This window comes from Temnothorax nylanderi, unplaced genomic scaffold (assembly GCF_030848795.1).
Source record: "Temnothorax nylanderi isolate EJ_2023f unplaced genomic scaffold, tnyl_v1.0 TNYL_tig0139_pilon, whole genome shotgun sequence".
NCBI classification, from domain to species: domain Eukaryota; kingdom Metazoa; phylum Arthropoda; class Insecta; order Hymenoptera; family Formicidae; genus Temnothorax; species Temnothorax nylanderi.
This window is the reverse complement of record NW_027249201.1, coordinates 89,919-162,007: the sequence shown is the minus strand read 5'-3', so window position 1 is coordinate 162,007 and position 72,089 is coordinate 89,919. Positions and strand designations below refer to the sequence as shown.

The window sequence follows — 72,089 nt, the reverse complement described above, 5'->3', positions numbered from 1 at the left end:
GTGATAGACATTGACATTTAGCTCGGCGCTCGGTTTTTGCTCGGGATTACCATCATCCCGCCTGTGTTGCGTGAATATTAAGCAAGTCGTTTAATCAGTAAGCCGTTATTATTGATTGACAGGGCGATAAAGCCATTTGGGCCCCGCGTGTGTATGCACGACAAACCGGGATTCGCAGACGATTGACAGACTGTCGCCTCGTCCATCGTCTAAATTAAGTGGTAATCCGAGTCAGTCGAACGCATCATATTTATTATCCAAAGCTGTTTACACGTGTCCGCGTTAATTTCAGCTGCCGGCTTCCATCCGCGGCAAAAGGCGCATATATCGAGCGCCGGATCAAATCGATTTATCATGCCACCGATTTAGACGTGCACCATATCTTACACGTCACGCCGTACACATGTCAAGCTCATCATGCACATCGAACGCCGCCGATTTTTCGCTCGTTATTGTAATACTTTTCTCGTCGATTCGTCTCAATCGCGCACATAATGTTGCAAACGCGTAGCAATAACAGCAATAAGCAGGTCAGCTCAGCAAATAAGTTAGGAATAGAACTTTTCTAAATAATAGCGTGAAAAAATTGGATAAAATTGCGAGGGACGTTAGAAGACGTTTCGTAGACATATCATCGGTTCGTCTACGATAGTTCGTCCCGAATTTCGCGAAAGGCGTTCGACAGCGCGCGGCGGCGAGCCGCGCCGCCGCTCCGTGCTGGACCACGGTGTGCGCTGCTCTTGTATTTGTCGAATACGAAGTCACGTACCGAATACATTATCGGACCGGTGTACGGTCTATGCATGCTGAAGGCTGAAAAGCAGGCAGGCGCAGCCCGAGCCGGCGAAGCTAGGTGAGAGGGCGGCGGCGGGACGGGCGGGCGGATGGACGGACGGGCGGACGGGCGGGTAACTATATTGATTGTGTAGCCGGCTGACAGCGACAGTGACATATGTCACCGAAGCTTCTCGTTATCGCTGATTTAAACATGAGGCAACGAGGCCCTTGCCGAGTTTGTGCCCCGGTCGGTGTGCTGCGCCGGCAGCTCCGTATTTCTGCCCGCGTGTCTCCGTCCCCTGTTATTATTATTGCCGAGCGTGCACTTCTATCTTCCTTTTTCTCCTTTCCTCTCGGGTTCCATACTTTTTTTTTATATATCCGCCACTTCCCTTTTTCCGTTCGATCCATCGACCGGCATGCCTGTCGGAAGCCGGGTATAACGTGACCTCTTTGATCATCGGCGTAGTGAAACGGGTTGTCAGAAATAATTATGAGCCTGCAACACCGTCAGTGCCGTGTGGCCGTCGTAGATGCGTGACACGCGCTCTTTCGACGCCGCGTTATTGGCCTCAGCGCGGTCAATTTCAAGTCTCGCGCGTTTTAATTTTGCAGAATCAAACGAACGCGGGGCGCCGCGCCGTGTCGCGCGCGCGCGCGATTGAAAAATAAACGAGCTAATTACGTTTCGACGGATTAATATTTGACACGTGACGTAACAGCGCGACGTAATAATGACTGAAACGTGCCGTTGCAGAACGCGCGCGCGCACGGCGCGATAAATCTTCATCGAGAGAGAAAACCACGCAGATTCGGGATATAAAGCCCCGGCAAACACCGCAAAACGCGTGCGCCGCGCTTTTCGCACGCGAGAGACGCTGATACACAAAATAGGTTGTATCCGTCCTCGACAATACGTATATAACCCCGGCGTGGCGCGCACCCCTGTCATTCCGGGCGCTCGGTGTATAAGAAGTTAGGAGCGAGGAGGGGAGTATACGAGAGAGGACGACGGTAGAAAGACCGCTATGATTTATTATCCCCCGCAAATTCTGTTTCTCCTCCGTGCACGCCAACTGCGCTCGCGTTCATCCATCTTTTTCCCTTTCACGGCTCACCGAGCAACCCCCACCTCCCTCTCGCTCCCTCTCCCCTGTCCTCCCTGCCCCACGTCGGATCGTCTCTCCCTTCGCTCTCGCCCTCTTTGTTCCGCGCCATCTCTCAAAGTGACTGACTGCCTCCTTTATTATCCGCTTGTCAGCATTTTTACACTTTTATCCGAAGCTCTCCCGATGTCTATTGTTCCCGCCAGCGGATTCGTACCATCACAATACGGTCTTGAAGGACTTGAGCGTGCAGGATCATTGTCGCGGTGTCGTCGGTTTCTGTAGTCATTTGACGGTGTACCGCGATTTAGAATGGTTTCGCGTTTCAATGCGCCGAATCAACCGGAAATGGATCGGTGCGAATAACGAGATTCATATTTGTTCTCAGGTAGCGATTGATAGCTTGAATATCTTAGGAAGAGAAGCTATAGTCGCTTTGTGACTCGCAGGAACGGAAAGGATGAATAATATCATTCCATGTATCTGCGCCACGTAATGTATTTTTCTGCAAAATGACACAGAAAATCATTTGTGCCATGGTACTTGAGCTTTGTCTTGACGTTTTATAAATGGTGTATCCCGGCGTATCCCGAGATCCCGAAAGTCATTCTAACATAAATTCCGGAGTCGTTCAAGGTTCAAGTTTGATGTATTAGCAAGAAAGAAGCAGAGCTTTCACTTATACATGGATATAAAAATATAAATAAATGTCTCATAAAGAAATATGTAAAAAATGGTTACTCAATTATATTGGAATTGACCGAAAAAATTGTTACAGGTAAACTTGTACGTCTCCATTTTGTTGACCAGCCTAAGAAAGTTCTCATAAAGAAACCCATGTTTCTTCATTTCTTTGACAAATCTAATGATAGAGGTACATACCTACTTGTCAACACCAATTTTGTTTATTGCCGTTAAATTAGGAATTTTAAAAATTCACAATTTATCAGCAATATATTGTCTGAGAAAATTCTCGTAGACAAAGTTGTATGTCTCTATTTTGTGGATAAGCTAAGAAAGTTCTCATAAAGAAACCCATATTTCTTTGTTCCTTTGACAAAGCTAATGGTAGAGTATTTGTTAACACCTCTTCAATAAAGAGACCAAGTTTGTTTATGGCTGTTAAATTAGGAATTTTAAAAATTCACAATTTATCAGCAATATATTGTCCGAGAAAATTCTCGTAGACAAAGTTGTATGTCTCTATTTTGTGGACAAGCCTAAGAAAGTTCTCATAAAGAAACCCATGTTTTTTCATTCTTTTGTACATTTGTTAACACCAATTTTGTTTTATTGCCATTAAATGACAGTACAATTTATGAACAATATAACAAAGTTTTTTGGTTATCTGCTATTTTTTCGTTAAGTACAATAGTATTTCACTGTATAGTATTGTTCCATGCCTTTCACCTTTCCAATAATGGCATGGTCATCGCCTTGTCAGGAAAGGTCCGTAAAAGTAAAAAATGAGTTTATTGCAGTACTTAACCTAAGTCTAACGTAAATAAAATACGTGTTTAACCTGAATGCAAGTATTTCTAATGCTAATATTAAGGAACGCATTTCAGTATATTATCTGTGACAACAATAAATATATTTTCTCTTAAAAGAGATATTCTCACTGAAAAAGGAGCCTATCAATCCCATGTTTTGTAAAGAAAAATAGACTAGCTTTAGACTAGCATATCAGAAAGTAAAACACGAATGTAATTAAGGATAATAATTTACAACTATTTAAAAAAATATTTAACATTTAAATCACACGCACGCATACATGTACAATATATCATAGTAAAAAAAAGTAAAACAGAGTGATTTAGCTATCAAACATTCGAGTGATTCGCAATATCCGTTTCAGATATTGCGAATAAACATCCATCGTTACATAATCATTGAGCTACGCGTGCCAAATATTGCGAAAAGAAAAATATATCTCGTTTGCATAAGGCCAATTAACCTTGCGTTGAGCAGTAGTAACCGTGATATATTGCCGTCACTGATAAAGCGTGGCGTGGCCATATAACAACGATTCGATCGCGAAAAGAGATCCTGTCAACGTAATTTACAGTGGCAGTGAAACACCGCGCGCGCGCGCTAGATGTACTCAGCGCGTGGCCGCGAATCATTACAAATGTACTTAACGTTTGTCGTCGGAGTTTGCACACCGCAAACATTGTTTATAATAGGAGCACGCGCCATTGATCAGACCGGCGAATCTGTTATCGAGAAAGACGGCCGTCGACTCTAAATCTTCATAGCGAGGGGCTCGAGGGGACTCCGGTCGCGGAGATGAAAGAGAACTATATTAGCCGTAAACTCATCCGTCAGTGTCAAAACGTCAAAGAGTCGTCTTCGGGATATTCGCGGCACCGTAATGGCAGATAGTTCACGCGGGAGCTACGCTGTGCCGACAGTCTTTATTTTTTTTCCTTTCTTAGAAACTAAATAAGGCAAAGAAATACGGTATCGACACTGCAGTAAATGAGACAGGAAGCTCCTAAACTAATTGATATAATTAAAAAAAAAAAAACAGAAAATGCACAGAAAGATAGTTTGCTCTCTCTCGCAGACTCGTAAAACGTAATATTTTATTCGAAAAATGTATTTATTAAAAAATGTTTTTGACATTTTTATTGATATATATATTCGTCACTGTTATCGACGCACAATTTCAAACAGTCTGTCACAGTATGACAGTATCCGCATTAAGTTTTACAACGCGATAAAGTAGACACTATTTCAAGGTGGAAGAGAGTTTTATTTTTACGATAAAAGTAAAAGTAAAAGCTAGAGATTGCGGCGAGAGTAATTGCGGCGAGAGTAATTGCGGCGAGAATTATTTCCTCGAAAGTAATGTCACATATCGAGAGCTGGTCATGAATTTCTGTGTTTGCGGCTTATACTATAATAGTTAATGATACCGGGAATGTTATAAAGACTTGCAGTGTTAAATTACGGTCCGACATACCTATATGCATTTCTCAGATACTGTTCGGTCGCATTCCTGGGCGAAGTGCTCCCCGGGGTAATTATTGTTTACCGCGGGTATGCGGTCTACGTAGCGGGCGTGTGGATATCGTCATAATTCGTCGTAATTACCTTGTAACATAGTTACTTCATCGATCGCTTTATCTTGCTTAAGCCGTACTTAGCGGAATGGCCATAATCGCCTAACCGCGGAGCGTTTGAGTTCCAACGAGGTCTGATAGTCAAGCTCTTTAATGGCTCGTATCGCTCGCTCCCGTCAAGCGGACGCGCGCATGATGCGCGCCTGCCTGGTGATCGCGTAAATGCGTTACACGCGTGAGTGCGCCGTTGGATTTCGCCGAATATGTATTTTGCGCGTTTCATTCTGCGCGAATGTATGCCCAGATATCGCGACATGGGCTCGTCGAAACAAATATCAAAAAAGAATCGTTCGTATCGATTAATAAAGCTATCGCGATTTCGCTTTAAATTATGCGTCGAGTAGACACGTACGTGCTAAAAGCGGATAGAAAATCGCTATTTATATCTTTCAGTGATTTGGCAATCTAAGGTTTACGAAAAAAATTTTTACGCGTCGCGTGTTTAGTGACTCTCGTGTAAAAATATATTTAGAACCGCTGCGTCTCCGGCCAAAGATCAGGAAACTCTGTCACACTGACAGCAAGATTACTCGGTATCGGCGAATCCACGACGCGACATAAAGAATGGCACGCAAACGCCGAGAGAGCGATCGGTAGCTACGAGGCGTTAAGTACCGGATGACTCAGTGCGCAGCGCGGTCGGGGCCGGGGCGATAATTAAAACGCTTTTACAAAACTGTAGGCAAACAGCGCTTAAGTGGCTGTCATTCGTTACCCCGTGGGGCCGCGGCAAGTCGGTAAGTCGCTGAGCGAGCAATCAATCACCCGACCCGCTCCCCTACCCCCGGCGGCCCATTACATTTCTATTTTGAAAGCTGCTTATTAAGCGGGGCCGGCTGGAGAGACAGACAGGTTTCACGGTATAAAATATCGGGTTGCCGTGGTGGCAGGAACGACGGTTCCGTGTCGTGGCAGCTATGGTAGCTGCTGCGCGGGACGGTGGCAGGGGAAGGCGACCATGGCGTGGAGAGAGAAGGCGCGAGAGAGAGAGAGAGAGAGAGAGAGAGAGAGAGAGAGAGAGAGAGAGAGAGAGAGAGAGAGAGAGAGAGAGAGAGAGAGAGAGAGAGAGAGAGAGAGAGAGAGAGAGAGAGAGAGAGAGAGAGAGAGAGAGAGGAGAGAGAGAGAGAGAGAGAGAGAGAGAGAGAGAGAGAGAGAGAGAGAGAGAGAGAGAGAGAGAGAGAGAACAGAGCGACGGCGAAGGGGCTGGCGGGGAAAGAGAAGAAAAGGGGGGAGCCCCACGTCGGTCGGACGGCGCGGGGAGCGGGAATGGACGGCTGTAAAAGCGGTGAAATATCAAAGCCGGGATGGGAGCTGTCATCGTCGGGCCAACATCATGGGTGGCGTGTTGAATTAGAATGCCTTCCCACACCCCACGCAGCACCGCAATTCTCCCACCATAATACCGTCCCACCCCACCATCGGTCGTCCGCGAGCGAGGTGGGAGGGATGACAGGAGAGGACAGGTTATACACCCCGGGTCGTCAAGGATAGGGGGGCTAGGGGGGCAAAGGGGCGGAGGTGGGGGCTTGGAGCAGCAATATCAGAATGGGGTCGCGGCTACCAGCGGTTCTCTCCCCTCTGCCTACGTACACGAGGACGCTCCGTCTAATCGTGTGTGATTGTCGTCACACGAACAGATGGAGCGTCCTTGTGTGCGCGGACAGAGGGGAGAAAACCGCTGGAAACCGCGATCCCATTCTGGCATTACTGGTTCGGAGGCGAGATTCCACCAGACGGCACCAGGATAGCACTTCGGCTCGGAGGCAGAGAGCGCCAGAGAGCGAGCTGCTGCGCGCAAGCCGTCATTATTTTCCTGGATTTCGTGGTGTACGCGTCGCCCATTGCGCCAGGATACGTGGCCGCGCGACGGTGATCGATTCCCGACGGAGAGCCGCAGTCTCGACGCGGTGTCCTCGCGTATCTCCCTCGTTTTGGCCCTCCACGTTCGGTTGGGCTCGACGCGATTCAGTTTCGCCCACGCATACGGTGTCTGTGTCAATATCCGTTATTGGTTTCAAAGTGCAGTGAGATCAATTAGTGGGTAACCAAATGGTTGTGCTCGAGGAAGGCAGTATGCTGACTACTGGACACAATCAGTATTTACAACCGGATTACCTTTCGCCGCTTTCAACTACGGTTAGTATCGTGCTTCGCATTGTTCCTCCTTCAAATTCTTACATCTTTTTTACACCTTTGTCGGTTTTGACCAAAAAGTATGGTAAAAAAAATTAATATTTTCACGTTGAAAACGAGAATAAATGCGAGAACAATTAAAATTTTAGAGCCGCGGTGTTTTTTTCCCATTATTTTTCATGATTTTCTTTGTTCGAGTCGCCCATTCGTGTTCCGACGGAACTTGAAGCAGAGGATAACTATCGCTTATCGTTAGCTTTGATCAATATATGACTCATTTTCCGCGATATGTTCTCAATATGAGAGCCAGAGCTGTATCTTTCTGCAATCTTGTCTATAATTCTGCTTTCTTTTGTGTTGTGCAGCTGGACGCGAAAAAGAGTCCACTGGCGCTATTGGCGCAGACATGCAGCCAGATCGGAGCGGATTCGCCCACGAAACCGCTGATCTCGCCTCTGGAGAAGAACTCGAAGGGCATGAGCATCGCCACGAATGCTAAATCGCCGCCGGCCGCGAAAATGGAGCGCAACACCCGCGGCAGTCCGACGGACGGCAAGTCGCTGGCGTTCAAACCGTACGAGGTCAATGTCGTGACGAAGAAGACCTCGGACGAGGGTAGACCCACGTCCAAAGCCAGTGTGCACAGTGTCAGTGGTCAGGATAGTGTCAGTGTCAGTGACAACACGCACCCGGACAAGAAATCGTCCGGCAATCGTACGCCTGTGAGCCGAAAGTCCGTGTCGCCGACCAGCCAAGCGACGGCAACGACGACCAGCGGCACGCCGTCGGTCGATCGGAAGACCCCCGCGGACCGCGAGAAGACCGACGGTTCCCCGCGCAGCGGCCACAACGGCAGCAGCAACAGCAGCAACAGCAGCAGCAACAATAACAACAACAACAATGGCGCCAGTCCGATCATCCGATCCGGGATGGAGATCCTCTCCGGCGCGCACGCAAAGGACGCGAATCTGGCCGCTTACAAACCCGGTCTTCCAGGATTTTCCGGCAATCCGCTGTGCTGTCCGCCGGGCCTCGCCGAGAATCCAGCCTTCAGGCCGCCCTTCGCGGGCGCGTCGCCCTTCTCGCATCACGCGGCGGCGCTGCTGTCCGTCGGCGGTTATCCGTCGGCGGGCCCGACCAGCGCCAACCCGTACTTGAGTTACGCCCGCGTCAAGACCCCAGCCGGGGGTGAGGCCCTGGTGCCGGTCTGCAAGGACCCCTTTTGCACCGGTTGCCAGTACAGCATGCACAGCGCGCAGATCATGATGGGCGCGGGTAGCTGTCCGAGCGGGTGCACGCAGTGCGACCACCAGAAGTACGGCCTGGCAATGGCGTTATCCTCCCTGGGCCCGATGCCGCCACCGTCGCTGTCCTATCCGTCCACGCTAGCCGGCGGCCGGCCCTACGTCTGCAACTGGATCGCCGGCGAGTCGTACTGCGGCAAGCGGTTCGGCACGTCGGAGGAATTGCTCCAGCATCTGCGTAGCCACACGAGCCTGACCGGCGGCGACCACGCGGCGGCGGCCTCCGCCGCGGCGCTCCTCGGCAATCCGCATCAGCATCCGCTGCTGTCGCCGTCGACGACCCTACACCGCGCCAGCGGCGGTTCCTATCCGGCGCCGTCGCTGAGCCCGCTCGGCGCTCGATATCATCCGTACGGCAAGCCGCCGACGGGTCCGCTGCCGGCCTCGCTCGCCGCCTCGCCGTACAGCGCTTTCAACGCCTTAGGACCGTATTACTCGCCGTACGCGGTTTACGGACAGCGAATCGGCGCCGCTGTACATCCCTAAGATGGATATATCGCGGGGAGGATGGGAGGAAGAGGGTGGCACGACCTCGTAGGATCTTTCGCAGAGACTTCTTCTCTCGTCCTCCCTCTTCCTCTGTCTCTCTTTCCCCCTTTTCTCAGTGTACAATTCGGACAATGTGCAAAATGAATTTAAACGCGGACGAGCCTGCCGTCTGAGACTGTTGTGTAAATAGCCAATGTGTACAATACAGATTTATTTAAAAGAATTCTATATATGTATATATAAATATAAATATATGTGTACATTGAAGATTATGATTAAAGTTTATGAAACAACTTGACAGTGTTAACGTTGCATCGCGAGACCATTCTCTTAAGGAAACATCTATGATACGCATCTCTATTAAAATCCGGTTTACCATGTAGGGGGAAGGATTTACACATGCCAGCTGTAAGTTAAATATTGTCGCAACTGCCGGACGAACAAAAGAGCCTCGCTTTCCTACGCAGGATTCAACGCGACTCACGAGGAATTGTCCCGACTGCGCTTCCGAATCCGCGTGCTGTTTCAGTTTTTTTCCGATGCATCTCTCGTTGTAACGTCACATCCTCGCGTTTCGCAGACGGCGCGGCGTTACGTCTGTGAAAGATGATTGCAAAGTGCGTTACTACTGTATGTTTCCCGACGCTCCGCAAACGCGAGCATCTATCGTGCTGAAATGCGTTCGATAGCGCGCGCGCGCGCGGCATCTGTGTCCACGATATAACTGTGATATTACGCTACTCTTTCTCGAGAAATCGGACGAGGAAAGGATATATTATTGACGAGCGTGTCTAAGATATCTCCGAGACGAAATACTACGTTGTAATTTATTATCGTTAGTTGTGTAAGGCAAGATACCGAATGCCGAGTTGCAGAATAAACGAAAATAAAATTGAAATTTCAGAGAGAATCTGTTTTATCATTTTTTTTTCGAAATTCGGCTGACCGCAACTGGGATGATCTTTTATCAGGGTTTATATCCGGGAGCGTATCGGATCGTAACTGCTTTTAACGTCACATTGTCTCACGCGTTGTGTCAAATATTCTAATAAATCTAATGAAAGAAGAACAACACGGTGTACCGATACGCCTTATCCGCATTGTAAATATCTTTTGTAAATATCGTTGAGTTTCCATACCGCTTTAATAAAAACAATGTTTGTAGAATTATTTAATCCTTTCTACCACGTATTGTGCGTGTTTTACCATATTGTTCTTTCGTTTAATCCGACTCCTTCCTTTTTACCGCTTAGCGTTTTGCTTTATCGTTTTCTCTTATGTGTAAACTTTTGCGTACAACTTTTTACAGAGCCCCGATATTCACATTTAGATTATCAAAACGCGCAATTTCTCGGGTATTTCAATTTTAACTTTTGCTCGTTTGCTCTCAAAATATACTAAATATACGTTAACTGTAGAGATATCAATTATTATGACATTTAGTTTGATTCACATGCTCATATCGTGTTTTTTTCCTCTTTCGCTTACGAGATATAAAAATCAGTCTGCCTGGTTTCGCTGACCTATTACGATCTCCCGCTCGTCAGTCATGCTTGACGGATAATTTATCAAACGCACTTCACAATCTGTCATTCACTGGCAACGAGGCGTAGTTTCTTACATGTCCAAACCCATTATTCGTTCACGTTGAAGCCTCGTAGAGAAATTTAATATATCTTTTTACATACTTTAACGTACATCATAGCGCGGGTTCTATTATATAAACAATTAAGATAATTATTTCCGACGAATCGGCCGTGTTTCGAGCTATCCATCTCGAAAACTTTGTTTTGCTCCTTATAGATAATCTTTACAAAATTCTGATTACACTCTTTCATTTATTACTCTTTCTTATCGCAAACTAAATAACTCCGTAGCATTTTACTCAGATACGAAATGATACCATCAATCATTCCATCATGTTGTTAATCACTGTCAATAGTCATACTGATTATGAGTAATCTACTTATCGTTGTATATCTTAACTATGCATCTTAGGAAGTTAACGTTTCTCTCTCTCTCTCTCTCTCTCTCTCTCTCTCACACACACACACACACACACACACACACACACACACACACACACACACACACACACACACACACACACACACACACACACACTCGCGCGCGTTCGTATTTTTATTTCCTTCCCCTTTCTACGTACTTCCTTTGATCTTTACTTTGTAAATAATGGATAGCCCAATCATTAAGTTTGACTTGCAATGAATAGCAAAATTATCTACTGCGTCCTTAATGTGACAAGGCTAATTTGTCTACAAGACAAGATGAAAAGATGTGAGACAAGTGGAAAATTCAGTGCTTACAATAAATCAGGGCCCTTTTTCGGTGTAATTACCAAATATGTTTTCCTTTGTTAGAATTCTTTTTCTTTCTTTTGTTCCTTTCACCTGTATAGACGCCTCCCGAGCTCTTGTTCAGTCGCAACTTTATTTATTATATTGCTGCGGGCAAGCGGCAAAGTAAAATATACAAATCTTACAATTACCAAACTCTAGTGACTCAAAGGCACCGGATCTTTTGACAAAATCTTTAAATTGGCGATCCTACTCCCGTCTAACACCGTCAGAATGCGAAGAACTGTGGTGCGCACACGAACGACGGCGAGTCCCAATCCCTGGGGCACCCCCAGAAGAGTAAATTTATTTCTTTCATTACGGACGGAACGGGTCGTGAGCTCTCGGATATCAGCGCTGCAAGGCGGGGCGCATAAATCTGCAGCCTAGCGTAGGGAAGAGGACGAGCGGGGAAAAAGAGACAGCGAGAGGGATGTGGGTGGCAAACCGTAGGTTTCTAGAGCCAGTGGCTCTCTCTCTCTCTCTCTCTCTCTCTCTCTCTCTCTCTCTCTCTCTCTCTGTTCGTTTGCTCGTTCGCTCTCTCACTCTCTCTCTCTCCGTCGTAGGGATGTGGGAGTGAGTCGTGGAGAGAAGGTCCGCTTCATCCCTCCATCGTTTCCATCGCCGGGGTGCCGCGACAGGCGGTGGCAGGCTCAGCTGGCTCAGCAAAGTGAAATATTCGGTGATTTTAACCGTCGGGATGAATGGTCCCGCCCGTATTTCGCCTTTCACGGCGCCCTCCGTCGATTGGAATCCGTGTTATTTCGGGGCGATTATGCGTGTCGCTGAATCTCAATTAGTAACTTGTCGGAGATGTAACCGAAAATCTTTACGCGCACGTCTGTGGTAGTCCTTACTTGTCCCTCAGCTCGCCGTCGACGATGCCGGATAATGGCTCGATGTTTCTTCATGTTTTTTTCGTTTTGTGTATAACAGTGCCAAGGACACATGTATATATCGATATGCAAACAATTCCCCCACCTCGCTCGCGCGTTGATAAATACAGGTCTTTGTCTAAATGAGCAAGTGCTTTAGATAGATTATCTTGAAATGGCTTTTAATTACTAACCGTACACATGGCTAATTAACATTTTTATTATCACAATGATAATGTCATGCTTCGTGAAGTTCATAGCAAAACTTTTGTGAAACATCGCACGATAAGTGATTTGTGAATTTACAAATACGTTAAAAATAAAACGTTAGCTTCGATATTTATTTTACTGAAATAAGGCTTTATATTTTTAGTTTACAAGCTTTGAATGGAGATATAAATAACTATGCACGGCACTTGGAATGTTATTCAATATTATAATACTCTAAAAAGTAGAATAATAATGAGATGAATCTGTTTTCTCTGTCCCTTTTTCAACTTATTATTGATTTAGAAAGATCGCGCATTCCTAGAATACTCGAATTTTATATAAGCATTAATTATAATAAATGTACTTAAAAATTCTTCTTGCAAGGACATCGTCCAGGCTCTAGCATCTATCCTATTTTCACTATCTGATAAGTTCAACGGGTCGCGCCGAGTAAAAATATTATATTTTACAGTGTTTTGCTGTTGTGAAAGTTAAAATAACAAGCGTGTATAAAGATGGCGAATGACGTATCGCTTGCAATTAGTGAACCTTTAATGTTTATGTCGTGTTTCATAATTCATTGCATCTATAAACCAGCGGAGTATATCAGTTCCAAGATTTGCGCTGACGCAATTAGAGGAAATAATGTCGCGCGGGGCTCGCGAATAAAACTTTCCAGGCGTCTACATATTTCATATTAATCGCTACACATTTCATTATAATTCTAACATTACTCATTTACGTTATTTTGTTTCTCCGTACAACCGCGTCATTTTTACCACAGTCGCTCGAGCACCGTTTCCATTGTTCTTATTTAAGAAACGTGTCTCTTGTATATCGCGGTATAACGTCCAAGTTGCAGGAACGGAAGAGACAGAGGGGGAAAAAAAGAAAGTGGTTTTATATTTTACGTTTGGATTAACTGAACGGGTCGCGCGTTTCGCCTCATATTAATTAAAACCTTCAAAGCCAAACGCGCCGCGTTGACGTTAACGTGATTTAACGCGAACCCGCGAGATTACATTACGAATAAACATGTCAATCAGCCGCTCAGACATTTTGTGGAAAATCAACGGCTGGGGCGCGTTTGGCAGCGCGCTCGGCGCGTCTTTTCTGCGACGGACATGTGTCACGATCAGAAACACGTCGAAGTTACGGCTCCGTATGGCGCGTCTTAGCTGTCTCCTTAGAAGAGCCCCCTCCCTCCCCCCCCCCCTATCGAGTCGTGGTGGAAAATTAGGGTATTCGAAGCGCATATTAGCCGACGTTAATAGAGTCCAATCTCGATCGGCGCTTCTCCCCCCGCCGATCTTCTTTCGCCAAAAATATAAGTCTTTCGCGAGTCTGTCTTCGATTTCTTCGTTGAGCTTCTGGGGGAAAAAAGTGTATAATAATATCACACTGCTCTTTCGCAACGTCTCTCCGATATCCTATTTAATCTTTTTCGCTAATGGAAATAAAAGAAGTTACGGATAGAAGGAATACCGGACTGCCAATAACACAGACACGACGATCAGTCGCTATTTCCGGAGTTCCCACTTTTGTCGCATCGTAAATCACGGTATCCGCTTTTATTACGGCGAAATAAAAATGCCGGTTGTCATCGTTAATTATTTTTTATATTTTGTCGTTGAAGTCGCCCGCGTACGAATATGTAATGTATATATATATATATTATCACACACGTATCTCAAGCTGTGTTCTGTATGTTCTCCGTATTTATTAGCGGTTTGGAGAATGAAAGCGCGGCGGACGTATTTTTATTAGGGATGTCAGCGATAAATAGTGACAGTAATGAAATAAGAACCGACGGGCGGAATTGACTTGAAAGTATCTTTTTGGAGATCAGACCGTTGAATTTTGTACACAGCTTGCTTAACTTGAATCTTGCTTAATGGATTAGTTACAAATGTCAGATCTTGTTGACGGCCTGTTTCACGTCGCGGTATCTCCAGCCATTCGTTATAACATTGTGTGTGATAAATGTCAAATTGTCGATAGCATACCGTAAATAAAAACAGCAGACGACTCGCCACGTATTATTTACGATTTCCGTAGTGTAGTTCTAGCTTTTTTTCTTCGTCGCCGGGAATGTCGGAACTCCCAATTAAGCCATCTCGCTTGCCTTCATCGAGAACGCTCGGCGTCTATTAAGCGAAAGGCAAAGCCCAGCTTTCTTTATTATCGCGATCTGATAATGCATATATAACTAAACGGTAATACGTTTTATATCACGCGTCGACGTACAAAGAAAAACTCGGCCGCTCCGCGCTCGGCCGAATACATACGTTTCGGCGAATACAGTCAGCGCCGGCGTATCTGATTATTTCAAAAGATCTCGCGCGTACGTTTTGTTTATTTTCGGATAGTCGGGATATTCTTTTCCGTTTACATTATCGGGCTCCACACGAGTAGGGTTTACCGCGATATGATATTTATTTGCCGCCTCGCGCTAAAGCCCCGGCAATCTTGGCAAACGACGCGTTGCGTTGGTTTGGGTCTCGACGTCGGTCGGTTGCTACCTGCGAAGAGTAGGTTTCTTTGTCGAGCCGAGGAAACCCGGCTAGTGCGATTAGTGCGTCCCTGAGCGACGTCTATCAGGCGTGTTCTGGCCAGTCTTACGAGTCAGCGCGGACAATTTAGCACATCAATAACAGGCCGCAGATAAAAGCAGCCCATACATCGTGGTTGACGTATCGTTTGTAATAAAACACAAAGGGGGTCTAGCCGCCAGCGGCATCTGTGTACCGGCGCTCCGTTCCGCGCGCGCAGTCGTTCGTTCATTCTTGCTGTTATTAACAGGCCGTACATCGTGGATGTTTTCTACCTACCGTCTCCCGCCGAGTCATACATCACCGTTGAATGCGCGACAGCAAAGAGCAACTATAATTCATCTATAAGCTACAGCCCGATCCCTCCCGGCAGAAATATGGTGGAAGATGAAATCGATAGGTCAAACGTTGCTGACGGCGTTTACGTCATACGCGCGTAAAATTCAGTTTCCGCTAATCCGCTAATCTCATTTCGCGGCAAAATTAGCTTAGACTTTAGACATCGGGATGAAACTTGGAAAGCCTTTCACAGAGTTTCAGTTTTTGCGGAGGACTTTATCCTCGAATGTTCTATTATTATTATTATTAACTTGTTTGTCATTATTTTTATTTCCGATGCTACTCATCGGATTTAATTTATCGCGTTTCTCTTCCTCGTTGTTCACGTTATACGAGTCTTTAATTTCGGCCGGACGATGGCTTTTCAGAAAGTCTCGCACCGCGCCATCGCGTAGCGAATCCATTCCGGACACTCGCTAAAACGGTCGCGCCTGTTTTTCTCTCGTTTCGATAAATTGTCCCGCCGATGCGGAAAATCGAGCGGACGCGTAACGTATACGGAGGGATCAAGTATAGGGAATCGATCATGCGGTAAACGCTCGAGCTCGGATAGCGAGGACATATTTCGATACGCGTACGGGAGCAAGGAATTGTTCGCTCCGCGAACGATTCGAATAACATATCGCTGAAAATCGCTCCTTTTTCCCCCCTTTTCTTTTTTCGTTACGTCTGTGTACTCAGGATAGATATTATCGCGGCGTGAAGCTCTCAGACATCTACCCGGCCATTTTTCTTAGGGTTACCCATTTCGGAAGAAACGTTAGACAGCTACTACGTTATTTCCATCGATCACGTCGAGCCGAGTAGACGATGTCTCGTGACGAAGAAGTATCGGCGCGAACCCGCCGCGAAAATATTTCTCTCTTTTGCCAACGTGTACCAAAGAGTAGTTTCATATATTGTTCGTGTTTTAAAACGTGTTTAATATTGTCATAATTTCTGTGTAAACTAATTCCACAAAATTAGTCAATTTTTGCGGATATTTCGTATAAGATTATTAACACTACGCCGAGAGACACCATAAGCCTTTCAAGGTTTTAAGGCACAGTCGATTTTTCATTTATGATTCCCACGGGAATGACTTCAGCGCTTGCGAAGCGAATTACAACAGTTCCGGCCTATGTAAGTATAGAAATCACTTTTTAAAACCTTAAAGATGATATATGAATTTTTATAGATTTTTTTGTAACACAGAAATGCTTTCAAAAACCCTTTGGACTTAAAAGTCCCAAGGCGTCCGAGTGAGTGCTCCAAAAACACGGTGTCACTGCGCAGTGTTAAAAGAAGTGCAGTATAAGATTGTTAAGCAATTTACAATTTTAATGGTCTATAAAACAGCTATACGAGCAGCTGTGCTCAACGATCTCTCTTTTTATCACGTTTATCAGTGGAAGATAAGTTTCAATATAATGTCCATAAACGTTTTATCATCTTATTTATATTGGTATTAAAATGATAACTTTGAATCATCAGATTGCATTACACAGCCCTCTTTCTTTATCATTAATAAAAATAACCGAAAGAAAAAGACACTAACTAAATCATAGAGATTCGTAGTTTAGTTGAAGGATTCAAAATTGCACTTGGAAAAATAACGACATTGCTGAAGATACGGGGCAGAAGCCAGGTTCCCGGAAGCGCACGGTTCATAGCTGGCTTGAAAAGACTGATCGTCCTTCTTGGGGTTTGTTTGTACCACGGACGCGACTGTTGTGACATAAACGGATTCATCCCGAAGATTTCCCCTCTTTTGCCTCTATGAACGGCTGTCACTCGGCGGCTCGTTTGCCGAGCCACCATCCTCGAAAGAAACTTTAGACGTCTACCGCATTATTTCCATCGATCATGCGGTGTCAAGGCGACAACGTCGTCACCGACGGCCTCTTGGACATCTCTTCAAAATCCCTGATAGAGAGTCTCCCTTTTCTTGCCGCGACTGTCACGGGGTAAACAGTCAACGGCGGCGGCCTATGCCTGAAACGCGGAAAATAGTCGGAGAAGCTAGCGAATCTGTGGACGGGAGGAATGAGGTAAAAGATGGTGGAGAAAGAGTTCACGGGAGCAAGAGACACGAGGAGGAGGAAGAGGGAGGGAGAGGGAAAGAGAGAGAGAGAGAGAGAGAGAGAGAGAGGGAGAGAGAGAGAGAGGAAGAGGGAGAGAGCCAAGCGCGGCAGACCGGATGATGAATTAGCCGAGATGACCTCTCGCGCGAAATCTCTCCGCTAGCTCTCGCGGTAGGCAGCTCCCGTGATGTCGGCCCCGAGATGATGGATCGCTTCGCGTCACGGAGCCATTCATCACCTCCATCTATCAGCCACCCCTTCACCTTGCTTTAGAAAGCGAGCATTCGACGGCTATCTACTCGCTTCGGATAGTGATTAATGTTGATCGGAGCGCACCCTGTTATTCGACCTCACCTCTCTCTCTCTCTCTCTCTCTCTCTCTCTCTCTCTCTCTCTCTCTCTCTCTCTCTCTCTCTCTCTCTCTCTCTCTCTCTCTCTCTCTCTCTCTCTCTCTCTCTCTCTCTCTCTCTCTCTCTTCTTCTGCCCTTCTCCCTTCTTCCTTCCTCCCTTCTGCCTCTCTCTCTTCCTCTCTGTCTCTCTTTTGCTCCCGCTCTCCTGCCATTGGTCTTCCCATCCCACGAGCATTGCGCGTCCACGCATTCCTGGACGTTGACTTCGTATCAGCCACGTACGTCCATCTTCCGAAATGTCAGTCGACCTGACGAAAATGGTCGAAAGGGATCGATCGCGTATGTGTTTATAGCGTGAGGTTGAGCGATACGTTTCTTCGTATTGAACGATACGGTGCAATGCGGCATAACTTCCTACGATATAGCGGTATACTCTCTATAGCGTCTAGCATTTTACATCGCGACATATATTACGGCTTATCGATATGTATTTCCGCGTTAGCTACAGTTAACTGCCGCCGCGCACATACATTCGTATACGCGATTTCTCTTCTGCGCGTTTTTCGCGAGAATTTATTAAAAAGGAAAATGGAAGAAGGGCACAGCCACTTAAGTTTTCAAATTCGCGATTACGCGACAATAAATTGCGGCATTGCGGTAAACAAGTTTCTCTCGATCTCGGGCCTGTTAGCCGTAGTTAAAATGGTGGCGATCGGCGTCGCGCGTTACAGTAACAGCATTCCTCGTTGTAAACTTTAACGTTATTTAGACTTGAATCGAGTCGCCGTCCTGGCTATCGGCCAACATTAAGATTCCCGTTCCTGCGTCGGTCGCGGAAACCCGCAGCTCCTGCCTTTGGTAGCTCCCCCCCGATGTCGATATGCGATGGCCGAGAATTCCATAAGGAAGACGCGGGAGTTCGCGAGTACGTACATACGAAGGATAACTAATTGTGAGGTCAGCCGATGTCAGGAATTTACATAATACGACAACGGAGCGGCGTAAGCGACCAGCTGAGCGGTTGGCCGCCATTCGCTACGGGACCCAGAGGACGATGCGCGGGAATACGGCTGATAATGTTGTACAGGTCGTATATCGTGGCCTTCTTTAATGGTCGAGCATTAATCTTTTTTTTCCTCCTTCGCCGCGCACGGACCATACGGAGATTCGACTTTCTACGTGACTGTTTTCTACGATTAGCTGACGAATAATTGTATACCTAATAATACGTTATTACATTAATGCCGCCTTTCCAATCGGCACCGTCGGTTTTACGACTTTGACGATCGCGGGATGAACAGAACGCTGCGAGGTCAGAGGTACGAACTTCCCCCTCGCCGTCCCATATTTCACGTATATAAACCATTCGTGCGTAACGTAAATTACACGTCGTGCCATTGCCATTCCGAAACTTTTGTATAGAACCGTGTCTGGTAATTCAAGTATGTTCGACTTAATCTATCTCTTTTGCCTCTCTCATGCTGATAATTGTGTTAAATTATTGGATTGGACGCAAAGGGGCAGGGTTCTCTCTCAATTTACATGTATATAGTACAGATGGCCGCGCGACAAAGAAGCCGAGTACGTGCGGGTAGGAAACTACATTAAAGCCCCTTGCACAATGCCAGGCAACAGGCAATAAGAACAGGGAATAGAAATCAGAAATCATGTATAAATGCAGAATAAACAGTGACACAGGCAATAGACACAGAGTTTCCGTCACGTTGGAAATTCTGTGCCTATTGCCTGTTGCCAACCAATCATAGCATTCGAATTTTTTAGGTTGTAATTAACGATTTTTTGGTTATTTCCTGTTCCTATTGACTGTTGCCTGGCATTCTGCAAGAGGCTTAACTCTCCTGTGTGTGTACGAGCGTAAACACGTGCTCGTGGTGTTTTTTTCACCAGACGGTTGTTTTTAAGTAACCATTAACGACTTTAATTAATCGTCGACTTTTTAATCTTAATTTTGAAGTGCGCACCGGTCTCAAATCGGTCAAAGTGATTAATGATGCGTAAATACGGGCGTGGTAGCAACCGGTTTACAATATATTTTGCAACATAGTATATAGTGGAACACACTGCGGAGATATAAAAGTTGAGATCAATTTGTCGCGCGTTACTTTTTTCATGGTAAACATGTTTTGATCTATGTTAGCGAAACTGGTTCCGCAACTTAACGTCGCCCGTAAAGGCATCAGAATTCCGTAAATGTCAATCGACGGAAGTGTTCTGGTGACGTGTACGCTTACTGGACATATCATTGCTGCTAATATAATTCAGTTATGATACGTTGTTCAGTAAATTTAAAAATTTAAAAATAATCGCCCACCCCCGTCGATGTACAAGTCTATAATTAGCATATTACTTGATCGCAGCATTTAAGGATAATGAGAATAATTATAACTTCACGGGTGTACCACACATAACTACGCGGCACTTATTCCTGAATGTATACGGAATAATGTCACAAAAAATCGCTATAACGCTCGTTATAACGCTTATTATTACGATATACCGTATTATTACGACATTTAATAAATTTATGTATCCGCGATCTCTCGATCTCTGTCTGCCCTGTCGACCCGACGTCAGTCGCGTCTTTGTTTTCATATAAGCTATGGATGGCCGTAATTTCCAAGTAAAATGCTAGCGACAAAAGCCGTATAACGAGGCACTCGAGAGGAGGCAGGAAGTCGCAGACGCCACGTTGGATGGGACATTGATGAGGAAACTTCGGTTGGTTATAGCCCAGGTTGGTGATAAGGAGCGAAGGAGTTCCTAAGTAAGAGGAGGTATAGCGGTGCTTGCCGTGGGGTTAAACCCGAGCTATCTCCTTGCCTCGCGTTATCCCGCTAGCCCGTATATATCCGGTGTAGTCGAGGGTAGATATACCTTTGGGCAGAGAGAGGCGGCTCTCCACGGTCCTTATCGCACCGTTTTACAATCTAAACGCAAGGAATCAGGAAGGATCAGCCGCGGCAGTGCCGTCTTAATGAACCGCGATGTAGTTCCGTGCTACTTTTACCTGAGGGGACAACAACAAGGAAAGTGTAGTCGGAATCGACTTGTGTTGAACTTGCTATTTTTTCGACGAAATTTATTTACTTTTCTTTCGCTTTGAGTTATTCGCGCAGTTTTTAAATTTAAACACTATATAGCCTCGCTTGAAAACTCGATATATTCGAGTTATTTAAAAAAGTAGTAGTAGAATAAATATAAATTTTAATAGTACACACAGTAAATTTAAATTGCATTTAAATATTTAAGATGGATATTACTGATTGTGCAATCTCGATGAAAAACGATATTAAAATTAATATCTTTGGTATCACAAAGTCTCGTGATTGATCGTCGTGTAATTCCTTCCTCTTTCTTCCCTCCCCCCGTAATATCGAGTAGTTACTATACATTTCTCTCAGCAGCGCGCCGTAATATGTATATCTCCAAAATAAATTGAAAGCAAAGCGTTCATTTGTATCCGACAGGAGGCAGCCGTTGCATTTTAATCAAGCTACCTCGATCTCGCCATCTCGTCCTGTCGTCTCCGTCCTCATAATCGAGCTCGTATCACCACTGAGTGCCGGTGACACTTATTTCATTAGCGTCAAGTAGAATTATACAAGTCGTAGCGAGAGGCGGCAGTGCCACTGCGGAGGGATGTGTGTGCGGCTTAAGTGATTCCGAGTACAGCGATTCAATTGTCGCTCAAACGAATTCCTGGTAGGGAAAGCGACGTTCAAGTACGAAAATGATATTGCCTACGAGAACTATTTCGCAACGTTGAAAATATCCGAGCTACAATTTATTTTTCCGATTTTTCTAAAGCGATAATCACGGATTCTCTGCTCGTGTTTCGATGATTCTATTCATAGGCGTAGAAAGGGAGGGCCAAGCCCTCTCCAAATCGGTCTGTGGTTTCTCCAAAAATAATGACGAGAAAAATCGAGAAATAATAGATAACAGTTTAACGTACCAAGAAATAAATAAAAATTGAAAATATCAAATCCTACAAGAGCAAAGAAAAAAGAATTGAATTTTGTGGTATAGTTCAATGATAATAACGAAATCCTCATCACATTTGATTTCTATAGGTGGATGTAGATTTACTTCTGAACAGTAGCTCAAGAAACATCTAGTGTAATGTGGATCAAAGGCCGATAATACGCGAAATTTGTAGTATGACAGACGACTCATGGTTATTTAACCAATCACAAATTCACAATCGGGAGATTTTTATTTGTTTAAAGAGATCTTAGCTAAAAAAGTATTGGACCGTTTCACGACAAAGGACAAAATTTGTTTCTTTTAAAATAAGTATAAATGTTCTGTTACGAATATTGTTCTAATATTGCTCAACTATTTTAATCCGAGGGGTTTAATCAGGAGGGGGGTGGGCAACTAGATGAAAGAACTTGGCAAATCTGGGGAGAGGCACCCCCCCTAGAAAAACAATCTACGTCCATGATTCTATTCCATCTACAGATAGTTATGTCTAGGATCCGCTATCGATTCGTTATTCAATAAATAGTAAATACGCGGACGAATATCCCCGATGTACGTCGCGCCGTAGAACTTTATCGAGCGACGTGCGAAGCCTTCCTATTCTTCACGCAGCGAGATCCGCTGATAAATCCCAAGCAGTTAATGAAAATTCCCCCGTTGCTATTGATCAATCGCTCCTACGAGCCACGGACGAGCCGGCACGCCGCGCCGCGGCCGGCGAGCGCCCGGATACTAACTTTCGAACATTAAAAAAAAAAACGCATACTCGTTAATTTTGCGCTTTAATAGGCGGTTCTCCGTTTCTGCGGGGCTAATCACTTCATAAATACGGCACACCAGATACAAACACACGGATACAATGTTGTTCGTATTAATCCGTAAGAATTGCTAGTTTATGACCGGCGCGCCAGCAACGATGTGTCTTTCGGTTCGTTTCCACCGCGCGTCTGCATTACATCACGTGGCTAATTAAGCTCTCATTATTCTCCATGAATTATGGCAGCAATTCGCCGACTTTCTCTCACTATGGCACACGGACACGCGAGCGACGTATAGGCTCGTCAGGGATTCGCTCGTTGAATTTCAAATGAACGTCCATCCGCGAGCGATTGTAAAAGATTCATCTTTCTCTCCTTTTTTTCCTCCGTTCGTATTTTTCTTTCTTTCTCTATCTCTTCTTTTCTTAATTGATGATGTTTTATCAGCAAAACGAATTACGGCGCGACTTGTTTCCTGCTAAATCTATTCGTTTTCGGAGTGCGACCAGTAGAAGACAAGACGTAACGACCTGCTGACAAGCATGAATGATTCATAAGTTGCGTCATGAAGAAGTAGAAATTTGGTTATACTAAATACTCAATTCTATTTGGCTATGGTAGCCGGCATGGGTGGGAGCTACGCGGGATATCACTGACAAAATAGTGACATTAATTCATTGTCGAGTCCTCGGACGTGTCGCCATACGTTACGACGATGTTTACCAGCGAAGTACATACAATTTGACTAATTAAGTCGATAAGGTCGAGAAATATTGGAGACTTTGGACCATATAAGTTTCATTTTCGTCACCTTAGTCATTTATTTGGACGTGCGTGACGCACGTTTTGTCGGATTTGCGGTTTTTGAGTTACATAAACAACCGGTCGGGGTCGATATGCACGTTGAAGCAAACATGCTGATTAGTTTCGAAGCTTTTATGTCCTCATAAATAAGCAGGCTGATGGAGTGACGCAATCGGAGATATTTCCGAATGGCTCTCGATGTTGCAAGCTGTGTTCGCAAGTTATGACATGTTTCTTTCGTTTCATTACGATAATACGAGCGCTCGTGATGACTAGCGGATAATAATTCTCTCGCCGTAAATTAATGCGAATTACACCATCTTAACTCTTTCCACGTCGATCCCCGGGAAACAAAGTTCAACCTCGAAGGATATTATAAAGTGTTCCGCTTTTATTCTACGTTCCCGCCTTTGTGTATCCGTCATGTATCTGCGGGCAAATTTTCGTTGTACGTAAGCAGCCGTACGGAAGAGTCACGCGAGACCGGATGGAGCGCGTGACTGCCATGGCTGCGGCCTGCCTGCGGTCGCGGCGAGGCCTGGCACTCGCAGCGTCGCCGCGACGACAGGCCGAGGCTAACCGTAAAAATAATAGGGTCTCCAGTGAAATAAATTGAGTTATTAACGTGACGGTATCACAATAAATTATGATGAAGCGGCTCCGGGGGCAAAAAGGAACGGTCAGATAGCGGTTGGTGAGAGGTCGGACGGGGCTAACAGCGGTTGATTGCCGGTCGCTCGTTTGTCTCCATGTAGCCTGACAGGAACTGTCCTGGCCGAAGTAACGTCAGCGCGTACCCCGGCCGGCTCTCGCCCTGTGGTGCGCGCTGCGCGCGTTGCGCGCACTGCCCGACACGGACAAGACTCGGGGAACGCCGCGCGCCGCCGCCGTTACTCGATGGTGTGTCCGTAATTAGTTCTGTCCATAGATTGAAACAAATGGCACGCCGCGTCGGCCGGCGAAACTGGACTCTACGCTACCAGTTAAAGGAAGGGATTATAAGGGAGAAAGAGGAATGTGACAGGGAACGCGGCGATACGTCCCTTCTCACGCGAGACCCATCCCTCGCGACTTCGATGACACGGCAGAACGCGCCGCGTTTCCCGTCTCTCTCTATCAGAGTCGCGCGCGACCGGTTGATATAGTAAGTAGCGCGTGGAAGAATATTTAGAAATCTCTATACGCGTGACACACGCTGGGATCTCTCGCGGTCGTTGGACACTTTTACTCGCGTAGGTGTCCTCCCCCCCTCCCCCCGTGTCGTCTCCGTCATCGCCATTCGGACATCACAATGGAACGTCGTTCACTCGCGCGAACAATGCACGCGCAAATTAACGCTACTTGTTGGGGTCGTAAATGTCATTGACTCGCGATAGAACGCCAGTGCGCCATTAGATTACCTGTAACTGGGTTACGTCTACGTTAGGGATGCGCGCGAGAGAGAGCGAACCCCCAGGAATTCTGTAGGACGTCATGTACGAGACGCGAACTGCATTGTCCCGTCTCGCGCGCGCGCGCGCGCGCGCCACGCTTTCTGACGGCCGCGGCGTGGCGGTATCTCCGATCTTCGGCCGAATACATGAATCATAACCGGATCCCACACATGCTTTTGACTTTTAAATCTTTGATCAAGCAGATTCAATTGCCCGATTTGATTTATTATACCCGTCTAACGACGCCGATGGAAATGTCATGAAATAATGCGATGCCGTTCAAATCAAGAGACGTGGACACAATCGGTGTTAGATATTAACAATGAATGAAGGATGGACATCTGGCATATCTCTCAATTGAATAGTTTTATCTTAGTTTAAACGTCTTGACGTTTCATTCAAACTATATTTCGCGATAATCGCAAAACAAGTTCGCGATTTTATCGTTAAATAAGAGAAATTAATTTGCAATATCATATTTTATTAAATTCATTTCATTAAACAGTACACAGTATGCTATTATATTTTCTTATTGCTGGTTTTTAATTACAATAACGTTTCTCCGGCATTTGCAATATTCCGCAAGTTGATAAGTACGAAAAAAAAAACATTATTTTGCTACATAAAACTACGTATAGAGCGTAGTTTCGAGTCAAACAACCGCAGAGAGATGAAAAGAAAATAAAGATAACGGATGATAGACCACGTCGCGTTTTGGACGTAAACCGGATTCACCGGAGAGTGGTGCGCGCAACTTCTTCGCCGCTTTATTTCACCTTTCACCGACAAGTGTGCAAGCCAGGCATCGCTCCGGGCAGTCCGATGATTAGCATGCTGACTATGCATGAGGCGCTACAACATCGGGGAGCCAACGCGAATAGGAGAAAAGTCCGACTATAAACGAAGGTGGCAGACAGAGACATTGATTGAAAAGCCTGTAAGCGACGCCGTCCCGAGAGTAACGAGGCGAATGTAACCGCGCTGTGTGTCTTCATACGTACACGGTGTTTATTACTTTGCGCATGCAATCTCCCTGTAACAGAGCCTTAGCGTTTTTAACCTAGTAATGAAACGTCTTGGAAAACTGATTCTTTCAATTGGCTTTGAGAGGCAGTCTCACGGATACTTTGCGAGAAACCTTTTCAACCTATCGCGGGTCTCGGATTTCGCGCAACCTTTTAATGATTTAAAACAGAAAGTACGAGAGATTTTCTCATCGAAAGGATTGAATGAATCAATTAATATTATGTGTATTGAAGCACGAAATGCAAGCGGACGACGTGAACGAGCAAGTAGCATTTTGCAAGAATCAGTCAAGTTAAACGCGACGTAACAGTCTTCCCTCTCTCTCTCTTTTCTTTCCTCTTTCTTGTTGCGTCCTTCCTTTTTCTCCCTTGGAACATCTATAGGCTGACTGGCCCATTAATTACCTTTATTGAACTTCCGTGCCGGTTTCGGTCCTACTCGTCGATCGTCCCTATCACTGCCAATCAATCTCGAACGTAGCATCGGTGCGGCTTCGTCAAACGTCCCGACGAAATCAGCCAATCTACCGCGGAACAATGGGCCAGCATGACTCGATCGTGTCTTGTCGGCTCTGCATCAGCCGTCCCCTTTCCTTTTTTCTGAAGCCAGGGCCGACATTTATATCCCGTTCTCAGAACGGCTACTCCGCTTCCACCGCGTCCTTTTAATCACAACAGTATACGCGGCTTAAATCAAACGTTTTCGGCAGTATTCTCGTAGACAAAGATGCGCTCAGCTTGCAGAACAAAAACCAGCGGAAGGGAATAGCGATATTCTAAATTGCTTAATTTACCAGCTTAATTTTAGCAAGTATAAATAACATCGGTATATTATGCGAGTGTCTCCTAAAATCTTTTAAAGATGATTAGAAAGTATTTATGTAAGTCAATATGCGTACCCGTTTGGCGCTACGGCGATAAGTTTCTTATATAAATTTTTCGCAATGATATTTGGCAGAAAGATTTCAGGAAAATTTCAGATCTAGTAATTTTCAGCGTGATGTGTAGATAATTGTAGAAGTAATCGATGGGTTGAAAGGAAAGACCTATTTTTTACTTATTACTTCCTGACAGCCCTTACGACGTGGGTACATGACGTCTGAATGGCTGGCGTCACGTTTTCAATTTTCTGCTCGCCTGTTAGGCAGGCTGTCTTTACTCGTTAAGTGCACTGACAGCATCACTGAAGCACTCCCCTTAGATAAATTAAAATATCGATCGGGACACGCCAATTATAAGTTTGACGTTGTACTAATATCTACCACGTCACCATCGTACGCAAGGTTAAGTAAAAACCAGCGGATGCCAGATATAAATAAATTATCGCGACGTGCTAGATCTCGGCCGTTCAGATTTAAGGAAAATTTATTTAATTTGGAAAATTAAATAATTAAATAAGCTGATATTCCATGATGCCGTAACGAGAATACACTCGAGCGGAAAATTATTAATACGAAAGATCTGGATAAATTAATGGTGAGAACGATGTCTATATAATATGATAGTAACCCCCCCCCTTATTTCGAAAACAATTCCTTTATTTACGGAATAAAATTTTCTTAAGCAAAGGAATGTCCGATTCTCCCTAAGTCTTTCAAAACACTCCAGAGAACACTATAATGTTTCAAAATCGTCTATATCACGTATCTACATTTATACTTTTCAAGAATTCTAAAGTGTGCTTGATGCGGATCGAAATCAATGAAGAATGAGCGTCGCGTTTGCGGTCTAGTGGTAAGCAATCGGAGCGGTTTCCGGCGGTTCGTCGTGCCCTTCCGGTATCGCGGAGCGAGCAAGGGGACGGAGGAGAGAGGAGATTGTTAATGGACTGCTGGTCGCGGGATGTCAATACCACGCATTCGCACGGGAGAGAATCACTCTTTTTATTTATTTATTTATTTATTTATTTATTTATTCCGCGTCCTTTTCCTGTGAACGCGAGGGCATTCTGACGCGGCGCGGAGTACAATATCGCCGCGCGCTTTCCAGCAACGGTTGATGGTAGAAGCAGCAGCGGCAGCAACAGCGACGGCGGCGGCGGCGGCGGCGGCGGCGGCGACGGCGGTGGTGGCTGCGGGATGGTATGTAGACATTGGATAGAGTCAGGCGGGGTGGTTGTGCATTTAGCGAGCTGTCGCCCCCAACCAGACCGTCGTGTCAGGCCACTGACAGTTTTCATTCCGCGCATACTTGACGTGCAACCGGCTCCTCTTTGGTCTCTTCGTTTCTGCGAAGGGCGCCGACAACTCCCGATCGAGATTAATTATTTCGTTGGTCGACAGACTCTCTCTTTCTCTCTTTCTCTCTTTCTCTCTTTCTCTCTTTCTCTCTCTCTTTCTCTCTTTCACTTCGCAGAATCGCGCCGATACGATTGTAATCGCGGCGTAACCGCGTCTCGCCAATTACACGGTCAAGATAATATTACTTGAATTTTTCTTCTCATTTTTATCAGCAGGTTTCACCGAAGGCTAGTACAGTATCTAGATCTCGGATTGCGTTTGAAGGAGATCCACGACGTGTAGGTTTCAAACTCTTGTTACGTGCTAGGAACATTGTCGTTAATTTATTCGTGCGTTATATTTATGAGCGAAAATCGTTATGCATAAGAAATAAGCGTTTAAGAAGATGATGAAACTCCCCCTCCCCTCTCCCCCGATTCGTTTCGCAGCGGCGCGATTGAATTGATTGTAGTTACGCAAGTAATGAATCGACCTGACAGTCCTATAATTAATTATGAGACTTTTACAAGCATAAATTATCGTTATGAAACGTATACTGATAAACTGTACCACGACTACGGCATTAGCGTCTACGAGCAATTAAGCAATGAAGTAAAACGGACATGACAGCTTATACCAACGATGAAAGGCCTAAAAAAATATATCGGCAGGCAAGATCAGCGGAGTGGAGAATTATTTTCCGCCTGGTTAAATATAGAATTTTTAATTTGCACACGTAACCCGTGTTAATTTATAATAACGATAACCGGAGTGAAACAAGATCGGAATAGCTAATCGAATATGTATCGTCGGTCTAATTGATATTCATCCGCATAACTAGTAATCGAGGCGTTCTAAGAGGGTACGCGCGTAGAGGATCGTGGAAATAGGAACATATATATATAACGTTGTTGCTTATCCGCCTCCGTATCTTATCGGTCGTCGAACGAGAAGCGCCAGCCGTTAATTACAGCAGATAAAGTTCCCCCCCTCCCCGTCAATTTTATTTTCACGTTAATGAACCTGCCAGTAGCGAGGTGGATCAATTTCTGCATCGATTACGGCGCGACAATGAATACGCGATGAGGGGAGAGGAGGTAAACTTAAGACGATACACGTGAAGCGTACAGCCTACTACTACGGTGGGGTAGTTAGGGGGGCCACGACGCGCGGAGAGGTATATAACGCGTAATTAACACGTCACGAAGTGTTCCGCGATCTCGCACGTCTCTCGGCGCGGAGGGAGACGTTTTTAGTGGCTCGCGCAGCCTATAATCTCCATCTCGCTCGTTGAAAATCGCCTACGGCGGTACGTTACCTTAATGATCCGCGTGATGATAGAAGCCTTTGATAATCCCCAACCGCTGGTTGGATTTCCATCCAAGCGCGGCTATCCGCTTATACTTCTGGGCCCTGTTAAAAAGGCGAGCGTAACGTGGGATCAAGTCGTCTCGTCTCGAACGTGACGTTTCGTCTCTCTCTTTTTTATTTCGCGACGCGCTAAAATGCGAATTAGCGGCCGCGCGACCGAGGGACGCGCGGAACAATCGCGTGAAATAAAACTTCCGGATTACGTAATTCTGATGGGGAAAAAGCGAAAACCGAAAAGAAACGAAATGTCGCTTCCATTAATATTTCGTCCGATTCTACTAAAATCACAAGTCATTCGATCGGAGTCGTTAATTCTCCACCGTCCGACGAGATGGAGAAAAAAAAGAAAGAAATAAAAAAAAAACGAGAAGGGGTGAAATCAGCCGGATGCGTGCGAGGCGACGAAAAGAACTGATTAGTTCCCGTTGTCGCTCGTTCATACGTACACGAAATAGCGTGTACAACGACAACGACAACGACAACGACGACGACGACGACGACGGGGTTTAGGTAGCGGAGAAGCGACAGGGGACTCGGGGGGATGGGGGCGCAGGGGAGAGGGGGGGGACGGGCAGCGTGGAGGATAGGTGGAAGTTCGATTCGGGGCGAAAGGGAAGGATTAATGGCGCAGGCGGGACACACCGCGGCCATAAATCGCCGGCACGGCCAGGAATTACCGGCTCGCAACTTGCGAAATATGACGGTCTCATAAATCCGAGTCCGCTGGCCCGCGCGCCTCCATCGACTACGTCGACTAGTCCCGCGCGCCCAGCTCCCTCGCGCGCTCCGTCCTCCTCTCGCTCGCGGCGCGTTAACGCGCCGCGGCGCGAGATGGAGGATACGAGAGGTGCGCGCTCGCTCTCCCGGCATATATACGTTTCAGCTCGGCGTGCAACGGCCATTTATAACTTGCGCGCCTGGAAAAGCGAGGTCCATAACCTAATACGTTCGTTCCGCTCGGCGTGAGGAGGTGAGAAAGGAGTTAAACAAAGAACAAGATACGGCGCGGCGTGGTACGGGCTTGACGTCGCGTCGGGGGATGGCGGCAGGGCCGTGTCGCGACGACGCGGCACCCGACGCCAATTCACCCCTCGTCTCGAGTAATTTTCTCGAGTGGTCACGTGGCTATCCACGACGCTCCATAAATGAAAAAAATCAAGACACGGTTCTTTTTCGGTACCGTTACCGTCGACGTGACTTGGCGATATCCAAGCGAGCTTAGGAAGATTCATACTTATTTTCAATATCTGTCGTCGCTATTCTGAAATAATGTAGGTTGGTACCGCGGTGGAAGCTGCTTTAAACTCGCCGTCGTATTTAGTCTACCCTTATAACGCGGCGGTATTCCTAACGCGGGTGGTTCTCTAATCTCACTAAATCTTAATAACTCTACAAATCATGTTCCGGGACAATTTCGTGAAAATTACGGAATAACTCAGCCGAAAGCATTATCACGGCTGGAAAGTGCCTCAACTATTGTACTCCGCTTAAGCTGCTCTTTCATATGCATAGCGTGTTTCATGTAGGTGTATATCACATAATCAGGAAATTAATTCCAACATGAGGTAAAATAGTGCGCGAAAGTGCGCTTGCCGGATCAAGCGTTTTCCAGATGTTGTGTTTTTTTCGCGTTTTATGCTTAATTAAATAAATTGAAAAACACGCATTTATAAATATTATCTATAATTTCGCAAGTATGGCACACACCGCCTCGCGCGTCATTTACAAATATTAAAAAAAAACAATTTGCGAATAACGTTGGCCTCACGAAATATTTATGTGTAATTATTTTGCATTTAAATATTGTCAATATTTACTGCTTTATAAATTTTTCATTATTAATGTCATAATCCACTGCGCAAAACAGCAATTTTAATACCGACACGAAGGATTAAAAATATATTTGACGTATCGATTTTGAATTTTCTTGTATGCAAGAAGTTTACATAATTATATACGAGTATCATGTATGTGAACATGTGCGTGTGTATTTCCTAGACATATGGATAGAGAAATAGACTTCAATTTCCATAATATAGTTCGACAGTTTATCATCATAAACGAGTACACGTGTAGCCATTAAAATAGTCACTTAAGCCATCGGTAATTACGATAATTTGCCTATAATTGAGCGACCAATATCTAGCTACAATATTCAACACGGCAATATGAAACAGTCCTTAATATTAAAGCGTCGTTTCCAAAAGAAAACGCCTCGCGTTTATATATTATATAAACATTATCGTATTTATATATTTATAAATTTAATTTACGAGTCCAATAACCGCGTGGGTCTTATTAAGCTAGTAATAATAATTTGCATCGACGAACATTCGTCTATTGATTTCAAGCACTTCGTCATTCGAACTGGAAGAGTGGCTATTTCGAGCGGCTGTTTATCGGTTTACATACCGCACACGTGTGTGCAAGAGTACATACGGGGTGTCTCGAAACTATCGCCATACATTTTAATAACGGACATGTAATCCGAGAGAGATAGTAATCGTGATAGTTGCGTAAAAGAAATATATGTCAAGACAACGATGTTCTCAACGAATACGTAAATAATTATAATCACTTTCATTGCTAATTATTTATTTACATCTGAAAGTTTCTCGATGGCGTTCTCGGAGATTGCGGCGCGCGAGTCTCCTCGAGAGACGAGATATCAGACTTATATTATCATGTTTTTACTCGCGACATTTTATGGAGTCGTCACGCGCGATACGCGACTTTGCATGCGCGAGAGACATTTTTACGCGTTTTAAAATATATTTCGCGGAGAGAATCGCGTATACCCGTATATACCCGATAGACACAGGCGGTTGGACAAATTTATTACGGCGTGATATTGGCTTCATTAGTTTCCGTTCGATTAAAGCGAGACGAGGGCGCGAAGTGATATACACGTATATATCGGTGGAAGGCGGGCCGGGCTCGTTACCATTCATAACGTTATCTCGAATCATAAAGTATCTCGCATTTCATATCTTCGGCTCCTTCCCGTATCGCATTAACGGCTGGCCGACAGGCCTAATCGACCGTTAATCGAACCGGCAACGGAGCGCAAGTAGCTGTAACACGAACGAAACGTACGACCTGACAGGTGTACTTTATGCGCGCCGCGTATATAAAATATCCTTAAAACGTTCGGCGGGCATCAATGCGTATGGCGATGGCGTTTTTGCGTCTATCCGAGAGATTATCTCGCGCCGCTGATAACCTCGGATTATGTGTGTGCGCCAAGCTTTTATGGAGTATTGTATGTTATTTCTCGGATTCCTAGCGGCATACGGGATGAGTATTTCGGGATTGTAATATGCCCGGCGCGCTGTGGTCAAATACTCTTTTGACACGGGTGTATTCTCTATTTCCACCACAGGTGGAATGCCCGACAAAGTATTTCCGTGCCTCGCGTCTAACGATGTGACTCTTTCGCATAACTCTCTAACGATCCGCCCGACAGGTCTAATCGATAATTGATCGGGCGTGCAACAGGTAAATAGCCCTCGCGGAAACGGGACTCGCAACTTAATAGACACGCGTACGCACCTCGCATTTAATATCAGGCGTGCATTCGCGTTGCGTAAGCTTCTAAAGCGCTGCGTATTTACGAGATGTTCAAGATCGATGCGATTCTACTATGATTCTCGTCAGGTTTTTATATAAACTTATTGTTAGTGATGAGCGATCTCGATTTGATTTTCAGAAAATCAATCTTTTTCCTCCAAAAATCGATTTTTTAAATCGATTCTTTCAATAGAGAATCCATTTTCGATCCGTTAATATGCTTATTCATTAAATTTCGTTTAATGAATTCATACTGCGGTCAACATACATACATTTGATACAATTAGGATATTGCTTTAAGTTTGTGTATTTCAGAGGACTATACAAGTGATGATAAACTTGGCTGTACACAAAAGTTATTCATATCAAGGATCTGAAAGGACCCCGCACAAAACCAATGGAAAAGTAGCTGAAGTTTTGAAATGAAGAAGCCCTATTTTCAAAGCTTTGCAATACGTCTGAAGGTTCTTCTGATATGTATCAGACAGTTTTAGGATGGTCAGCATGTTTGAAGATATACATGCATTTATTGGGCTTTTTCATTCATGAACCGTCATCGTCGATTTCAACATTTTGAGACCAAGAGAGTATCTCGGAAACTGTTCATTTTCTGAACTTGCAGCCATTGAGACTTTTGATCAGGACAGTCTGAACTTCATCATACTAAAACTTCCAATTTGAGCCAATTGACGGGGGCCACTTTTCCATTGGTTTTGTGCGGGGTCCTTTCAACTAATCGAAATCCTATTATAGCTTACTGCTTCAATTGAAGGCTGAATTATAAGTTAAGAATTAAAAACTAATCGAGATATCAATATTCATTATTATTTTTTAATTCCTGACTTATCATTATGTTCGACTTTGACCTTGGTTTTTCGATTAATCATTCCAACGCTTTGAATGAACCTCATTTCGGTTTTCTTTTATCAGTACCTATAATAAAATATAATTATTTTATTTTATCTTTTAATGTAATTCCTTGTTGGTTTTTTGTTATAATGTTCTGAAGAGGACCAAGTATGGTTCGAAACGTTAATAGTCTTTTGTAGCTTTTAAATTTTCAATAAACAAGTTTATTTTTATTTTATTTTTTAACATCCTTCTTTTTGATATTGCTCGAAAATTGGACGTCTGTCACTCTTATTAGCTTATTAGCTGTTGCTTTTATCGAACGTAACATAATTTCTTTTATTGTTAATTTAAACATGATTAAATGCTCATTGCATGCGATTTTTTGGATCAATTTTTAGGAAATCGATTTTTTCTACGTGATTTTTTGGGGATTTTTCTTTTCTTCTTCGACGGCAGAAATAACACGTGATACCTGAGAGATCCGTAAAAAATACCTCGAAGACGCTTATGTAATACGCGATATGAGACCGGTACGGAATTCGATGTACATACACCCCACACGTTGTTTCTAGGAGGTCCGCGCAAAGTGTCCTGTATCTCATATCTTCGACTCCCTATTATATCTCGATAATGGCAACGCCCAACAGGCAAAATTGACCGTTAATCGAGCGGGGCAATAGACGACTGAGCTTAGCGGAGACGAGACTTACTGCCTGAAAGGTATACGCGCCCGTAATTCTTCGCGATAATAGTGAAAAGCCGGAATACCCGGCGGGAGCCTTAAGGGCGGCCGACGACGGTGGCACTAATTGACGGGTTGCCAGTTCCAGTTCTGAGATGTGAAAGTCACCGACGGAACTGAACGTCGCCTTCGGGAACGTACTTTCGGTCTTTCACCTCGACACCGTAATTAATCCGCGGCTTGTTATACCGCGATGTGATCGAACTCTAAATGACACGCGCGCGCGTCTTCCGACGACTTTAACGTCCGGCAATAATGGTCACGTAATATTTAAATGTCCGTTTAAATTGTACGCTATAATGTAGCGGAATAACTGCCAGAGCTCGCGAGTTAACTTTCGAAAATGGCTTTAAGCGCTCGTTAATTTTTATTCGAATATATTTCGGACTACTAACGACCAGATCTTTTCAGTACATTCCTCCGCGAATTTTATTCTTCTTGAATAATTCTCCAATGAAAATTCCGCAAAAATAGAGTTTAGACGATTCGCGTCCCGAGACGGTCGCCCTCATAAAAGTCCCGTTGCTCGGAATAAATAAGGCTTCTATTTGAGGCACGATTATTGCACTCGAGAGGCCGACACCCGTGATGCGCATGCCGCCGCGTGTGGGGAACGTTCATTACGCATCTAGACGCTCGTTAGTCTCATTACGCATTCGCCGGACGTCACGCGTAATACGGACGTTACTCTCCGGCCTGAATGTAAATCTCTCCGCAGCGCAGTTTCCGCGCGCGTATAGAGAGTCACGAGAATTCGGTTCGGTGTGCGCGCGCGTGATGCCGGCCAACGCCAACGTATGCGCGCACGGTAGGTTTGCAGATTGCGCGGGCACGCGATGTTTTCTGCATACCGGTCGCTATTTTCGTACGTCGACCGAGGGGGGAACCGGATGGTCGACGACTCGCTTTGAGCGAGATATCGCGATGCCGGCTGCATAAATCGACGGTAGATACGGCCGTTGGTCGCGCATATACGCGCTCACGCATGTTCAACGCGGGTTCGGCCGTCGCGCCTCGCGTCCCGCCACGTCTCGCCTTCGTCTCGCTCTCTGCCCCCCCCCCGTGCCCCGCGCCCGCGGCGGCACCGTATACATATATTGAAAGTAATCTACTGTCGGATTACTTTGACGGCGTAGCCCCGGGGCCCTAAGCGGATCAAAGAGACCTCTCCTCCTCTCTTTCTGTCGCCCGCGCGCGCGCGGCAAGTTGCCGGGCAGGGGGGCTCCGCGTCCGCCGCCGCCAGGGGGGCGCAGAAGAAGAAGACTTGCGCCGGCTATACGCGCGGACTCGCGTCTAATGCGGCATTCGCATTAAAGCCCGTACGATCATCCCCGGTCGTGTTCTGGCCTGCCTGCCTTTCATCTCACGCTGATTTAACCGTGCCTGTAAAAAGAATTTACTGGATCGTATATACCGCGCGCTCGCGTCGTTGGTGGGACTACAGGCCGGAGTTGAAAAGCTGGCGGCTTGAGGGCTGAAAGGTGCAGGCGGTGGCGGAGAAAGAGGGCTATGTTGGGCTGTGTACGAGTCACACATCGACTCTGGGAGCGAACAAAAATAAACACTGAAAGGTTTGTCGCGGCACGGCGCGGTTTGCCCTCGTCCCTCTCTTTCTCTCTCTCTCTCTCTCTCTTACGCGTTTTACACTCTCCTGCTTTGCTGGTCTCGCGATTTGTCCCCGACGACGATGACGGCGACGATGTTGTTAGCCGCGTATATATACGAGGACGACACATCGATGGTTTGTCGAGTGAGTCACCACATGTCTCCGACGACGACGACGACGACGAATTCGTTTACAGCCTCCTTTGCCGCTCGCTCGTTTTCGGCTGGTTTCTCGTTTATTGCTCGACTCGATTTTATCTGTCACAGATGTAGGACGCTTGCTCGATACACATTATATATGTTTGGGATGCAATATCTTGAATCAACGGGGCTGGTGATACTTGATGGATCGGTCGGGACATCTGTAAGGATGATCTGCAGTATTTTAACGACAGACCCATCAGTCAGATTGGAAAGGAAAGTTGACCTGGTATATCGACGCGTCGATATTTCGCAATTTAAATCTTGATCACTAACGTTATTTACGAGGACCGTTCGGACAGCGAATGATAAACGCAAAGGTGAAGATGGTTGAGAGCGGAGGTGTGTATTCTATCCGGCGAATGTGTTACACGCGGCAAAAACTATTGTATTGCCAGGTTAACAAATGGTGACGTTGGAAAAGTAATTATACACATTGTCAGTACGCGTATATACATACATTCATCTCGCATCAGACTGATCATCAGACTGATAAATCAACGTTCGCTTGTGGCATAAATTCTCAGAAGCATTTAATATGAGTCAAGGACTTTAAACAATTAGTGACATTGTACGTGCGCGGTAAACGAGGGAAAAAATTCCCGTGGAATTTATACTTATATGCGCGATTATATGTGCGGCAAGTGATGCATTTGCAATTATAATTTCTACGTACGCGCTAATCTTGATGATGAAGAGACAAGGAGATCGTGCTCACGACTAATATAATTATTGCGTTGTGCAACGGTCTCATCAGTTTTGATACGTCGGAACATTCGCGTAATTATTTCCGCACGCCGTACACGATCGTTATCTCATTAGTTAAACAGTAGACGTTAAAAATTAATTCGACCTTCCACGGTAATATTGTTGCTCGCGTTGCCATTCGATCTTCATATCGAAGATATTGCTATATTCCCATGATGTACTTGTATAAATGTTGCATCAGTTTTTTTTTTTGCCAATGTTCTTGTTCCTGATTACTCGATACATTCTTGACGCCAAACGCTAGGAGCAGATTAGCGCTGGCTATAAATATGTTATAGTACGAGCGATTTACCAGATAAATTCCTCACAGATTGTAGTTTTTTTTATATAAACAACTATTCCACATTAAAAATGATGAGAAGTCTAACACTCGATCCAAGAAATACTTAACTTAAGAGGAAAGGTAAGCGGCAAATAATGGGCATAAAAAGATGTCAGACAAAGAAAAAATGCAGATTTATTCACAATAATATGTCAACAGCGCATTGTTATTGAAAATAAGTCTTCTTCAGCAATTCTCGATATAATATGAACTATTCCATAATAAATATAATCACCTGCCGCATCAAGAATAAGAAGAAGCTGACGTCATAATACACTTTATGATATATAATAAATAAAACTTGTGACTTATTTATTAAAAAAAAACAAGTTTCTGAAAAGTATATTGTATCTGATTAATAGATAAATCATTATGCGCTCTCTAGCTGTGTAGCTCGTCGACGCCTCCAACTTCCGTTGTCTATGTATTTATCGGGCGGTGAAGCTGGCGACCCTAAGATAAGGTAACCAGTACACGGGGGAGAAAGGGGAGAGAACAGAATGCGGCCGCGGAGGTTAAAACCTCTCCCTTCTCTCTCTCTCTCTCTCTCTCTCTCTCTCTCTCTCTCTCTCTCTCTCTTCTCTCTCTTGGTGTATAGCATAATTGCGCTCGTGCTATGAAGCGCAGTTCGAGGGTGAGATGCAACATATTGCCCGTAGCCGACTCTTATCGACTGGGGGCAGACAGGCGGGCTGGTAGGAAGGTCGGCTGGCTCTGGCTGGATGGTGGGCAGATTTACGAGGACCGCTCGGATAGCGAATGATAAACGCAAGTCGAGATAGCTTTATTTATTCGCTCTCTGTGCCTACCTCTGCCAGTCTCTCTCCTCTCTCCCCCCTGTCCTCCCCCCGCCCCCGCATTTGCCGCCCCTTTCGCCGCTTCTATATGCCAGTCGTCAGTACTGTGTTCGTGCAACGGAAGCGTAACCCCGGCGACGGTTCTTTGACGTAATGGCTATACTTTGCGAAAAGCACGTCGCGCGCGAATGGAAGGGATCGTTCTTCTATTCGACAGCGCGGTTTGTCGTCCGCGTATATCTTATTTTGATTAAAGAGTGGTACGCCATAGATACACATATAATACTATATAAACTGTTTTACTCCGCTTTTACGAAAACTGGATTTTGTATCTCGAGTCGAGATGAACGGTTGATACGGTGGCAAAATTCAGTTTTTAAGAAACAAGGAAACCGGGCGGTGCTGTTTACGCTACCTACCTGGACTGAGATATGAATGCAATTTATATAAATGTCTCTCGAGTTTTTACGTCACGCGTAATCGTTTGGTTTCACGGCGGAAAACTAGTTTCGTTAGCGCCGCACATATAAATTCGCAACCGTCGACTATAAATAACAGGTTATCGTAATTAATATGTTTAACAACTTTTCAATATCTGCTCGCCGCGGCGGCTACAAGCAAATAATTTTATCGGTCCGCATGGAATTAACTTTTTTCCCCCGGCAATCACCGTGAGAACATAAATTCTTATCAAAGTCGCGGATATATGATAGAGCCGTTAATGGAGAGTCCGGGACACGGTAATTACTCACGCTCGCGAAATATACATTTCTTGAGGGGGCAACGACCGTGCGTGGTACTCTATTTTTCGCGGTTCGAGCAGTCCTCTAATCTCTAAAGAGCGTTCGAAAGTTTGCTTGACTCGATTAACTCGTGATCGCGTCGGTCGACAATATCCGATGGCAGACGGCGACACGTTTGGCAATGCCAGCAACGACGTCGTTGCCGTCACCAGCAGCACCCTTGTGCGACTATAATTGGACATGGTGGCGCGAAGTGGCGTGAGTAGCCGGTGTGCCCGGAGACAATCAAGATTATTATTGCGGCCGTACGCAACATATGCGCTCCGTCCCGTGAGTAATAGCGCGGGTAATGATAATGGTAAGTGGTAATGATAATAAAAACAGGAAGGGGGTGGGAGGAGGGAGGTATATTTTTCTTGGCGGAACACGGCGGCGCGCCGCCCGCGCCGGCCGCCACGCGAGATTATTGTAACTAATTAACATCAAGATTAATTTTCCGCTTCCCTCTCCCGACGAATCGCACGACGCTCGCGTATATCGCGATAATCGATTGGCTACAATTCGCTGCCGTGATTGTTCGTCGATCGTTCGCAGACTGGTCTGATCGACATGGGAATGATCGATTGCCGCGCAGTTAATCGGGCATCAAATTTCCCATCGTCGTGCCGCGGCTCTTGTGTTTCGATGTAAAAGAGAATATATACATGCGGCCTGCGGTTGACATTAACTGATTTTTTTCCCCCCAAACTACTTGGAGAGAATCGCGGCAAAGCACCTCCCCGAATGACATTATTACATCGAACTGATATTCAAAATTGTATACCCACTCTTAGTTATTGCAAACGTACATATATCTGTTTTACAACGGCAATATAGGACATGTATACATGTCAGCGTCAGCTATCAGTCGTAGGCTAATCCCTTCCTTCTTTCGTTACTTTTGCCGGAGTTTGCTATCCCAAGTAAATATTTCGAACAACTTTTCGCTCCCCTGCCATATCTTATCCCGTCAACGGAAAATTTCGAGAGATATCACCACCGATTCTGACGGAGCTAATAATTTTGCTGCATACACATTATAAGTGTTTCTTTCGCGATTGTCACCATTATTCTTCACCAGTCTTCTAATAATTGAAATTCATACGACGCGACGTTCCTGCGAATTGAACTACAATAAGCAGTTTTACTACAATTAAACACTAAATAAAAGATTTCCTTTCTGTTATCTTTTCGTCATTCATTTCTTTCTCCTTTCTTTGCTTCTTGTCTGTTAAGTCCGTTTGCCAGACTCAGACATATCGTATAATGTAACGATATGGAATGACGGGAAAATGATAGGAAATGACATAAGAGTGATACGAACTGGCATCTCAGTGACGCGAAGTGACGTGGCGGTGATACGAAACAACCTAACGTGTAACGCGAAATGAGACGGCACGGACTGACATAGGAGCAATACGAAATGATATGGAGCGAAATGATACGCGAATTATTCATCCAGCTTGCTGTCATACGGCATTACTTAATCGTTCCTTTGATGCCGCTATTCCGCCCATTATATAAATAATCCAAATTATTTCTTTAAAACAAACATTCTGCAACTTTTCTAAACATAAGTAATCTTTTAAAAACCGATGATTGATTAGCGTCATTTTATCGAATGTATCTGAACTTAAAATGCAGACTGTGTAGTAAAATGATGTTATTTTGTAATTCATGAATTGTTGTTAGGGACCACACAAAAAGTCTTTTCTTTAAAAAGATTTTAAAAAATGTTTTATTTTTCGCAACAATAATTCTATATAGTGCAGAAAAATATGAATTTTTTTTGTTTTCTTGTTACAGATATAATTTTGAAATAAGAATTATGGCGTGTTAGAAATTATGCAGGAAATCTTTTAGATATTTCAAAACTAAAATTCTGACACGCAATGTGGATTTTATAATCGTAAAGTGAATACTGAATTGATAACGAAATACGAATCATTAAAAAAAAAGAACATCTGCTTTCATAACTAAGTGTTGTAAAGTCGCTAGGTGTGACGCATATGCAGCCGCTTACGTTCCGTAGAAAGTTTCAGGAAGACATGCACGAAGCGTAATTGTTCGCAGCTAGTAATAATTAATGGTACCTGAGTCGATTAGATAAAATTGTAATGAATATCATAAATATACCCGGCTATTTTAGTACCGCTTGCACGATTTGCCTTATCAAGCTTTCTACTCGTAACTCAGACAGACAGGCCGAATAAATTTTCGCTGACAATCAACAATATAACGTTTCGCGTCGCAACATTCACATTTAAATTTCGTGCGACTTATAACGATTTTCTCTCGAAAATTGCATAATTATTGTTTGAATTATGCTACAGTTAATGGCGTAATATAAAAAAATATCATATTTTTTTAGATTTAAATTATCTAGAAAAATGTGCGAATTTTATTAGAAGAATAAAATAGTGAACAAATTGAATAGACGATGAAATATTTGATTACAGAGAGCCAGAGAAAATCTCTGATTTTTATCCAGTGAGAAGATAATGTTACAGAACCTGGAATTGAACTATAAATGGCCATAAGCATACGTTAGAACACGTTTTCTTTCTTATTGAGGTTGGAACATTTCGTGAATCTCTATTGTTATCCTTACAAAGAAAAAATATACCATTCTCTATTTGAGAAAAAAATCTTTAAAAAATGTAAGTTTTTTTAAAAATAAGACAAGGGTTCTCTCTCTTTCTGCCCTTCTGTTTCTCTCTCTCTCTCTCTCTCTCTCTCTCTCTCTCTCTTTCTCTGTCTCTTTTGAAATGTAGATAAGAACATTACATGAAATGCCGCGGATTTCAAGTTTCGCACTCACTTCAGTAATATATATGAGTCGCGAAATATTTCTTGCAAAATGTCAGTTATTCGTGAAGAGGATATTTCGAGTCGCGTTAAATTACCCATTTATATTCAGTAATATTAAACATGAGTCGTTTGCCGACTCGCGTAACAGTTTTGACGTTAGCGTATCAGTGTGTAGCCCAAAGACAGAATCAGGCTAAAAATCAATTATCATTTAATCACGGCTCTAGATCTCGACGTTAAAAAAAAGAAATAAGAGAGAGAGAGAGAGAGAGAGGGGGGGGGGGGAGACGCAAGTGCAAGTCGCAGGCCAAACGATACATAGATAGCTGCTATTCCACGGGGCTCCTCTGAAACGATCCTCGTAAGCTCGGCATAAAATAACTCCATTTTCGCACTGGCATCGCGCGCCGCTCAACACCTGAAGCGGAAGTCACGACGTAAACGTGGCATCGCCGTAAGTAGAAAAATGCGGCGGCGACGTTCCGTTTATGGAAATGCGTCTGGCTTATCTCATATCCGCTAGACAAACTGAAAGTGTAACGTGTTCTTTTCCTCATCATCCGGCAGGATGACGGCGTGTAATAACGTATATCACGAAAAACAACTGTAATATCGTCGTTTCACTGTTGTCAATCGCGCGCGGTCATTTGAGAGATCGTTCGACTGTCTCCTTAAAACTAACCACGTAGAAAAAAAAAGAAAGATTGAATTCTCTCCCAGCGGGTCCCGCCTCTGAGAGCGTCGAAATGAATATCAAATAAAAGGTCGCCATTCACGGGAGTTTAGTTTTCGACCCACGTGCCCAAACGGTACATCGACTTCACGAATGCTCGGAGCCAGCCGGAAGTGTTAACAAATCGAGCACGGTGGTCGACAAAAGCTTCACATAATCAAAAAGGCCCGTCGCGAGCATTGACCTTTCGCGAATAAAAATTTAAGGAAGGCACTCGCAACTCGTCGTGTACCCGATTTACGCGGCATAATGATTAGCAGAGAATTCGTACACCGTACCCGAGCTGAACAGAAAAGATGGAGAAATCTGGAAAAGACATCGAGATAGAATCTCGATTTAAACAGAGTCACATTGGGAACAACATGCTATTAGAGTACAAGAAGCTGGAATAACGTAGAAAAAGTGAAAAGCGCGGTGGTACACGGAATAAGGAGTCCAAACGGATCGCGACAGCAAAAGGCGAATGCGCTAAGCGAGATAAACACTTGTCGAAGAAAAGAGCGAGGCGTAGTCGTAACGGGAGAGCCGCGGACCGAGGGAGGACCAAGTTTAATGCAGTTAAAACAGAGGGCAAAAAAATAAGAAAAAGGGAAAATGAGAGTTCAGTATCTCGAGAAATCTCTCTAAGTGAGTGAGCGGAAAAGAAGACGGAGGATCGCAAAAGACGAGAAGTACAAGCGGGATGACAAAAGGACGGAAACGCGCGGCTTAACCGAGTTAGAGCGACGGGGAGAAAGGAAAAGAGTACAAGCAGGACAGATTCAGCTGGCAGCTGACGGAGAGCAAGAAGCGCAACAGGGAAAGAAGCAGAACCGACGAGGAGAGAAGAGAGAGAAGAGAGAGAGAGAGAGAGAGAGAGAGAGAGAGAGAGAGAGAGAGAGAGAGAGAGAGAGAGAGAGAGAGAGAGAGAGAGAGAGAGAGAGAGAGAGAGAGGGAAAGAAAGAGGAGATAGATTCGCCTGTTCCGCCGCCTGTCCCGCCTGTCCGTGCGCTGTCGGCGGCATGCTTCATGTCGAGCTGACAGCTCGTATCTACATTCTGCTCGCGAGAATCTTTATAAGCGTTCGTGGGCGACTGACGAGCTCGATGACTGGCGGGCGTGACGCCTGGTGCCTGGCCTGACTCTGCTTGACTGCCTTCCTTCGTACCTCGTTACGACGTGCCACGGCGCGCGGCGATGCGAAGGCGAAGGGAACGAGGCGATGCGACTTACGATGCTTAGCCATCGCAGCGGCGCGGGCGCTTCGATCCAACGCGACGTCATGAATTTCCTCGGCATCTCCGACATTCTTCCCTGTCCCCCTCCCCCGCCCCCGTCAGCGGTGGATCCGCTTCGCGATCGTTACCTCATTTTCCGTTATCGCGCGATCGAGACGCCGAAAATTGCGACGCCGCGGTAAATACCCACGTCCCACGTCCGCCTGCGGTTTACGATCGCAAATAACAGACGCTGCGAATTGGGAATAGTTCACACACACACACATACACACACACACACACACACACACACACACACACACACACACACACACACAGTGTCTTGCAGATTAAAGTTATCAAATTGTCACGCGATGTGAATTAGGTACTCCTATTCATATTACACTCGTTACGTTTTAATTCGCTATGCTTCGTGCTTAACACGGCTTTTGTAATAAAAACTGATATTCGAGTCTGGATCAGATAGAAGCAACGATTTCGGAATTTTGTTACATATATATTTTTGTATTCCGCTGTACAGAGATATGCGGGCAAACTTTATCGTATAACGATCTTGTTTAATGCCGTTGGCACGTAGCTACATAAAACTTGAAAATAAATGATGCAATTGTATCCGCGTAGTGCAGTGTTTTTCATCGGACTCCCATCGAACGAGCGTGTGTGTGTTCCTGTTGAATTGTTAAACGAACTGTAAATTTGATGCTGTCTCGTGACACCACGGTATTGTGATTTTTAGGTGAATGCAGGTTTCGGCATAGCTGAAACTTATTTATGAACCATTGTGACGTTAGAGAGCGTGACACCACTTCCGTTGCCACGGAACTTGTGTGAAGTTTCTGTAGCAGATATGCATTATGTTAATGGGCCGCGTTTTGTTGGCGTATTCAACAACACGGTTTATATTTCAAACCGTGCGTCCCGACTGACTCGCCGCTTTGTGCCCGTGGAATCTTGTTCGTAATAGTGTGTCGTCAAGCAGATTAATTGTTACCGTTACGGCTTGGCAGGCCGCTCGATAATTTATCTTCAATTAAGTATCTCGAAATATTCGCGAATAAAAGCGTGACTGTCGTACGACGAATATTTTTCAACTCTATAGGTTGTGTGAAACGGCTTTATTGCGCGCGGACGCATGCAACAATTACGTCGTTCTCTAGCTTACGCGGCATTCTTTAAGCAGGGCACACACACTTTTCCGTAGAACGTAACAGTAAGGTTTCGACCAATCGCGTTGCTCGATTCGGCCGTCTGTAACCGTAGAAGTAAGAATCGAGCAACACGATTGGTCGAAACCTTACTGTTACGTTCTACGAAAGGTGTGTGTGCCCTGCTTTACGACTTCGAGTCGTATCAATCACGCGGCGGGCTCCTGGCGAAACGTGGGATTCGAAACCCGTTCTCGTCCAACTCCTAAGAACCGAGAATGCATTTATATTCCGCGCAACGTCTCTTTGAACTATTAAGAGAAGCCAAAAACCAGTCCCAGACCTAGATGCATTATTCCGTTAAGTGGTTGTCACAAATTCGACCTTAATTGTAGGAATGATAAATGGCGCGCCTGCGTCCGGCGTGTTTTGTGTCTCCTCGGACGTCAGCGACATTGCACAGCGACGTTCCACGTAGCTGCCAGCAGACATTCCATATTTAAGGACTGGGAAAGAGAGTTAATTAGGGGGACGCGAGAGTGTCGGCATTTGCGCGCCTTTGATTTTGTAACGTATCCATTAGCCGAGTCATTTGTCTCTTAATGCGCGTCTCGCGACAAGGATCGCAGGACGTATCGTTCATGCATCTCGTTATTTATACGTTCGCTATAAAGTGCAACGCTGCGAAATACAAAGTGGTAAACAGGCGTTACCATTGAAAATACTTTTGGCACAAAACATCAGTGTCGCAACCTTGACATTTATAACGACCACTGTTGCTATATTTATATCGTTCTAAACACTATTTTTGCGAAAACATATCAATTGAGAACTGTCTAAATTCAAATGTATTACTCAGGAGCTTGTTGGTATGTATTTAGTAGTTCAGTACTCGTAAGTAATGTCGAATAGAAAATAAGACGATTAAGGAGACCGAGTAAAAGAAGTCGTTCGTCTATGTATTTACAGATATTCCCGGCACTGCGAAATCAGTTAAATCAACACGATCCATTGGCTTAAGACATTTTTGCGCGGCGGAAGCAGTGTGCTTCGTGCGGGTCGGAATTAAGTTGAGAAAACGCGCTTAAGTGCACGATAGACACGCGAGAGAGATCAAAGGGACCGCGCATGAGTGACGGAAACCAGCTGGCGGACGATGTTCCCGAGCACCCAGATTTATCCGTCCGTTTTCTTTCATTCTGATGCTGCTCAAAATATTGTTCTTGCTCCCCTTCCTGTTCCTCGCTCTCTCGTTCGCTCGGTTCTTTTTCCACTTGTCAATGTTGAAGGCATCTCCCTCGGCTTTGATTTATTCTGTCTCATAAAACTCAGCTACGTGCCATCGGCGAGAACGATGTTTTACGAAACAAAGTTTTGCGCTGGATTAGATTCAAAATGTATTTACATGCGCCGCCGAAGTTTCTCAGGTATGATTATCGGTAAGAATGTTGCTTTTGTGTCGCGGTAAATATACGCATCCGTATTCGCCACTTCAGCTATCGTACTTTGTCAAAAATCGAAAGCAGAATATAGACTCCCGACGGAGATACAAATTGTATGAAATCTATTGAGCAGGGAGAGAGACCATAGGGATAACCGTCAAAGACGGCGGGAAGCAATAGCATTGATTGGATGGTTTCTACACTTTCAGAATAGGATTTACCGAGTTACAAATTGTTAGTCCCTTGTGACCGATCTTTAGGTGACATTGTCCAATCGCGAGAGCACGTGCGGGATTGGCGCGTCTTTAAATATATCCGAAAGAACTGTTCGAAAAATGGACAGAGGGATTCCAATAGGGACCAATTCAAGTTCGTCGGGAACAGAATGACCTATCGATCGTTATTCTTGACTTCATTCTTGAGTGTAAAGACGGTTGATCTTCTTTCTTTGTCGCTTGGGATATCAGCAGAAGGCTTGTATCTCATTATACAATAGAATAGCATGAAATAGAAGCGTATAGATATTTTTTTGCAAAAAATAATCTATTTTCTAATATACAGGATATTCCAGGCTTGTCGTTTCATCCGCGGGCGTTACTGACAGATACCTGAGATCATTTTTAGACGAAAATCCTAATACCAAAATGTCGAAGCTATAATGGTTTTTAAATGAGAAGTGTTCAAAGTTTACCAATCAAAGTGGTTAAAATTCGCGCGCTCAGTCATGTCATATTCGACAGTAGTGAAGGTGTTTTCAAGCGCATTAAGGGCTCATGCACAATGAGAAGAATAAGGAACAAGGAATTAAAAATAGAGAGAATTCATAGTCGCATCTTTTTTCAACACGGTCTTCTCTCTTTTTTCAAGACACGGAATTCTGTCTATGTTTAATTCCTTGTTCCTCATTCTTCTCATTGGCCGCGTTCAACAGAAACAACTGTTGAGTGTTGGGTTTAAAAGTAAGAGCCAATCATGTTCGATTGCTACTGAGCGATTTGTTCTGCTGAACGCGCTTATTGTGCATGAGCCCTAAGGCTCCACAAAATAGAGATTCAAAGGCTTTTAAAATTAAAATTTTCATGGTGATGTAACGAAGGATTCGGATATATCGATAAAGGAAAAATAACGTTGTGTTATAATTGTTATAAAATTTAAATATAAAAATTTATAAGACTTAAATTTTATAATTTTTCAATTATTTATAAATATGATATTTATAATTATTTATAAACTTAATTATATAATATAATTAAATTTATTGTAATATAATTAAATTTATTCCTTTCATTCTCGTTGAAATAATATTTTTGACAAGATTTATTAATAGAACTTAATTTTCGGGGGGCATGCGTTGCATAATAAGTTCTCTTCACTCGGATACTATATGTTATGACGCAGACGTAGCTACGCCATTGGCACCGCACGAAGTGCGTGTATGGACGGTTGTTTAGGATTACAACACACAGAGATAACCACCAGCATGCGATACATAATGCAGCAGGCATTGTGAGCCATACCGCGCCCTCCTGCATACAATACGTTCTACCGATGCATTCTATTGTTGTCTTTCGAAATAAACTCAGTCAGCCACCACCTCTCCCCGGGGCTCTATATTATCTCCATACGCATAATACATATTACATTCACGACTCTCGTTTAGCTTGCCACTTTACCTTGGCGTATTTGACAGAGCAGCCTTTGAGACGACTGTGTTAACCTTACGCAGACGCACCATTCATCTTATTGTTATTAAAATTGCGCCGACAATGTTTCAGAGACACGTGACTAAGCATTTATACAAGCGACTTCAAAATGTTTTCGAAAAGATATCGGCGGAGCCGGTCATGCAACAATGCATTTGTAGTATACACTTGAAATAATTAAATGAAAATATTTATCAAAACGCCGGTCTTTTCTTTCGTAGACTCTGAGTGTGAGAAACTCGCTTGCCAAACTTGTGTACGATCCAGCAGAATATATTCGGGTTAGTCTGTCTCTGTATAATTTCGATGGAATAGGATGATCAGAACTAGCGAATCTGACTTTAAGCTAAGCCTAAGATTGAGTGATGTGTTTCAACGTACTAAAATACAATAATAATTTAATATTTGGTGTAAAATATATATACAAAGTAATATATATTTAAGTATCTATCTACTCATTAAAAATGTATTTGTATTAGTAGTTCATTCTTGCTCGAAATAATTTAATAAAATTTCTGAGATCGGAAAATTCTATAAGACGTTTATAAAAATTATATTATAAAAGCTATCGATATTCGCGATATTAGTGATACGAGCATAAAGCTTGTGTACATCAATTTCTGGTCCCCATAATGACGTACAACGCCTTTCGGTGTAAACCATCAGCTTACACCGTCGATTATCCTTTTGCCAAACTCTGTTCCTCGTAAAGGTAACGTCGACGGATACAGAGGCAAGCGTTTCTCTTTTGTGGTGATCGAACAAGAGCCAGTCTTGCGGATGGCGTTCGTCAAGGCTTCTCTCCATCGGATAACTGGTACGGCGTCTCTCACCTGACAGGTTAAAGGAGGAGTTCGTGTGGCATAAGCCATAGCAGAGGGAAGTGACAGGCGGTGTATAATATTCGGAACTAGGCTCCGGGGTATAGACCCCGGTCGTAGCAACTAAGTATCCCTTGGGGAGACGTAATCCGGGATAAGCCATGATTTGTTTGCTTGTCGTTAGCATCACTGGCATTTGGCTAATCACCGGACATTGTTCGGTAATGGATCTTCAACGATCCACACTCGCCTGATGGACAGCCCGATTCCTCGAAACTTTTCAACCTTGCTATCGACCGACAGGTCTTTTGATGACTTAACTTATTCCGTTGACACTTTTCAATGAGCCGAAATGATGCTGCATCTTTATAGCACAAAAAGGATGACCCCCCCCCCCTATGTATGAACGAACAATTGAATTCGATATAGACGTCGATATTTTTCGTTGAGGTTTTATTCATTTAGACGCTGAGCACATAGCTTTCACAGCATACTAATATATGTGATGATAAATTGGATTTTGGAGAATGTATATACACGTATCATATAGATATATTTTGAGGAATCGTAAAAACCTTCTCGTCGAATCGTAAAAACCTTTTTTAATATTTTTGTGAAATAAATTACGGCGCATTTATTTATTGAAGAAAATTGGAAAATAAATTGTAACCTGTGTAGTGAATTTATTAGACATCGTCTCTTTCCTTTCTCTTTCTTTTTATAAAAAAGAGTTTTGGATTAATTTTCTGTCATCACTGACACTTGGATTTCAAATAAACCGTCCGACTTAGTGAAGTCCCTTGAAAGAAACCCTGATTGAGGCAGCTTTTAATCGTCAATAAAACTTAAGGAGATCGCCATAAAAGTGTGCGCGGATCTTGAGCCAACCTGACGGCTTTAAGCACAGCGGCGGATGATACCATCACGGTGGTGAGCTCTTCGGGCCTGATATTACGTCCGATAAAGTCGACGGAGCAAAGCGTACGAGTCGGCTGTCACGCAACGTCGTATTCACGTCGCCGTGCAGGACGTTTCGTGCGAACTGGAACGAGCGCTCGCCGCGGCGTGATATTGCCGGGACGTCGTTTTCCAGCTCGTCGGCCCGCTCGCACACGACATATCGGCATAAGTATTTCAGCCCTGCAGCGGGCGCGCGCGGGGTCCCCTCTAAGCTTCACAATTTACGAGCTTCGTAGAAACGAAGCGCGCACAGAAATGCACACACGCGCCGCCGGCGTGTCTGTCTCCGGGACATCCGTTTTACTAAAGCGAGCACGAAACGAACGGCCGGACGAGCCGCGCCGCGAGCATCCTCCGACGTAGATACGAGAGAAGTGTTGCCTCGAGTGTTGCGGTCCCGTGTACGGAGGTTTGTATATACGAGTTAAGAGCACGGGCCCGACGCGAGATCCGTGAGGCCCGAATGACGATCGTGCCCGTTGGTGGCGCAGCTCGTAGTGATGCGGCACGGCGCTACATAGTGCGCGGCACAGTGCGGCACAGTGCGGCACAGTGCGGCACAGTGCAGCACAGCGCGGCACAGCGCGGCACGGCGCGGCATAGCGCGGCACGGCGCGGCACGGCGCGGCACGGCCCGCCCGCCGCTTCTTGGGCCGCTGCGCGGCATTATTTATCATGACCGCCGCAGGCGCGCAAAGGCGGCAACTTTGTGCCGGCCCGGCCGCTCGCAGCCAGAATCGCGATACAGTCGGCCAGATATCATTTTATTATACCTGCGAAGTGAACGCGGAGGGTAGTTTATCAGCAGCCGAGAGCCCGAGCCCCGCGTTTCTCTCCTTCTTTCATCCACTCGACTCGCCGTTTCTCATTCCCTTCTTCGGTCTCTCGTGCTCTCCCTCGCACGTCTGACGCCCTCTTTCACTTCTCCTAGTCCGACCTCTTCGTTTCTCTTCCCTCTTCGGTTACTGCCGTCTCGTTTTCACCGCTCCGCTTCGCTCTGCGTCGCGCCGAGCCCGGCCGCGCCACGCTGCGCCGGGGAATAATATAGTGCTGGCGGGTTCTAACGGCGGTAATGTATGGCCGACATTCCGGGCAAAAGGGGGGGGCAAACCAGCCCAGAGGACGCCAAGGGTGAACAGGCCGAGCCACTCTGTCACGCAGTTTTCACTGAGCGTCTCTTCTGCTTCCTCTACCGCCTCCTCCTTTTCTCCCGTGTCGAGAGATTACCGCCTCCGATAATTACGACGTTTGCACCCACCGGGGCCGATTTGTCTTCCAGGTTTGCGGAGGGGCCGCGGGTTCGATGTCGAGCGTCACGCTCGCAAACGTTCACGGCTGTTGCTCTCCGCCCTTTTGGCACCCAATGTTGCCGCGATTATAAGAACGAGGCATGAAGAAGATATACGTTTCTATCGCGTTTTAATCGATCGAAAAGCACGATCGTTCCTTATTTCGTATTTATATAACCCTTCTTAAGTCACTAATAGTAATTATAAAAATGATTAATAAGCATGAAATTTTATAAAATGCTCAAATCTCTCGCAAATCTAAATGAATATGTATTTAAGATAAGCGCGTGTCGCGGCAAAGATGTATTTTCCGAGGGAAGATACATTTCGACGATACGAGATAAATAGCATACTATTTCATTCCGTTTTATCCCGGGTACACAATCTGCGGATGAGACAAGTTCTCCATAAGATATCCGGAGAGCAAACTGCATATTGCAGCGACAGGGGATTCTCTTTACGCGTTATAAATATTCTATAGATAGGGGGGGACGGTGACCGATGTGAAAGCCGCGGCTTTCCGTATAAATGCGGGCATCAAAATTAATTAAAAGAAAACGCTGTTTGCGCTTAACTCGAAATCAATAATAAGCTCGCGTAATGGAATCAAAGTGTAATGCGAGCGCAGCGCACGCTCGTGCAGTGTCTGGACGTACAAAAAACGCGTTAATTTAAATACTTATCTACACCTTGCACACCGATCCCCAGCTTCAATCTCGCGATGTAATTAATTTCATAATATTCCTTGCCTCGCTTAATTGCTCACAATTAGTTGGAAAACGGCAATCCTGGTCGCGGTACGGAAGAGAGAAAGAGAGAGAGTGAGACGGCAAGGCGGCGTGATGCAGAGAGAAACGGACGTTTCCAAAAGGAGCAAAGAGAAAAGAGAAGCGGAGACAGAGGCGGGAAAGAGGTAGAAAGAGGCAAGGAAGCGAGAGAACGAGCCGCGTAGGCGCAAAGCAGTTAGCAGCCTCTTGGATTCCGTTAAGCGTTTAGTGGTAGAACTAATTACCGCTTGAGTTTTAAGGATACGCTCGGCGTGAAGCGGACGCGCGATTGATACCAGCGCGGCGCTCCGGTGCTCCGGTAGTGCTCCACGCTCGCGTACACTTGGCGCTGTTCTTCCGCTATTCTTACTACGTTCCCCGTATGGAGATCGCCCCGTTCTTCTCAGCGCGGTAGCGCCGATCCCGGTAGCTTACTTTCGCCGGAAAAAAGGAGTCGGCAACGGCCCGGCCGACTGGGGAAAAGAGGGAGAGTCTCGCGCATACAAACGCATACGTATTTACGGCGCGGTTGGGCCGTGCTCGTAATTAAACTGACGCGAATGGGGCTAATAAATTCGTGCGAGGGCATAAAACGGGTCTTGTAACTCTATCGAGGTAATTGCGGCGACCACGCCTCGCCGCCGCGGGGCCGCGCGGCGCGGCCGTGGTTCTCTTACACCTTTTCGCATACCGTGGGGTCCCGATAGTATACGCGCGGCGCGGCGCAGCAGCGGCCTCCTCTCCCCATAATATCACTGCCGCCGCCGCCGTCGGGTTGTACCTCATCAAGGCGTCACGCCGCGGTAGCGGCGTACCGTCGGCGTCGGCGTGAGGACGGGGAACGGGAACAAACAATTAACGAGCTGGCCGCCGTTAACCCGTAACGTGTCTATTCAATGCAAACGACGTACTAATGAAAGATAAATCTTGCGCCGCGGCCCGTCGAGACGCGCGCAAAGAGCCCGTACATTACCGCGCGATATATCTCCCGTGTACATCTCGCGCGGGACAATGTTCAACGCGCTTTTTGCCCCTGCCGCGCGTCTCGCTCGCGGTTTTTACACGCGTTTCTCTTTGGGGAGTCGTGGGTTAGATAACGGCAGGTTGGTAGCGCGAAGCGCAAGCGTTTCGCAGAAAAAGAAAAGTTTATTACGTTTGCGTTTTTGCCGCTGTACGACGCGACGCGCGTTTCTTTTCCATTCTACCCTCCTTTCGTTCGAGGAAACCGAATATCGCAATTTTATGTGAACAACGAACGGAATCACTTTTGCGAAGTGCACAGCGCCATGCAGCTTGAAAATATACAATTGGACACGTGAATATTCACACTGTCCATAATCGATATCTGACGTTATCTCAGTTTATTTGCGCGACGCGCCGCGTGCCAAGACAAATGGAAAAATTGTTCATTCATATATTCAACGTTATCGGCAAACATCACCGTGGATAATACGGTCTGCGAGTCGAATGGGTAAGTGTGTACCCACCTTAAAGGCTCGAGAAGCCAACCGGTTCAGCCAGAGGCAAGATGGCCGCTGTGAAAGTAGAAGGGTAAAGAAGAAGAGGGCAGTCAGTCGAGCTAGGAGGTAAGGCAGGCAGGCGAGCAGGCAGGGTGGGCACAGAGCGATCATAACTCAGGTGGCCGCGGACAAGCAGCGCTTGTTCCGTGCATTCGGAACACGGAACACACACGAGCCCGCTGAGACCACGAACTCGCGGACACACTCGCTTCTTCTCTCTCGGCCTCGCCCCGCGGCTTTCCGTCTTTCTTCCCCGTCGCGCTTTTCCCTTCTTGTTGCGCACACGCGCATGCACATACGCCGTTTCTCTCTGTCTCTCTTTCTCTCTCTTCCTCTCTTCCTTTTCCTCCTTCTCTTTTTCGCGCACGCTTTCGCGCTGGAACGTTTGTTGGACGGTTCGTGGCGTGGACGGTGGCAGCCGCGGCACGCCAACACAATCCGTGGATCTCTGTCGCGTATACTCGCGCGTAAAAGTTACATCTACCCACAAACAACAGAGGTGCAACAGGGTGTTGATGATCCCGTAGATCATATGATCTTTTAAGGATTTTTTGGACAATACCAGTTTTCTTTCACAATTTCTACTTGATACGTATTGGCTGATAAACATCGACTTTGTCAATTTTGATTTCGGAGATCTCGTAATTGTATGAACTTGACACAAATCTATTGATCTTGCAAAGTGTAAAAATATCACTCTTGGATGCGCTAATCGTACGAATCGACGTAACGCCATCAAATTTGAAGAGAACCACGCGTCGCTTTCGGCACGAGAACTTCATTATTCGGGGACGAACAGGCCGCAGGCGGAAGACGGAACGACGGAACAGCCGAGGAGAACGGGTGTGAACGGGGCTTTACAGCCGACGACAAAATTTAACTCTTGCGGACGATTGTACCGAGGGAGCTTACACCGTCGGCAGAAGAAGAACCGGCTACGTGGTCGCCAGCTCGTGTCCGTCCATCCGTCGCGCTACAAATGAAGACTTTAAATAATTTAGTCGCCGGCTGTAAATCCCGTCGGGAAGCGACGTTAATCGATACACGCCGCCGTGCGCCGCTCCGTTATACGGCCCGGGAACATTTATGAATGCGCGCTATGAATCACGAGATAATAATATTGCGCGCGCGGGTATGCGCGCGTGTGTGCACGCGAAGGTTCTCCAAGTACCGCGAGCGAGCGGCCACGTCGTTAAATATAGTCGCGCCTTAATGCCCGCGCGGGCATTGTGCGAGGGAGCTTGTTACCGCGATTATATTTTTCGCGTGCGCGGCGAGCGTCGTAACTGTCCCGGCTTTGTTTTTTACGACGTTCGGGATACACTTTGTCTGGCTGCGACCGCGAGACGGTTGTCATCGGTCGCGGTAGCCGCGTTTCCGCTGCTGGACTCGCCACAGTCGTCGCGGGGGGATTTTCGGTGAGGGGGGAAGGCGCGAAAATTTACGCGACCCCGAAATGGGAGCGCGCGCGCGCCGCCGCCGCCGCCGCCGACGCTGAATTATTCGTCTCCGTGGAATATTGGATACGCTACTTCTCTGCCTTGGCGGAACGAATACTGTTGATGTTCCTCGGAACGTGTACCTCGGTTGACAGTCTCACCGACTCGCTGATTGTGTTAAGTGTTAAATATTGACGCGTCGTGTTTCGCTGTCGCGCGGAAGGCCAGAGAGCTCAATAGCGATTATTCGGGTAGAATTAAAGAGTAAAGCGAGTTCCAGCGGTTGGAAACCAGCGGCGCGGAAGTGCGACAAGCATAAGAGCGCTTTAATTAGTTACAATCAGCGCGAGTCACTCAGCGGGTTATTCAATAGAGAAGATCCATCGCGCTCAGTTCCATCTACCCATGTTCTATAATCCTTTTCCCGGCTTCTCGCAACTGTTCCGCGAACGTTCAATTCGCGCGCTTTTGTTAACTTTCGCCCCGCGTATTACAATTCGTAATGGTATTACGGACGATTTTTACGGACCGGGGCCGAAGTCGTTTTCGGAGCAGACACGGAGGATCGATTTATCGGTTGGGAACGACGCTAATAAATTACGGTAATAGCATTAAGATAGATAGACGGCCAGACGCGTAGGCGTGGAGACGCGCGGCGCGGCGGCCGACAATATTTTAGCCTGCAGTAGCTTTATGACCAGAGGTTACGAGCCAGGAAGAGCCATAACGCCTCGTATCTTCTCTGCCCTCGCCGCCCCCCCCCTCCCTTCGGCGTTCCTTGCATTTGCGGGAAAGCTCGGCACCGGGTGCCAATTCCTAGGAGCGTATCGGACCATAAACTGGAAACGTGATGTATGTTACCTTACCCCCCCTCCAACCCCCTCGCGGAGGCAACCCCCTTCTCGCCCCGCTCGTTCGTTCGTCCGAGATTCCGTCCACACTCTCGTGCAAAACATGTCCGTATACTCGCCGTTCTCATTCCTCTCGATACGTGCCAGCGCGAAACTCGTTGCACCTCGCTAACAAAGCGTCCCTCTCCCCCCGCCTGTCTCCGTCGGGAGTCGGCGTGAATTTTTCTCGTCCGAGGCCGTCGCGGAACCCCCGCGACGGCTTGGAGAATCGCGACGGCGAGATTAAAATTTCCCACACGTTCGGCTTTTTTTTCGGTATCGGTTCGATCGCGTTTAAATATTGTGACATCGTCGATGTACCGCAGGCTCCGAAAATTGAATTGTTTCGCGCGCGTCGCGTCGCGTTGAGGAGAAAGCGGACCGCGGGTTTTTCAACTTCCGCGTGAGCACGACCCGCCGCGATCCGAGGACGCGTATCGGGGAGAGGTAGGGGCGAGAGACCCGGCGCGAGAATATATGTACAGGCGCGCATTCAATTAGGGAATATTATTTCCAGCCGGATAACGACGGGGCTCATTATTGTCGCGCGCGTTGCCGCGATTCCCGTCTCGATATCGGCGATAAGTGGGACACCGGGCGCGCAGAAAATGGCACGCCAATATGAATAAATTAAACTATCCCGTCGGGCTGTATATCGTATAAGCACGAGTCGTAACACTCAGAGGCACGGTAATGAGAGTAAATCACGGATTTATCGTCTACCCGTCGGAGATTATACGGTAAACACGTACGCGGTTTATCGTCGGTAACTGCGCCGTGCCATCCGTGAACGAGCGAGCGAGCGCGCGCGCACGTGACGGCCCATATTTTTCGTCACCTAAATGCCGAAGGGGGAAGTTTCAACACCGATATAATATTACTGTCCTATTCACTCTCGGCGACCTTTTCTGATGCAGACCTGTCCTTTCTCTCTCTCTCTCTCCGCGTATGCGCCGCTGTCCAGTGGCGTAGCCGCCATAGCCGATCATTTTACAAGCAAGTTGATATTTGCGGAAATATTTGCCGTTTCCGTGTAGATAGCTTCAGTGTTGAATCAGCGATTTATTGCCCTTTAAAGTTCGCCTATTTCAAAATCTTTGAACAAAATTGCGAAGGAGCTGTTTTTGAAAAGAAAATCTTGCAGGTTGAAGTATTTTGTCTTATAATGTTTAAATTATTGATGGGCTTAATTCTTACCATAAATAGTGATCCGTTCCTAGATCGTATGTGTAACCCGAGTATCATAACGAATGTGATAACGCGTCCGGGTAATAACCGAACTTTTATGCAGCATTGTACAACATAATCTCGAAAGGCGATACGCGCTTTATCATTTCGGAAAGAATTTATGAAACAACTTGGATCCCAAACGGGCACTTTCCCCGAAATTACGGCACTGCCGTTGTCGGGGTCCTTCCTATTCACGACGGTCGTACGTACACGCCTATGGACTTGGATGTGGCTATAAATTAGGTTTTATGAGGGAGATAAAATGCGCGTTATTATCTAAACGGCGACGCCTTTACAGAGATCGTGGCCCACACTATTCTTTGACCGCGCACGTATGCGTGAGTGTATATATGCGTGTCTGCATGCATGCCTGCGTGCGTACGTGCGTGCACGAGTGCGTGCGTGCGTGCGTGTGTAGCGCGGAAAGGCATTCACCCTCGAATACGTCGTCTACGACGATCCCTTCGTAATGCGCATAGATTGACTGTCAAGTCCAGGGAATGAATAGGAAATTGGATGGGGAGAACGATAGCTTCGACACGGGAGATAATCTTTATCGCGTAATGTTTCCAATATTTTCGCGCTGAGTTCTCTGCTCGTTAAAAAAGGAGCATCCATGTCGATTGTACCCTTCGACGAGAATCGTAGCGAAGTATTCGAACGTTTTTAGAATACTTTCCGCTGTTTAGTCTAGACGTTTATCTTCGTCACGGGCGATAGACATGTTTTTAGCTGCGTAATCTCGTGTATTTTCTAAACTAAACGGCGATATCTGAGAGACAAGAATAAAAAGATTTAGATATTTAAGTACAGCGCGTTACGCAGACTATGAAAATTAGGATGGTAGCGGTGAAAACATTAATCACATCATATATATTAAGGCGTCGTATTTCTCAGACCTCATACATCAACCGATTTTAATGGCCGTACAGATTCACGTACGAAGATTTGTTGTTTCAGTGGCACGGTTAGTTTAAGTCTATCATTAATTTCGCTATGACAAGTACCAGCAGGAAATTTATTACCTGGCGTGCCTTTGTGAGTGCGGATGTTTTTCTACGTAATGATGAAGCCCTGAGTGAGATTATTTATAAACCATGATTAAACTCTCCATGCCAAAGTCGTGCGAAAAAACTTTGAAACATTAAACAGTCCACGCGCGCGCACGTTCACCAGAGTCACGGACAACGCTTCCTGTCAGTCAGCCTTTCCTCGATGCATAATTTACTCCAATTCTTAGTTCAGGTGCCCACACGTGTCGTTTATATTGGACGACGCGAGGAACGCGCGTCGATATAACATCGTCCATGATACCACACAGATTAATATTCGATCGTGGGGGCACCGCGGAGATGAGACGAGCTCTTGCTGGATATAATCCTGAAAGACGAAACGTGCGACTTACGAGCGCGTGGCGACGTCCGCTATAATTTATAACGCCGGGGCCCGGCAACAAGAGCAGCCAGAAATGACCACCCAGTGGCAGGGTAAAGGATGTTCAGTCATAACATCTGATGAAGCGAAACATTAACGAGGCGATATATCAGTCGGCTCTTATAGACGCAAGCGTGGGCGGTATCTCGGGCATCACTCACAGAGGTACGGGCACGAAATGAAATGTGAAAGAAGTAATTCCACACGGGATCTATCGGCTCTCTTCATCGTACCGATGAGATATTTCTTATGTTATTCGCGGCCCAGGAGCTCGCAAGGAAGTAATCGTTGAGATTGTTGAATCACGAATTTTCCCCTTCACAGCTTTACCCTTATCAATACACGTAAACGCGTGCCTTATCAATCGTTATGACACAGTTGCTACAAATATTTACGACAATCGCGAGTTAGTTTCCGTTACAATGTCTTGCCTGGTCAGATTTTGTGACTGCAGATGTTGACAAATTTTGGCGAAACATTGCGATTTGCGTCATATTATTCCGAAAGAAGTGCAAGTTGCTCTATAATGGTAAAAAGGAGGCGGAGGCATTTTGCCACGTACGCAGTGAGCAGTTACCATCGAATTCTGCTATATCATGCATGTATATTCATCCTTAGGGATTATCCCACCATTCGAGCTGGAATAAAAATGGTATAACCATTTCGCTCGATACTACTCCGGAAGGACAAATAAACGAATGCATGGATATTTAAAACGCGCCAAGGTACTATTCCACGCGCAGTGAAACGTTTTACCGGAATAATTTCCAGTAATCGACTCTGGTATTTTTCCGGTATTTTTCTGGTAAATTGCAGCTACTCGATAGTCGAATCGCCAATTTGGCGATACCGGTACAATGATAAACAGTCACCTCGACAGAATTCTATACCGCGACTGCTTGCCGTCGTCGTCCGATGCCGTGCATTATTCGTCGCGATATTCCGTAACGTGAGGAATCTTAACGTGGCGTGTTGCTGGCTTCTATTCCGTTGATAGAAGAAGCCGGTCTAGAGCCAGCGTTATAAATAATCGTGCTGTTTGTACGCGGCCGGCGCCATAAGTCGGCGCAGAAAAATACGAGCAACCACAACGGACGGCCGCGATGGGAAGAAACACCATTACTCATTGGTTTAAACTCAGCTTCAAAGAGCTAATGAGTTCGGCATATCGGTAACGGTCATACTTGATGTATCCTTCTTGAGAATTGCCTGCGAATATATCATGATTACGTGATAAAGATAATTAATATTTGCGGCTAATATCGCGATCTTAACAAGCGTTATTCATGTCGACACTACGTATACGTAGACTATGGTCCGTATTCATAGTCGGATCTTATTTCAAGACTGTCTTAAGTAATGTCTTAAGATGCTAATACGGCTTTGTGATTGGTTCATAACATCTTAAGATCGTACTTAAGATGGTCTTAAATATAAGATTCGACTATGAATACCGGCCTATAAAACCTTTTTTTTATTATTAAAATTGCGCAAAGCTTCTTAATTAAAGACGCGCATTATTGATTGATTCAAAATACAAGTTTAGAGATGAACTTCAGTAAAAAGAATATCGAAAATACAGTGCATTTTGTTAGGCCAGTAATTTAACGTAAACACGTATTCCTTCTATCGGAATAAGTGGAATGATAATGACCGAATAGATCATTCAGCGAGGGCAAATTGCGCGCGCTGGAATTGCAGGTTGGTACGTACAAAGCGCATAACTCGTCAATCACCCGTGTGCGGTTTTAAAGATCCCGGCGTCTCTGGAGCGCACCGAATAAAGAGGGGGACGGTAAATCTGTCGGGGAAGATATGAGCAGTCACGGCGCGGCAGCACCGTGCGGCCGCCCATTATTCATTGGCTTAAGCCGAGCACCGAACAGCTAATGAGGCCGACATACCGGCGTGTCCGCGGCGATCATAGCCTGGTGGACAGGCATAATAATCCGGCAGAGATTGCCGATCGGCGAAACGTCTGTCGGCGTGGCACGGTAGCCGCAGATGGAGCCTCGATATGGCCAGCGCCGAGAGTGCTGTGCCGGGGCGACGGCGGCCGGGGAGTGAGATGAGAGAGACCATTCCTGGAAGCCGTTAACTACGTCGTCGCGTCCTGACGCATGTACCTATCCGTGTACGCGCTGCCGATTAAGGCCGCCACACGTCAGCCTGATCGATCGCCGAGAAACGGGCCGCGATCTATTCCGCCGTACCGCGGCCGAACCGCTGCCGAGTCTCGCCGATTACGGCGGGATGTGCGATCGCGCGCGAATTGCTTCTCTTTCTCTCTTTGCACTCGTTGCCGTCGTTTTATCCGTCAAAAAGGACTACTGCTCGCGGAATGACGGCAAAACGGACACAGCTGTTCTTCGTAACCCGTTGAGTTAGAAATAATAACAACGCGAACATTTGTCACGTAAAGTAACGATGTAGGAAGTTGTATTTTTTTTTCCTTTCCGCAACGCCAAATGCGTTATCAAGTCCGTCCCTAATCGGTCGTGGCGTATCCACGATACGACGTGACGGCGCGCTCGCTATAGTTAGGTGGCGATAACCATACGTCAAGCCTCGAGTTAGGGTCGGCTCGGAAGGTGAAATACGCGTCACGATCAATCGTCGTGAAATTGCAAGTTTTCTAAAATTTTTTCCGGGGGCCATCATGGCGAGAATATACGGCCCGGTGATCTCGGGCTACGTGGTGGTGAAAGGGATAAGACGTGTGTGGCAGGCGCACTTTACGACCGCGTTTCCCATCGAGCACCCTAGGCGAGCGAGAGCCAGCGCAAGAGCTAGCAAACATATCTTTCCTGAGATGAGTTCGGACGATCATTTTCTGTGAGCATCCTGCTGTTGCGCGCGAGACGTCTGCCATTTCATCTGTCAGGAAGGCAGTCTTCGGTTTTGTACACATAGACTCCGCATCATTATGGCATTCTACGTCCAGTGAGCAAAATAACGCATAATGGAGCGTGTCTCAGGAGCTTTCGTTTCCTCGCGGTGGATTCGCCTGTCTCTACGAACGCTATATACATATTTCTGCAATATATATTTCTCCCGATTATTTCTCTCGGTCGAAATTTCATTTACAATGGCGAATCACGCGATAGGAAAGCAAAGTTTAACGTCGCGCGGGGAGAAAATATTAGCGTAATCGATGTCTTCGCCTTCGTTTACGATACGATCGCGTAATACATTATTGCTTCGTTACTCACGTCTGTTCACATGCCGTTGTCACAAAGGGCGAGTGCGATGAATGATATAAAACGGCACTACACATGTTCTACTACACTGCATATTTCATTCTCCCTCTTACACGACTCGACATATCGATCGCGTCGCGAGATATGTTGAGTTACTTGTGCAAAAGTCGTTTCAGTTTCTCGCCCTATAAATCGGAACGAGTATATCTCAATCTTCGCAAAAAGTACGGTGTAATATAAAGTTCGTTACAACGTAATCTTTTGTAAGTTCTGCTGTACCTATATCCTCCTCTTTTAAAAAGGGCATCTCATCGATACTCGAATCTATCGAAGTTCGTTGTCGCTTTTCCGCGATGCCGATTGATTCTCTCTCTACGCTTACTTCGTGAGCGGCTATTATTGCGGAGATCGCGTGTTTTTACATTTTATGTATATATTGTTGACGGTTAAGCGTGTAGTGTAATAATTATATGTAATAAAAACATAATGTTTATATCAGTTATACATCTAAAAAGACTTTTTTTTATTTATTGAATATTTTAAAATTGTTTCAGGGCACGTCTTACATGGAATTGTTCGGAATGGATTCTGATTGGAATTATTTAATTATTTCCAAGAGATTTCTATTGTGTTTTGTAGAGAATATAGAATAATTTCGATTGGATTCCATTCCGAAATTCTATAATAAGTGTCCAGATAAGTTTTACAAAAAGCGGCTGTCGTGGCATATTTTGACAGTTGTGTGGTTAATAGTGTAATAGTAACAGTGAAATATTAAAGCTAAATAGCGCGCGCGTAGCGCGCGTCTGTGATGACTAGTTTTATAAATTTTAGAAACTTGCGCTAGGACGTTCAGTAGAATAATGAATATTTTTCGTTAAAATTGACGCTTTTTAATATTTACGACGAATGCGAGCGCGCGAGTTTGCATATTTTTCGCGTTTTTATTGTTATAAACATTTGTACTGGAATATTCTGATATATTTTTGTTGCAAGACATTATAATAATGTTTGAAGATATTACAGCAAAACGAGACACGAATGAAAATATGATAATCCGAGTCACTCCTCGTCGTCGAGTTAATCCTTTTCTTAATTGCATTATCGTTATATGTATGTTATATCGTGATATTATTATACATTGTTACATATTATAGTATAAATCGTGCGCTAATAAAAATAAATCCTTATTGTGCGAATTTGATTTGCCAAACGTAACCATCAACCATTTATGCGGCACATGAAAGTCGCAGCCACTTCATACTCTATAACAAATAAACAAATATGTTGTTAAATATGGGAAGATGTAAACGTTGAAGATAGGACAGTAGGATGAGATAGGATAGGGCAATAGGAGATCAGATGGAGAGGGAAGAGAGCGAGCGATACTGATTTCTTGAAACAAATTTGATGGTACATAGTTCTATTGTCGATACGCATTTGGAGAGGTCTACACAAATTTTCAAATGGCTCTGTCGCCTGGAGATCCGCATTCTTATTCGAGACCAGGTATGTTAATTACGTAATTAATTATATAAGTATAATATTAAATTATTAACATTTATTTTCGTTGTTTTCTAAAAAAAATAAAACACTGATATCGGCTAATTATAAGTTTATCAGCATTGAAAGGCGATGCTGTCGTTCGTATCTCCAAGTTTTTAAATAATCCACAATTTTTTTCAAATTATGTCATTGTTTCACTGTAATATGCTAATTGTTTCTTTAAATACAAAAAATATATGTCAAACATTTCATAACACTCTTGCAATTTCTCTACTAAAAACTTTATACTGTAACCCTTTGGACCAACGGCTTAAATTCTCTTCCCTCAAGTGGACTCGAACCTGGTTTCTCAGATTACGAGTCTGGCGCTCTATCACTAGACCACACTGCCGCCTTCTTGTCACGTACTTATAATTATTATTTATATATTGCCTCGTTAAGTATTTAAATATTACATTTTAATTGCTATAAATTGTTATTTATTAGACCTCACTGCTGTGACTCATATTCGCTTGGAATTATCAGTGGATTTTTATCGTAAAGTTCTTAAGGGCAAGGCAATATTGACAATAGACAAGACAATGTTGTGTGACGAAGTAGTTAGTAAACATTTTCTTTTAATTTAAGTATATTTCAGTTTATTATTAATATGTAATATCAAGCGGTAATTAGGTTTTAGATAACTACGGACTTAAAATATTTAGCGTCACACACCTTTCTATACTGGGATAAGTTTAGAAAATACTAATACAAATCATGATGATAACTTTGGCAGTAAATTTATTATTAAGATACCTAACGTGGATAGTACAGGTGGAATGAGAGTTAGTAATAAGTAAGTATAGAATATGTTTGACAAACACATAGATTTTTGAAATTATTGATACAAATATTTTATATTGTATATGACGATATCGTATTTTCAGATATAAAATTCAGATTGAATATAAAACAAATTCAAATTCTCCTGCATTGTATTGGCTAAAACCTGATCAAACTTCCGATGGTACACATCCCCTCTTAATATCTAACAGCAAGGTGAATTATAAAAAAATAATTAATTTCTTCTGTATTAATGTGTATTGCACTCACAAATCAATATTTTCAGCTTACATATGCCAGAGCTATATTTCCCTGCCAGGATACACCATCACGCAAAATCACATTCGATTCGGAGGTAAGAATTTAAACACAGTATGCATTTCATATTTATTTGTAAGCACAGTAATGTCTGATTGATTGATATTGATATTATTAATAAAAGTAATAAAACGTCAAAGTGAAAAGTATAATATGTGTTAGAGAGAAAAATGTGTGTGTGAGCATATAAAATTGCAATTATAATTTCATACTTTTTATATTTACTGCTTTATTTACAGAATAGTTTTCCTATTCAATTTTTATTGATGTTTACTTTACATTTTTTAGATTTCTGTACCAATGGGTTTCAACGCTATGATGCTTGGGTCTTCTAAAAGAGAAGTTTATGAAAATAACCGAGTTATATACATATTTTCTGTAACGCCAAACATACCATCGTATGCGATGTATATTATAGTAGGTTCACTAGAAGAGGTGAAAATATTCGGAAGGTGTGCGCATGTAGGCTGCAACTTGTGGACTGAAAAGAAATATCTTCATCAGGGTGTAATGGCTGTTAATAAAATTATGGACATTCTGTATATCATCAACGAACATCGTATCTCGGGTATGTCAACCTAATTTATCGTTTCAGTTATATGTATATTGTATAATATGTTTATATGCTTATATATATAATATGTTTATATGTTCATATGCACTTTCTTTTATAAGGAACTGTCAATCTTATTCCTTTTAATATATGTGTGCTTCCACCAAATATGCCGGAATTCGATATGCAATGTCCTTGTGTGACATTCGTGTCGTCAACTGTACTTGAAGGTCATTACTCTATGATCAATACAATTGTTCAAAACATCATTGAGAGCTGGCTAGGAAGGATAGTTACGATTGCAAATTTCCAACACTTATGGTTGATTAAAAGTTTTAGTACATTCATTTATAGATGAATTCTAACGTACTAGGAATTCTATAGATAATATAGTCAATAAAGAAATGCACGAATTTCTAGAAATAAAAGGCATTAACAATTTACTAAATATGGTAAATTATTAATTTTGCTTGGATAAAATTACAGAAAGAAATGTATTGAATACATTGATTGATAATATTATTTTCCACTTTATACGTGCGTTTTCCACTTTATATCCATTTCTACTACACACTTACTATACTATTTTCTGAAATTGAATTACTATTACAGTTAAATTTACATGACGTCTCTTTAGCACCTGATTTGATCGGTGTTTTGCCTATGAATATTATCAAGTATGTGCCGGAAAAAGGGTGTTTGTTTTTGAATTACTTACAATATATCTTAGGTGAACCCGCAGTTTTCAAACACTTTATTATACGTTATTTAAGTGATCATCGCAAGTCTGTAATCCAAACGAATGTTCGTTTTAAGAAATACCTGTATGTATATTTTGATGATACCGATAAAATCGAGGTAATATCATTTTTATGCAAATAAACTACAGTTCTTAATTTTATTTTATTAAGCAGCGAATAACAACTTATATTGTGGCTAGGTATTAAATTCTGTAGATTGGAAAAAATGGTTTCGTGGACCAGGTTTCCCCGATTCGCATTTGTATTCCATAAGGAAAATTTATTGGCACTTTATGGCGGATTGGTGGATTGCACAAGAAACAAGAAAAGTGTTGTTTGGTCCTATTGCAGCATTAAGCCTTACTAATGATCTTGTTAAAATAGAATTTTTAACCTATGTGCATGCATTGCCTACGATTCTGCCGATATACAAGTTATGTATACTAGAATATGCGTTTCTGCATGACCAGGAGATTTGTGAAATAAGATAAATATACTTTTCTATATTCAAATTGTTTTGTAGTTAAGTAACATATCGCGCACGTATCTCGCAGGTTTCTCTGGCTGCGGTTGTGTATCAAAAGTAAATGGTAAAGAATGCAAACGCCCACTTTAGAGTTTGCCTGCGAATATTGTATGCCAAAATATGCCTGCCCAATATTCCGCGATTTGTACGAATGGACAGCAACTCGTAACTTGGCCATCTCATGGTGTAAAGATGAGAGTAAACATAATAAAATGCTCCCCGAAACCATAAAAAAATTGGAATCCATTCTTAAAGTTAAATTGGATGATAACAATATGATTAAACAACAAATGTCCTATATATATTAACTGATGGAAGATGATATGTCAAATCAAAAAGAAGTTCAAATAAGTTTGTCCTGATTGATACAATATAATTATACGTTGTTATTATTCTATGACATACAGGTCTGCGGCCGATTTGCATTTTTTTGCCGATATTGCTTACTGTTAACTTCCCTCCTCTCGTTTCGTAGCATATGTGTTGTTTATGATGGAGCCATAAAAGGATCGAGCTAAGAGAAGGTATTAATTTATAAATCGTATGCCTGTGTGAGACTTTGGCGAGTGTGCGCGTTGTTCACTGGTAATAGTTATTATTATATGTGTATATATAAAATACATATATAATTATACAATATAATATATTATACATGTATATGTATAATATATTATATATACATTATATATGTATAATATAATATATATAATATATATATAATATATATATTTATATAATTAAAATACATGTAATATACATATGTATAATTATATAATATGTAATATATATTCTATTACACACACACACACACACACACACACACACACACACACACACACACACACACACACACAGGCGCGCGTGCGCGCTATTTATAGCTTCACTGAGAACAAAAATTTGTTGAAAAATGCAAAATGTGTTTCATCCAACTAAAATATTTAGTTTGATATATTTAACTAAACATTAGTTGGTTTAACTAAACATTGTTGAATTAACTAATTCTTGATTTAAAAAATGATGGATGACATGAATAAACTATAGAATGACTATACCTCTCTTAGTACAACTTAATAATTGTTGAATCAACTATTGAATCAACTATTGGATCAACAACTATACAAATTTAGTCCGTACAATCAATTTTTTTTCTCAGTGTAATACCATCCCTGAGCTCAAGCATCTTTTATGTTTCCGCAAACAGCCTAGATGCTACGAAACGCGAGGAGTGAGGATGGTAGTAGGTAAGATCGGCTGAAAAGTGCAAAGCAGCTGCAGGCCTGTTCTATGACGTAACAATTTATATTATATTCTGTCCTATATACATACAATTTATATTTTAGTAAGAACTATTCGAAATTTATTACAAACAATAAAGTATTCAAGAGGAAAATTAAAGAAAATAAATAAATGTATTAGAAGAATTTTTTGTGTAATTTTTTGTATGATATTAATGTCATCAGTATCTTCTAAATAGAACTGAATAATTGTTCATATGTAATTCTGTTCCTTTAGCTATTCTGCATAGATATGTTAAAATAAAGGTTAATAGTGTAACAGTAACAGTATAATATTAAAGCCAAATAGCGCGCGCTGTGTGTCTAGTGAAGATAAAATATGTATCCTAAATGTGTGTGGGATCATATTTTACTGTCTCTTTTCGGTCACAAAATACTATTGGTGATTATTGGTCTTACGTGCATAATATATGGGGGCACTACGGTGTAAATAAAAATACGTTACAACACACTCTATTGTAATATGTGCTGCATAACATAGGATAGAACATCTATCACAAATGTGTATGTGATTATATCTTATTGTCCCTTTTCGGTCACACAAACTATTATTGGCGATTACGCATAATATATATGCGAGGGCGGCAAATGTGTACAAAAACTACTCTGTTACCTGCGAAATTTTCAGATTTCTGAGCGAAGTTTGTCGAGTTTTTATTTCCCGTTCATTTTTCGCCCGGCAACAAAAGCTCTCAAAGAAATTAGCAACGGCTATCGGTACAGAAGGGACTGAAGGAAAACGTCCGGCACAAGGAAGTAAATCTCATTGTATACCGCGCGCTTGTATACCCGTGGTCATTAGTCATGACCTTTGTACGAATGAATGAGAAGATTAACTGGTAGGCGTTTAGCGTGGGCGGGCAGCTGAGGATCGTCCCTCGACGTTCACGAGCACCTGGAGGATCCAGCACGCTGGTGGAATTACGGTTGGAAACGAGAGAGGTTGAGAGCGGAAAAGCGCGCGGAGGGACGCCAGGACACCCCCGGTGCGGTCTGCTAATGAGAACCACCGCGGGACATTCGTCTTTCATGCCGGACACGTTGACACATTTCTGCCTCTCGGCAGGAATGGAACAAGACGCACAACCGGGCCCGGCAAGAGCATCTGCCACGCGACAGTCGTTGTCTCGTCGCTTCCGAAACGAGCGCTTTAACCAGTTGACGGCGTGATATCCCAGGCGCAGTATTCGCCTGTCTTATTCGGTAATTTATGTGTTTCCTTCTCGCGCCCGGTGCGAGATGTTAGAACGGATTCCGACGACCTTTGAGTCAACAGCGAGGGTTAACGGAACAGCGGCACAAGTGTGCGAAGTTAGCTCCGCACTTTTTGAATTCTGTATTTTTATGAATTGTGCTGTACACTGCGCTATGTTTGTGCCGTATTGTGCTGCAAACCACCACTCTGTAACTCAAAGCGTACTGAAGAAAATTAAAAAAAAAAATAACAAAATTTCTGATAGTCCCAAATTTTTCGAATTTTGGGGTTTTCTTCGGTGTGCCATATTGTGCTGTTTGTGTTAACTTGTGCCGCAAACGTGAGATCGATAACTTCAATAAGAATTGAGAAAAAATAAAATAAAAACAAAATTATACTAGTCCCGCACTTTTTCCGAAACAAACCTAATTTTTTTTTATAGGCAGGTACTACGTTGTGCCATTAAAAGAAAATTGATATCTCCTTTCGTAGTAAATAAAAAATGTTGAATCTCAAATACAAAATAACAAATAACTATTTTTACAACGCATTTCTCGAACTTCTGCAAGCAGTGCTAAGTTGTGCTAAACAAGTACAACAGAAAAACAGCCGGGGACGTGAGGAAGCGAAAATTGCAGAGGTTGAAAAAAATTGGTCAGAAGGGATGAGGGTGAGAAAAAACTGCAGAGTTTTAAATTTTCTAAAGTTGTGCTAGGCGAGTGCAATAACTTTTACTAATGACAAAATGTCCAGATCGCTAGTTTTTGCAGCACAATCATCTAAAGAAATCAGTTTTTAGGAATTACACTTAAAAAGAAATTCGATAACCATCTAGCTTGGATTACAGTTACTAAATGCTTTAGTGTCTCAACTTAATGTTAGGTAAATATAATCAATTAATTTGGTAAGTATCAACAAATAATCATAGCAAGGCTTGGTGATTATTATCAATTTATGTGGTACATTTCACAAAAAAAAATTTGTTACATAAAACCATATTGTTTAGTAATATTTACCACATTGTGTGATAAATATTACCAAATATTGCTTTTAGTTATAGTTATAGTTAACAAATGCTATGGTAATTATCAAATTATTTGTTTGTTTAATTATTACCAAAATATTTAGCATTACTTACTAAACCATTTAATTGTTTCAACTGTTTAAAAATAGGTTTTGCTAACTGTTTTATAATTATCAACCGGTTGATCACAATTACCATGTTTTTTACTACTTACCAAATATTGCGCTGAAACACACAACTAAATGCACATTTGTTATATAAGTATTACAAGACTTTCTTTCAGTGTACAATTTTCAGATCACTATATCTTTTGAACCGCAGCACAATACAGCACAATTTATAAAAATACAGAATTTGAAAAGTGTGGGGCTAACTTTACACACGTCAGGAGCGTGTACTCTTAAACTACCAAACCGGCGAATTTGATGAATATTGAAAACTTGGTCGCGCTACGCGACGATACCTCTCTTCCGTTTTGCATCGCAAGTTATAGTTTAAATTAAAACTTTACGAACGCTCCCAAGGATACGTTGCGACACACTTGAAGCACTTAAGCACTTAGGTGTCTCGCGATCGTCGTTTGACCGTTACTTACAACAAAGTAGGCGAAACTCGAAGCTCGCATTGTTACCCGCAGAGGCATGGCACGAGCTCCGAGCATCGCTAGATGAAAGACGACGCTGTTAGGCTATTCCGGACAGAAGTCCGACTCGTTGGAACATAATTTCTCCTTTATTAGATACAGCGTGTCGTTCCCGAGGTGGATAAAAGCGTGGAAATAAAGCCAAAATTCTTTTGATATCGGGGGAAGCATCGCGGGGCCGGGAGATAGGCGCGGGACAAAAGGGGTGCATTTCCTCGGTGAAATGCCGTCTCACCCTTGGACTAAACTGGCGAGCAGTATTAGCCGGCGGCATCTTGATATCATCCGGCGAACTTGCCAACTCCTTTATACAGACATTTATTTCCTGGCGTATCTGTTACAGCCAAGTGGCGGTCTCGCAGATTGCGCTACTTCGCTCTGTGCCGACCCATTCTATCCTCCCTCCCTCCCCCCTCTCTCCTCCGCCCATTTTCGAAGGACTTGGAGACATCGAGGAAAACATAATCATAAGTCATTCGTTATGGTCGCGAAATAGCAATTACCCCGCTCGTACGAAGACAATACGTGCTCGGAATTGGGTGTGCGAGCTTATATTTGAATCGTACTTTGCGAGAGAGTGTCGTTAACTGCATAATATACGTCTCTCGACTTTTAACGGAGAATGGAATTGTTAAATAATAACTTTTATTACGACACTTTTGCGACATTGAGGACGTCTGCATTAGTACTTGATGAAACGCAACGTCGCATACATTGGTGGGCTATTTGTAACCGCAGTCATATCTCGACCCAGATATCCGATTCGTGTCTCGCGCTCGAAACGTTTTCAGCGAGAGACGGGAGAGAGCTAACCGTATATCGTCCTAAAGTGGCCTCTAGCTCCTCTGGCGACCTCTCCGGCTTTATGCCAGCGAGAACAGCCAACTATACGCCACGCAAGAAAACACAAACTTTATACGTTACGGCGAAACTGCTGCATCGAAGGGGGGAACAAAAGACCCGCGCGGAGAGACATTACGGAAGAGGAAAATACGTGGCGCGGCTAGCTGCTGCAGGGGGCTCGTAAAGAGGGAACGTGGAGCGCCGGTATAACGTCAGGGACAACGTTTATACCGCCTTTCTCGCCCACTTTTTTCCCTCAAATTGTTTCGCCGCGGCTTAATCTCTGTGTTACCGCGCCAGCCAAGCATTTTCGTGAAAATAAGATACGCAGGATCGCGTAAAGCCTCGCGCGTATGTAAACGTACGCGGAGGGAGCGCGACCGCCGCTCCTTGATAAAGAGGAAAAGCGCTCAGGTAGGTATTAAGTATTAAGCCGACGACTCCAGTTTTTCGTCTCGGACCTGTATTTTTTTCCGTTCCATTCTAATCGGCGAGTGCGGCGACAAACGCGGCGGAAGTTGAGTCGCCTGTCAGCGTGTCGCCGCGATTCCCGGCCACCTGTCCCCGATGAACTTCCCTTCGGCACATCCTGTACACGTGTAGAATGGTATCCTGTTGCCCTGCTGCGGGTAACAGAGTATTTGTTAATGCCCGTGCGCGCGCGATCAGCGTGCGGCCTCCGTGTAAACATGTCAACTTGTCGCGCCGCAGTGACTCCGCACCGCGGACAAGGGACAGTCCGGGACCGCTCGGTCACTGTTGCATGTCACGACACTGTTGCTATTTAGCCTTCCATCACTCCTGTCTTTTATGCCACTCACGTGACACGTGCATTACCGACTCTTGTGGAAGCCGCTTTCCGCGCCACTGACAGGCATGTTTTATACCGTATATACGCCCGTCGTGACCTGGGCAAATTGGATTTTTCTATCGCGGCCGAAGCGAACGATTTTAAGCGAAACGATTCAAGCGTCGCGTCACTGGTGGCTGCAAAACGTTTAATAACGTTATGTCTGTGAATGCTTGTCTTTCGCTAATCATTATTTCGTTTCGAAATAAGTAACTGATACAGTCCATATTATTAGA

At 44.3% G+C, this 72,089-nt stretch overlaps 2 protein-coding genes and 1 long non-coding RNA gene across 3 annotated transcripts; 2 read left to right on the top strand and 1 right to left on the bottom strand.

The window, feature by feature from the left end:
• Positions 1–6,787: 6,787 nt before the first annotated feature.
• On the top strand, positions 6,788–10,104 carry Noc (no ocelli). The gene is made up of 2 exons (XM_071714304.1): positions 6,788–7,147; positions 7,510–10,104. The coding sequence occupies exons 1-2, from the start codon at positions 7,061–7,063 to the stop codon at positions 8,932–8,934; spliced, it is 1,512 nt and encodes a 503-aa protein (XP_071570405.1). The 5' UTR covers positions 6,788–7,060; the 3' UTR covers positions 8,935–10,104.
• Positions 10,105–62,027: 51,923 nt separating this feature from the next.
• Positions 62,028–71,853, bottom strand: LOC139777119 (uncharacterized). The gene is made up of 2 exons (XR_011719276.1): positions 71,465–71,853; positions 62,028–62,803 (listed from the first exon to the last, which is right to left on the bottom strand). It is a non-coding gene; the product is annotated as an uncharacterized lncRNA (long non-coding RNA).
• On the top strand, positions 62,817–66,422 carry LOC139777118 (leukotriene A-4 hydrolase-like). Its single transcript, XM_071714318.1, has 5 exons — positions 62,817–63,643; positions 63,717–63,879; positions 63,971–64,082; positions 64,153–64,221; positions 64,473–66,422. Exons 2-5 carry the CDS (start codon positions 63,863–63,865, stop codon positions 64,764–64,766), a joined length of 492 nt encoding a protein of 163 aa, XP_071570419.1. The 5' UTR covers positions 62,817–63,643; positions 63,717–63,862; the 3' UTR covers positions 64,767–66,422.
• Positions 71,854–72,089: the final 236 nt, after the last annotated feature.

What these genes read in the sequence shown, in the direction of transcription:
- Noc (XM_071714304.1), top strand. Translation starts at nt 7,061, where the DNA reads ATGGTTGTGCTCGAGGAAGGCAGTATGCTGACTACTGGACACAATCAG. An exon ending in TTTCGCCGCTTTCAACTACG is followed by an intron (nt 7,148 to 7,509) that starts GTTAGTATCGTG and finishes TGTGTTGTGCAG; the next exon opens with CTGGACGCGAAAAAGAGTCC.
- LOC139777118 (XM_071714318.1), top strand. An exon ending in TCTTAATATCTAACAGCAAG is followed by an intron (nt 64,083 to 64,152) that starts GTGAATTATAAA and finishes CAATATTTTCAG; the next exon opens with CTTACATATGCCAGAGCTAT. An exon ending in AAATCACATTCGATTCGGAG is followed by an intron (nt 64,222 to 64,472) that starts GTAAGAATTTAA and finishes TACATTTTTTAG; the next exon opens with ATTTCTGTACCAATGGGTTT.